This window comes from Vombatus ursinus, unplaced genomic scaffold, assembly GCF_900497805.2.
Source record: "Vombatus ursinus unplaced genomic scaffold, bare-nosed wombat genome assembly UNPS02001419.1, whole genome shotgun sequence".
Lineage (NCBI taxonomy): Eukaryota > Metazoa > Chordata > Mammalia > Diprotodontia > Vombatidae > Vombatus > Vombatus ursinus.
In genome coordinates, this window is record NW_020941197.1 from 1 (window position 1) to 58,001 (window position 58,001).

Below are 58,001 nucleotides of genomic sequence, written 5' to 3' on the forward strand. Positions count from 1 at the left end.
TCCTTAGATCAAACTCTGTTTTGGGGTTGACAATGTATATGTATACAAACATACATACGTACATACATACACACACACACACAGGCACACACACATATCCATATCCTCATGAGGGGATATGATGAAGATGGTGATATAATAATATAAAAGTTTTACTTTCATATTATTAATATATCAACACACTAATATTAGTTATTAATATATTGTAATATTTTATAATAATAATTAATATATTGAAACTAATTAATGTAAAGGCAGGCTTGTGGCGACACTCCAATGAGATGTGTCAAATCCTTTGCAAACTTCAAAGTACTATGTTAATATTGGTAATTATTATTATTGTTTGTACCAGTACAGATTGTGCCTAAGCTGGACTTCTAACTCCAAGTCCGAGGCTTATTCACTACATGATTTCACGTTACACCTCCTTTTCCTTTCCAAATGCATTCTCCCCAGAACCTCACTAGGTTCAATAAAAAATTTAAGCCAAAAGGAAAACCAAAATCAATCACCAGACATTTGAGTGCTTCTTGAGGGCAAGGCATTCTATTAGGTGCCCATGGGAGATACAATGATAGAAATATAAGTGTCAACAAGTGATACACAGTTAACCATCAAACAAGTGAGCTTTGGAGACATTTCTAGGTGGGAGTAGGTAGACTAGGAAGATTTTAGTCTGCCAGTCAGCTAACAAGCATTTGTTAAACATTTATTAAATGTTTACTATGTGCTAGGATTTGCTTTTAATTGGGATAGAAAGAAAGCCAAAAAATAGGGTTCCTACCCTAGGGGATTATATTGTAATAGGGGAGATAAGCAAATATATACATACAAGATATATGCAGTGTTAATGGAAGGTAATCTCAGCTGAGGCTTGAGGAAGTATGTAAGATTTAATTAGGCTTTAAAAGATGGAGTAGGATTTGGACTGGTGGTGGTGAAAAAGGAAGGCAAAGACTTAGCCTTACTCCACTACTTTGTGTAACCCAAATAAGGAGGGGCCAATTCAATCAACATCATTTATGCAGTATCTTAACCACTTAACTAGCCCTCCACTAGGGATGGTGGTGGTGGTGGTGGTGGTGGGAAGCATATAATCAGATCCTTGCCCTCTAGGTGCTTACCATCTTTTGGAAGGGCAAGGACACACATTAAAGAATTATGAAGTACAATAAGGTGATGAACTGAATATGATCAGATATCATAATAACTAAATGCATAATTTCTTCTTGTGTGTCTGGCAGCTGGATTGTGGAAAGGCAGTTTGGGGAAGGAAAGGATGGTACCTTAATTCTCTCCAGGATGGGTTCAGGCTTTGCATTGGTGGTTCTAGTGTTGGGAGGGGAATAGCTGCAAAACGAATCAATGTGCAAAAAAAACCCCAAACCCCAAAACCCACTATTGGTTATCTCTAACACCCAGTATACATTGTTTGTACTTAGTCGTTGCCCTTCCACGTTTCCCCAGTTTCACACATTACCTGACCCGTAGTAACTTAATAACTGCTTGTTGACGGAATGCAAAGAAGTAAAGATAAAGTAAAGATCACTATGACCACAGCAATACATCTTGTATCGCAAAGCTTCTTAATCTTTGCTGGGGCTCCAGTCTAAGGGCTGGCCCTCTTCCCAAAACTAGAGTTGTTTTTTTTTTTTTTTTTTTAGTGAGGCAATCGAGGTTACTTGACTTGCCCAAGGTCACACAGCTAGTTCGTGTCAAGTGTTTGGTCTGAGTTCGGATTTGAACTCAGGTCCTCCTGACTTCAGGGCCGGTGCTCTATCCACTGCGTCACCTCGCTGCCCCAAGACTACAGTTTTTAAATGCACAAAGTGAAACGCACTGGATTACAAAGGAAATTGATTATACTGAAGGAGTTATCAAAGTAAGTATTCAAGGAACAAGTTTGCGGAGCCCAGATTAAGAACCCCGGTCAGCAGACACGCAAGGTCTACGAAAGCAGGGTCAGCATCTCCAAGCCCACACAGAGCCAGGGCAGAAAGCGGCGGGGGCAGGCGCAGGAGGCGCGGCTGCAGCCTTCCCCCGCCCTCCGCGCCGAGGCCCCGCCTTCTAGGTCCCTCCCCCAGGCCCGCCCCACCCCCGCCTCCACCCCACGCCCGGGCCTCGGCGAGGGGCCGCCCTTAGAGGGTTTCGGGAGGTTTGAGAGCTTCCTCTCCCCCAGGCAGGACAGGGCTGGGCCGGCGGATCCGCGTAGTCGAGGTTCTCTGGCTGCGGCAGTTGGGAGGCTGCGGGCCGGCGGCACGATGTGGCGGGCAGCGATGCGGTAAGGCGTCCCCCGGAGCGCCAGGGAGCTGGGCTGGCATGCGGCTCCCGGAGCTGCTCCAGGTGAGGGTGGGGGGGGGGGCCGGGCGGGGCTTCCGCTCCCTCCCCCTGCCCTCCTCTCCAGGTCCCTCCTCTTTCCTCCTAATCCCCCCCCCGCCGCATTTCCCTACTCTTCCCCCCTCCTCTCCTCTCCTCCCCAACTTCTCCCCCCATTATTGTGTCTCTCTCCCATTTTCTCCCCAATCCCCCATCTTCTCCCCCATCCTCTTCCTCACCCCGCATCCTCTTCCTCACCCCCCATCCTCTTCCTCATCCCCCGCATCCTCCTCCTCACCCCCATCCTATTCCTCTCCCTTCTCCCCCAGTCCCACCCTCCTTGCCAATGCTCCTCGTGTGCCCTCTAAGTTGCTGAAGGTGATGGGTGGGGGGCGGGGAGGAAGAGGAGGGTGCTATCGCTGGGGGCAGCCCCTGCCCAGGCCGCTTGGGAGCCGCTTTCTGCTCCTGTCATTTAGCCGGGCGGGATTGACAGACAGCTGACGTCTGATAGGCTTCCAGCAGTCTCGCAGCTCCTTTCCCGGGCGGGGTGGGGGAGCAGAGACCCCGCCCCGGGCCCAGCCGGGGACCGAGGCCGTGGCTGTTCACGCCGCGCCCTCGCCTGCCCTCGGGCTTCTGGGTGGGAGGGAGCGGCTGGCCTCCTGCCCCAAGTGTGGCCTTGTTGCTAGTTTCTGCCCCCACTAAGAAAGCTGTGGCTCGAGGCATGGGAATTTGATGATAAAACCCGGGCAGCTTTTTGAAGGGAGGGAAGAGGGCATTTCCTGGAATAGTTTTATCCTTGGGCACAGGGTGTGATTGGAAACTCTGTTGTAAGCTTTTCTCAGAAAGTAAGGATTTAGGTATATGTTGTCCAAACAAGGGGCCTCTTTGGGCTTTTGGGGACTGGCCAGGTGTCAGGCTAATTTGGGCTCGGCCTGATTCCTGGTACTGTAATCTAGTGAATGGCCCTGAAGTGCCAAGAGCAAACAGCTCATCATAATTGGAACACTTTTTATGGAGGAGTGACTCTGATGACTATTATTTGACAACTGTGGCTTTGTGTATACATGCAAGTGTGTGTGACTAAATATTTGAAAGAAGGTTTTGCCTCCTGAGATACAACTCTGTGAAAAGAGTAAAGACCGGGGCCGTTCGGGGGGGGGGGGGGGGGCAGGGGTGTCATCTCCAGTGGTTCTGATCTATATTTTGCCACTGGGTCCTGATGGCAGAGGAGGAGAAAATGAGGCTGGTGGGCACAGTCCTCTCTCATATCCATGGCATCACCTTCCTGATGCCTTGGTACTCTTTGAGAATGAAGGACAAATAACAACAAACAGTAGTCACTCACTACCTCTGTCCTCTCTATTTACATCAGTACCTCTGATTTGGGCAATTTACTTTCCTTTTCTGGGAATCAGTTTCCTCACTTATGAATGAAAGCATTGGACTAGATGAGCTATAAGATTCCTTTCAGCTCTGTGATCCTTTGAGGAGACACAAAAAGCTTCCTACCTTTCTAGTGTTTCCTTCCACACCCTGGATGATCTAGTTACACTGGCCTAGACACTCCCTCTCCCATCTATCTCCATCCCTAGGTTATCCTGTATGCCTGGAAGGCTATGTCCTCTCACTTGTTCTGTCTTCTTTCAAGACTCAACTCAAATCCCACCTTTTGCAAGGGACCTTTCCATGTCTCCTCAGCTGCTAATAGCCTTCCTCTTTTTTTTTTCAGATTACTTTACATCTGCTTTGTGTATATCTTGTATGTACATAGTTACTTTTGTTTTCTCACCCTTAGAATTAAGTTCCTCTTGACTAGAGCAATGACTTTTTTCCCCCCTTTCTTTGTTTCATTAGTTGCAATGCCTGGCGAATAGTAAACACTTAATAAATGCTTGTGGACTAACATTCTGTAGGTTACAATATTGCAATAAAAAGTTAACTTTGGGTGACAGGATGATTGAATACTCTGTTCATCACTGAAAGACTTCATTTAAATGATATTTAATTTATACCGATCTTTTAAAAGGTATCACATAATTCGAATTACCACCTCATTGACTCCATACCAATTTTCTTTAGAATTTTTGGAGGCTAAACGTGTGAGACAGTGTAGTGCGGTGGAAAGATCTCTGGTTCTGGAATAAATTAATCTGGATACAAATCCTGCTTCTGACACTTAATCCCTGTTTTAGGCAAGTCACTCAACCTTCCTGGGCCTTAGTTCCCTCATCTGTAAAAGTAAGGAAGTTAGGTTAGCTGGCGTCTGATGTCCCTTTCAGCTCTAGGTTTATAACCATATGAGATTCTGTGGTGTGTATTTCCATCATTTTCTGAATAATTCAGGCAAAAGTTGTTTTATTACAGAAATATACACATGTATATAGTACTTTCGGCTTAAAAAGGATTTTTCCTCACAACAACCACAAAGTGTTATTTTTATCCCCGTTTTACAAAATCAGAAAACAAGCTCAAATAGTTTGAGCGATTTGTCCATGTTTAGACAGCTGTTAAGTAATCCAGTTTCGGATTAGAACCTATATAGCCTTACTCTAAATTCACCATTCTTTATGTTCTACCAAAATGCTGTAGTGTCTGATTTGTCTGTACTAAAGACATGGCAGATTTTTAGGGATAAGAAAAGTCTTTAGAAGTTTTCTAATTCCCTTGTTTTACAGAAGAGGAAATTAAGGCCGAGTGATTTGCTCAAAGTCACATAACTAGTTAATGTCAGAGCCAGTACTTGAACCCAGGTCTCTGACAAAATCCATCTCTTTTCCCCCTATACTATGGTAATAACATATGGTGGAAAGTAATATAATATCCTTTCTTAACTGTTGTTAATAAATAGTATCTTCCCTAACATGCTATTCTGATGACTCATATTGTCATAGAGAGGATCCTGGATTTTCATAGGATTTAGAGCTAGAAGGAGAAGAACCCCAGTATTTTACATGAGGAAAATGAGGCCCAGGATGGTGTGTGATTTTTTTTCTCTCTCAAGGTCATCCAGGTAGTCCTATACTACCTGAGCTTTAAGGAGCTTATACCAAGCTGGAAAGGCTGTGACATTCTACCTCTCTTAGCCATAGACCAAGCAAACCAAATTCAGAGAGGTTTTTCACCAGAATGTTGGCCACCAGGTGGTGAATTTCTTTGGTTAAATTAATTCCTGTAGCCTATCTGCTAAGACATAGTGGGATTGTATGATGTGTATTGGTGGTGATATGGTACACATGTTGGTAAAAATTACAGATCTTTATAATAGCAAGTAACAGTTTTACTTAGTCTAAAAGTTAATTATTTATTGAGAGTGCTGGGAATCTTTCTGAAACTGTGTTGACTTTTTATGGGGGGGCAACTATCACACCATTTAATAAATTATTCCTTGGCTTAATTCTTTTGACTTGAAAGAGGCAGTATAGTAGGAAACACCCCTCCCCCTCCTGCAATGGATTTGAAGTCAGAAAACCTGGCTTCAAATTCTGGTTCTGCTATACTGCAGGTGTATGACCCTAGGTAAGTCACTTAACCAGCCTCACTGGGACTCTGCATCCTTCCTTACCTTCCAGACCTCTCAATCCATGATCTTTGACTTCATGCTTTCAGATGTGCCTTTCTTTTTTTTCCTTTTTAAAAAATTTAGTTTTCAACATTCACTTTTATAGGATTTTGAGTTCCAAATCCCTCCCCTCCCTTCCCTTCCCCCCCCACAGCATGCAATCTGATATAGGCTATACATGTACAGTCATATTAAACATACTTCCACATTAGTTATGTTGTGAAAGAAGAATCAGAACAAAAGGGAAAAACCACGAGAAAGAGAAAACAACAACCAAAAGAAAATAGTATGATTCCATTTGCATTTAGACTCCATAGGTTCTTCTCTAGATGTGGATAACATTTTCCATTGTGAGTCTTTTGGAATTGTACTAGATCATTGTATTGCTGAGAAGATCTAAGTCTATCAAAGTTGATCCTCACCCAACGTAGCTGTTACTGTGTACAATGTTCTCCTGGTTCTGCTCACTTCACTCAGCATCAGATGTGCCTTTTGAGGGAGTGGCTTTTTTACTGGGAAGATATGGTCCAATAATAAAGAAAAATTAGCTTATCTACTAAGACCATCTCATCTAATGTGATCTAAACTTTACCAGATAGATTTAGTACTCATGGAACTGAGAAACTGGAGAGGGCAAGACCAAATATACAACCATTTATATGATAGGTCACAATTATCATTCATTCAACAAACATAGTAGTGCTAATTGTGGAAGATATAGCTTCTACCTTGTTTAGGATCAGGGTTCCTAACCTGAGGTTCGTGAACTAGCTCTTTAAAAAAAGTTTTGATAATTGTATTTCAGTGTAATTGATTTCTTTTGTAATCCTTTGGGGCAGCTAGGTGGCTAAGTGGATAATAAATGTCTGGTCTGAAGTCAGGAAAATACATCTTCCTGAGTTCAAATCCGGTCTCAGACACTTCCTAGCTGTGTGACCCTGGGCAAGTCATTTAATCCTGTTTGCCTTAGTTCCTCATCTGTAAATGAGCTGGAGAAGGAAATGGCAAACCACATCAGTATCTTTGCCAAGAAAACCCCAGATGGGGTCACAAAAAATCAGACATGCCTGAAAAACAACTGAACAACTTGTAATCCTATAGATTTTATTTTGTACATTTAGAAACATCATCCTGAGAAGGGGTCCACAGGTTTCACCAAATTGCCAAAAGGGTTTATGACATACAAAATATTAAGAGTTCAAACTTTGGGAACATATGGTCTAGCTAGGGAGGTGAGACAACAACAGAACAATACAAGATGCTGTCTAATTAGTGTGATGCAGAGGAGTACTGGAATAGAAAGAAAAGATTCTTGTTTAGTAGTGGGGAAAGGGCTTCCCTGCATTTTAAGCTTAATTCTGAATTCAGTTTATTTTCACCTGCAGATTTTGTGCATTAAACAAGGGACGGCCAATTCTTTGCAGGGCACCCGACCAAGAGACATTTAATAATAGAACCAAGGGAACCCTCAATATGGAAGGAGGTGAGTGGTGCTAGATGGACCTTTGGTGATGATGTGCCTAAAATGCCACTTCTACCTCCAATATGCCTCAATTATCTGAGTTAGAATTCTGTTGTACATTGCTTGGCTTATCAAACATTTGTGTGAGCACGTTAAAGACATTTTTGGTCAGTAAGAATTTACTAACTGCCTACTGTACGCCAGGCATAAACTACTAGTGGCTTGACCTCCATAGACTAGTAGCTGCCCTGAGGGAAAGCATTCATTTGAGGAATGCTGTCATTCAGGCTCTTTGGAGTACTTTACTTGAGTGACATCCACCTCCCATGTTCTCCTGTTAGATGTGTGGGAACTGAAGGGGAAGCCTTGAAGAAAAGATACAGACTTGTGGCTAAGAGGCTGATCCTTCAGCTGTCTCAACTAAATGGCACCAGTAGAATGCTAAGCAGTGGTAGAATTAACATATAGTTGATCAAACTATTTCAAAGCATCTTCCAATTATGGTTTGACTTTACCTGCACAGGTTTGTTCATTATAGTTTAAAGTATGGTCTCTGAGATGGACTAAGTTGGTAGATTTTAAGATGGAAATACATAAAAGATGTCCCAAAAGTCTTAGTGCAATTTTAAGGTATTAAAGGAAAACTATTATAAAGCCATTTAAGCTATTTAAAAGAACAAAACAAAACTTAAAACTGCACTAAGACTTTTTGGGATACCTCATATATGGAAATTAAAGTATATTATCTGTGTGTATTTATATATATGTATTTATGCATTATATTATATGTATGCATGTAGCTAGGTGGCACTGGATTTGAGAAAACTCATCTTCCTGAGTTTAAATCTGGCCTCAGACACTGACTAGCTGTGTGACCCTGGGCAAGTCACTTAACCCTGTTTGTCTCAGTTTCCTCATCTGTAAAATGAGCTGGAGAAAGAAATGGCAAATCTTTACCAAGAAAACCCCAGGTGGGGTCACAAAGAGTCTGACATGACTGAGATGGCTGAACAACTATAAATATATGTGTATGTGTGTGTATACACAACATACACACATAGAGCTCGATATTTTTTAAACCAACTTTGTTCACTCAGTAACATCTTAGTAGTGAACATTTGTTGTCACTTTGCTTCCTTACTTGTGGGCCTGTGGTATAATAGATCAAAATGTGCTGTGGTGCAATGTGGAAAGAGCATTGGACCTTGGTTCAAGTTCTGACTATATCATTTATGTTCTGAGGCAACTCACTTAATTTCTACCTGACTCACTTTAATAATCTATCCATTGAGATAATCACCTTGTACTTTTGGGAGGAAGTGTTTTGTAAGCAGTAAAGTACAATATGAATGCTTGTTATTGTCATCATTATTATTATTTCATGCTTATATTATAGTTGTTATTTAATTGTAGCCTACCTTTCTGGGTTTTTGTCTTTTCACGTGTTTCTCTTAGTTATTAGGATTAATTAGACTAATTTTTAGCTGTTATTATAGTTTGAAATCCTTATGACATTAATTGGTGGTACCCCCTGAAATGTCCATGAAGTCTTTGGGTGGAATAATCATCTATGCTTTGCACAAAAGTGAAAATTCATGTTAATCCAGGCACAACTGTCTTCAACCAAATTAAACTGAGGGAGCAAGGATTTTGCTTTCATTCTAGTTCACAGTACTGACATATAAAGTGTGAAATACCATTAGAAAGATAAATGACAAATCAACCCCTTATTTGGAATTGTGTAATTTGATTATCTAACATACTTTTCCTCCATTCTTATAGCAGGCCCACCTGTTCCTATGACTGATGGTATGTGATAATCTGTGTGAATATTTTTTTTTAACTTTCAGTTTTTAGCATTAATATTCTCTTGCTTTTTGTGATGGAGGTGGTGGTGGGGGATACTGAAATAAAATAATTTTTTAAAAATTACCTTGCCTTGCTTGAATTCTTTGGCTTTCTTGCTTAAACTTGTTCAGCAACTGAGGGAGAAGTACACTAAAGCCTTGTTGCAAATCAGCTTGTTATTATACAGATTGGGATATTTTTGTGGATCAAATGATATTCTCTAAAACAGAACTTTTAATCTAATCCTTCAAGGATCCATGATTTCGCTGGGGTGTGTACTACCTTCACCAACACAAATTACAACCATTCAGTAGCTTCATGGATAGCCTTCATGAACTGATATGACTGAAGAATACATTAACCTTTAGAAACCCTGGTAATGAAGCCTCTCTGAACTTAGCTAGACTGGAACTTAAATTAAAAAAAAAAAAGAATTAAACTGCTGCTGGGAATGCATTTGAAGCCTTTCTAGGTTGGCAGGACCTGCTAGAACAGGTATGACAGGCTTCAAGAATCCAGGGTGAGGTTTATGCCACACAGGGGCCCTGGAGGTGAACTTGAAAGTTGGAAGATAGATAATTTTGCCTTTGCTATAATTTTGCCTTTGCAATAGGTGTTAGTGCTGTCCATAGTGTCCTATTGTAAGGGTTCCCATCATGCAAAGGTATACTAGATGAATAATCTAAATTGAACTATTATAATTGTATTATTATTAGAGGTAGCTAGGTTGTGAAGTAGATGGAGCACTGGACCTGGAGTCAGGAACACTTCAGTTAAAATCTGTTCCTAGATACTTATTAGATGTGTGATCTTGGGTAAGTCACTTCATGTCTGTTTGCCTCAGTTTTCCTATCTCTAAAATGGGGTTTAAAAAAACCTACCTCCCAGGGTTGTCGTGAATATCAAATGAGACAATGTTTCTAAAGTGCTTACGACAGTGCCTGGTAGGCCCAATATAAATGTTAGCTATTATCATCGTCATAATTATTATTAATGCAGTGGATAGAGCACTGGGCTTGGAGTCAGGAAGACCTAGATTCAGATCTGACCTCAGACTCTTCTCAGCTATATGACCTTGAACAAATCACTTAACCTTTCTCCTAAGTTTTCTCATCTATAAAATGGGGATAATAATAGCACCTGACTTGCAAGAGTGCTGTGAAGATCAAATGAAATAGTATTTGTAAAGTGCTTAGCATACAGTAGATGCTGCATAAATGCTTATTTCCCTTCCCTATTCTGCTCTGTTATATTTTTTATATAAGGCCTAATGATTAACACACACATTCTTTTGGGTATTTTAGTTGTTGGGGGGTTTTGAAGATTCTAGACTCATTGTTTGACTTTAAATGGTAGCCTTAAAGTTAATCTTATTTCTTATTAATTTGGATATCTGTCTTTACCATCTGCTAAGTGCCTGAGTCTTTTTGCATGGAGCTTGAGCTTAATAGCTTAATCCTTTCATATTTTCCTAATTTACTTTTGTAAGTTTCACCAGCTGGTCTTTATTTCTTTCAGTCCGGCATAAACTTCGGGAGATAATAGGAATATCCAAACACTGGAGGTATGTTCGTGATTACTGATGCCTTGCTTGGTTGGGTTCCTGGTAGCATCAATGAACCTTGTACAAAGAGGAGAAGGAGGGTGTTTGTGGCTCTTTTGTTCTAGGAAGAGATAGTGGGTTCAGGAGAGGCAGCATGCAGTGCTGTGGAAAGTGTGTTGTGATGAGAGTCAGGAGAGGCCTACACTGAAATCTCATTTCTGAGATATTCTTACTGTGTTGGTCAGTCATCAAGCATTCATTAAGTATTTACAATGTGCCAGGCCTGGTGCTGAGCACTGGGATTACAAAGAAAGGGAAAACGTAGCTCAGGGAACTCACATTTTGATGGGGGGACACAACATGCAAATAGTTACGTATGTGTAAGTTATATATTGTGTTAAGGGAGAGGTAATCTCTGAGGGCAGGTGCTAGGAAGGGAAAGGCTTTCTGCAGAACAGAGGCTTTGAGCTGATTCTTAAAGGTAAGCCAGAGAAACACAGAGGTGGAGGTGAAGAAGGTGAGCATTCCAGGCATAGGGGACAGGCAGTGAAAAGATGGGAAATCGAGTGTTGTGTTTGAGGAACAGCCAGAAGGCTGTGTCACTGGATCACAGACGGGAGTAAAATGTAAAAAGACTGGAAATGTAGGAAGGGACCATGTTGTAAAAGGTCTTAAATCCCCAATGCAATATTTTGTATTTGATCTTAGATATGAAAGCAAATCACTGGAATTTATTGAATAGGAGGGGAATAATAGCAACCAATTAATTAATCAATAAACATTTATTAAGCATCTCTATTGAGGCAGCTGGGTGGCTCAGTGGATAGAGCCCTGCGCCTGGAGTCAGGAAGACCCGAGTTCAAAACCAGCCTCAAGACACTTAATAGCTATGTGGCCCTGGGCAAGTCACTTGGTTCACTTTGTTTGCCTTAGTCTACCAAAGAAGGAAATGGTAAACTACTCCAGAATCTTTGCCAAGAAAACTTCATGGACAGCGTTGATATGCTGGGGTCCATGGGGTCAAGAAGAGTCGGACATGACTGAACAACAACATGATCCTAAAGCCCAGGGCTTACAAAGAAAAGCAAAGAACAGTTCCTGTCCTTAAGGCGCTTACAATCTAGTGGGAGAGACAAGATGCAAACAACTATTTACAAAGCAAGCTATATTCAAGATAAATAGATAATTAACAGAGGGAAGGCCTTGAAATTAAGAGGGGTTGGGAAGGCTTTTGGTAGCAGAATGGAGGATGGCCTGGAGTGAGAAGACTCCCCGGAGTGAGGCAGGGAGGCCAACCAGAAGGTGACTATTGACAGTCATGCAGAGATGTTTCTCTGTAAAATGAGAATGATAATACCTGTAATATTATTATCAAAGAGTCTGACATTGGAGTCAGGAAGGCCCAGATTTAAGTTCTATCTCTGACACAAACTAGCATGTGGCAAACTATCAAGTGTCTTTGACTCTCAGTGCCCCAGACAAGATTATGAGTTACTGATATGCATTAGTGGAGAGAGTTTCCATACCACGAGTTCCCTGTGTGTGTGACATCAGATCAGGACTAAAAAAGGTACTGCTACCATTTATATGACAAGGTTGTGGCAAGACTGTAAACTGTGGCACAATGGAAAGAACACTGGAGGACCTGACCTCTTACTACCTGTGTGACCCTGGAAGAATTCTTTAGACCTGCTGTCAGCTTACTTGTCAAATGAAGGGGTTGAGCCAGATGACCTCTGAGGTTCCTTCCAGCTTCAGTTTTATGATTCTGTGTAAATCTTAAAGTGCTATGTAAACGCTATGTTCTTACCGGGAAACTGACTCCTTACATACACACACTCATCGATAATTAACCCTCTTCACTTGTTAATTCACATTCCAGGTGATCTCTTTTTGTGACCTTGCCCTCTCATTGATCTGTTTTCTTACCTGTAAAATGAATATCATTATACTTGCCCTTCTTCACTTTGAGGCTAACGTGAGAAAATACTCTGCGTTTCCTTATCTATAAAATGGAGCTAATACCATCTGCCCTACAAGGTTGTTGTGAGGATCAAATTAATTAACATGTAAAGCACTTTGCAGACCATAAAGTGCAATGTAAACGGTAGCTGCTATTATTATTATTGTTCTGATGGTGATCTATATACGTGACCACCGGGAAAGTCAATCAACCTTTCTGACCCTGTTTTCTGACCTGTAAAATGGGAATAATAATCCTTTCATTTCTTTCTTTATGGGTGAGAGGTGAGAAACTGTGAGTAAAGCACTTTGTAAACCTTAATGTGCTCTATATATGTCAGATATTATTCATGGCTAAAGTGTCTAGTTATCCCATTTGTATGAAACTCTTTCTCTTATTTCCCTTTTTTTAATAAAAAGTACTTTTAAGATATTTTAGGGTACTTTAAGGTAAAGTATTAACTTTAAACTTTTGCTTCAAAGTACTTTTAACTAATTGTCTTAGGACCTTTTCCTAGAGTGGCTCTATTTTTTTCCTGATAGGGTGGGGTGGTGGGGGGCTGGTGGAGGAGGGAAGATTGGGAAAGGAGGGGTCCCAGAAACAGGGCACCTTAGTACAGAGGATGAGGGGGAACCTGGTTTGCAAGGGTGTGTTGACAATAGTCCTGATTCTATATAATGGGCATCTTGCTTCTTTCTTCCCAGTGACCATGTGAAAGTTATGGAGGAGAGAAAGTTACTTCATGGTCTGTTGCCTAAGAGCCAGAAGGAGCTGCCTTCAAGGAGGATGAAAGACAGTTATATTGAAGTCATTTTGCCTTTAGGAACTCAGCCTGTATTACGGGAGAAATATTTGAACACATACAATTGTGTAAGGTAACAGGGTTGGTTTTTTTCTGTGGTTTGAATTTTAAAAGGAAATTAATGCACTGTGGTTTCCACTTGTTAAATCCTACTTTCCTTTATTTCACAGATTTGGCAGAATTCTTGAGGATCTTGACAGCTTAGGAGGTACTAAAGCATGCCAACATTTCTGTGTACAATTGTGATTTATCACTGTTTGCCTAGAATCAGGGAACCCTGTGGTTAAAGGAACCATCAGAAGTTATGTAATCATTTCCCTTCCTTCATGTGATCCAGCCTGTATACATGACTATACAGGGTGAGGAGAGACTTGAGGCAAGGAGACCATCGATGAGTTGACCACCCACTGTATTAAAAAGTTTGTTCTTAAACATTACTCCCTACTTTAGATTTCCACTGTTCACCCTTAAATTCCTCAAGTATTTATTAAATTTGGGTACAGTATTGTGCTAAGTCCTGAGAGGAATAGAGTAAATAAGATACATTCCTTAGTTTCAAGAAGCTTAGGGTCTATTCCTAATATGTGGGAATAGTTCCAAAAGCTGCTGTTATTATTATTATTAGTAGTAATAATTATAATAAAATTAAATTATTATTTGAAGCTATTGAGGCTTAAAACTGCATTAAGATTTGGAAGGGACACCCTTGAGAATTTAAAAACCATTTTTGATGTAACCCAGGCTTCCTTTCTTTAAACCAAACAAGCCAGTTTCTTTTTAGTCTTTCTTTGTTGGCATTACAGTCCTGATACGTCTGACTTTTATCAGTCTGACTTTTATCAAAGGTCTAGAATTTAGTATCTCAGCAGTTTTATTTAAGTTAATTGAGTTCTTTGAAACCAGTAATTTGTGTTTTATATATTTTATTTTAAAAATGCCATTTGTTGTGCTTTGGAAAAATTCTGTAAGATGAACATGCTGGGCTAATGAGGCTTTATCAGCTGTCTGCAAATTAGTAGATTTTGCCTGTATTGATGCTTCTGTTTTTAAACCAAACATTTCTTGAATTAAAATCTGCTTGTCTTTGTTAGAGGCTCTTAGCATGCAAAAACAGTATTTGAGCCTTACAAAGTAATACTTTGTGCTTATGCCTACCCTTTTGTTGCCAAGGCTGATTTAAACACATATATGTTGTAGTACCATCAGATGTTGGTAAAAACTTCTTAGGAGGACGTTGGCAGTGGAATAAATCAACCAGTTTGTTAAGGTGAAAATAGAATATTAACAGAGTCTAGCAAGTAATTAATCAGCAGTTGTGATTATATACAGACTGAAGCGTTGGATGGGAACTAAGCACCTCTGTTTAATATTTTTCGTAGAGGAGGTGCTTGATAAATGTCTGCTGAATGAACTAAGAATGAAATGCTAAAAGAACAAAGAGAGGTATTAGAAGAGCTAACATTGGATAGCACTACAAAATCAAAGCATGTGCATCATTCACATGAAACACTAAAGAAAAGTTGAAAAAGATGCAAACTTTGAGGTCATTTTTCATAAAGTCATGAATCAGAGTTGAGAGGCATCTGAGAAGTTACCCGATCCAAACCGTACCTAACAATATCTCTTACAAGTGGTCTTGAAGCTTCCATTGGAAGATACTCTACTCCCTTCAAGTTCTAAATTGAATGAACAATGCCAAACAAAGTCATTTGTTGTTTCACTAGAGCCCTTCATCTAGAATGATATTAATCCATTAGTCACTTCTGAGTCTCATGCTTCAACCAGTTTGAAGTCTACCAAATTATTCTCATTGGTGACTCTTAGCAATCCTGTGGCGCCTCTCCCATTTTTCATAATTTTTTAGATTTTACTGACAGTGATCTACCTGTCTTATCAGCAAGTTCTTTAACTTTGATGCAGTTTGTCTGGGACTAAGAACTTTATTGAAGGTAATTCTCTTCCCACTTTCTCACTTTCTCATTTCCCTGTTGGCAGTTTTTGTTCTGTTTTTTCAACTGAAGGTCATTCTTTTGGGTAGAAAAAACAAAAGTAAAACAAAATAAAGTAGTTCTATTTTCCCTTAGTTTTCTGCTATTATCTGATTCACTCCCAATAGTGATCTGAGCTTTTCTTTAATTTGACTTAATTATGCAAACATTTATTAATCTTAATCTCAATTAATTTTCATTTTAGTGCTTTCCTTCTGAGACTCCCCAATTTATCCTGTATATGTATTGTCTGTACATAGTTGTTTGCATGTAGTCTTTATCATTATATTGTGAGCCTCTTGAGAGCAAGGACTGTTTTTTGCCTTTCTTTATATACCTAGAATTTAGCACAATCCCTGGCACATAGTTGACTGACTGACTTATTGATCATTGTGTTAGAAACTGAGGATACAGTAACAAAAATGAAAAACAGGCTGTAACTGCAAGGTGCTTGCTTATATTCTGCTAGGGCATAAAACATGTGCATATGTATCTATAATTATGTATAGATATAGATACATAGATATGTCTCTACATAGACTATATATGTATCAAAACATCAATACACATGTGTCTACGCACATACATATGCATACATATGTATACATATACATATATACACACATACACACACACACACATATAAAATTAGTTGAGGAAGGAGAAAATGCTAGTAGTCGGAATGGGAATCACTCTGATAGTCGCTGATCTGAGCTTTACAGGAAGCTAAGAATTATAAGAGGTTAGTTCTTTTCCTCTGATACAATTTGACAAAGTATATTCCACATATGGGAAACAGCCTGTGCAAATGCAGATAAATGGGGGATAGAACAGCAACTAGGCTATGTCCAGAACGTAGAACGTGAAGAAGATTGATGTGAACTATCTGGAAAGGTCACTCAGAGCCACATGGTAGGGGGCTTTAAATGTCAGCCCAAGTAGCTTGTGTTTTATCCTGCAGGTGATAGGGAATCAGTGAAGATATTTGACCAGAGGAGTGAAATGGTTAGACTTATACTTTGGGAAGATTATTTTGGCAACTATTTGGGAGGCAGATTAGAGATAGGGAGGATTGGAAACAGGGAGATTCAGTAAGAGACTATTGGGATAATCTAGGCGAGAGGTGATAAGGGTTTGAAGCAAAGTTGGTGGCTGTGAGTAGAGAGGAGAGGACAGAGGAAAGAGATGTTAATAGAAGTAGAGCTGGAAAATCTTGGCAGCTAATTGGATGTAGGAGATGAGGGAGAGACAAAAGAGTCAAAGATGAAGCTGAGGTTGTAAACCTGACTTAGTGACTGGTAGTGTCCTCAGTATTTTTCTTTTACCTTGGTCCTTTCTCAAAAGCTTCAGCTCATTTTGTACTTTGATGTTCCTGACATTCTTTTTTTTTTTTGTCCTTGACATTCTAAGAGAATGTTTTTGTATTCATCCTCAGTTTTGCCCTCATGTGAATTTTTGTATGTCTTTAAAAAATCTGAGTTGATAGTTGAGTTCACTGTGTGTCCTTGCCACATCTTCCTTTCTCTTCTAAAGTCTTTATGTTCTTTTGTCAGCATTGGTGCAAATATTCCCTCTGTTCCAGAGGTCTTGATTTTCTTTTCTAGAATATCATAAGTCTTAGAGCAGTTTTCTAGATTCCTTCCAGGAGTCTTGTTCATCCTCAGACGAATAGCCAGAAGTGAGTTGTCACTGTCAGGTTTGATGGGTCTTGGAGGTTCTTGGTCCCCACATATGTTCCCTCCCAAATGTTTGTATCTGGTATTTATTTAAGTGCATGATGTTTGGTAAATGAAGATAAGACAAAAAAAAACAGGCCCTGCCCACAAAGGACATGCAGTGCTACTGTTGACATCCTATATTCAACAGACAAAATTGGAAACCAAGTCAGAGGGGGCCAATGAAAGATTTGGAGATAGTAATCATAGATAACATGCAAGCATATTTACTGGCCTTAGTTGTGAATGGCCGGAAAGAAAATAGTTGCTTAAAAGTCAGGGCTTTTTGTTTGTTTGATTTTTAGAAAGTGGAAGGTCTGTTCCTGCTTAAAAGGAAGATGAGAATCAGAAGATTTAAGCTATGGGTTATAGTGGCAGGGGGTTCCCCAAGTGAGTGGGATAAAGTATTATTGTACCAGGGTGAGAGGGCCTAGGGTGGGGAAGATAGTCATAAGGATTTGTGTCTTAGAGAACAAGAGACAGATCTGGATTAGGGAATTGCTTCATGGGCCAGTACCAGAGAACAAGGAGCAAAAGAGGTACCTCACTTTGAAAATTTCAGCTCCTTTAATTTTCAGAACTTTATAAAATAACAGCAACATAATAGGTTGGAAAGAAGATTGAACTGGAAACTATGAGTCTATGGTTCAAGGATTTTGCCATTACCTAATATGTGACTGTGGACAAGGCCCTTCCCCTTTCTGAGCCTTTCTTTCCTTATCACTAAAACAAGATAGTTGAACCAACCTTCTCTTTCAGTCAAAACAGCGTATAATTCTAACGTGAGATCAGCACTTTCCATAAAGTGGTGGGAGATGAGGGCCCAGAACTTCACAAGGTGTTATCTAGTGTTTATATGTTTTGAGTAAGGGAGCTGAATATTGAGAAATACTTTTACTCTTCCTGTCACTGACAAACTCTCTCATTTCTCCTTAGTTCTTATTTGCTATACTCACACCAAAATAGATTCTGGCAAGATGTCACCTTTCTCTATCGTGACAGCCTTGGTTGACAAAATTGGTAAGTGATGTCATCAGTCTGTGCTTCAATTGAATTCAATTCAATTTCAGTATTATTGAAATATTCAATAGGTGTTGCTTTATTTCAGCAAAAATAATTTCCTTTCATATGGAATTTTATTATATTTCAATTTATTTCTTCCCAACTTATTAATAGACCCCTTTCAAGATAGGATTATCTCTTCATGTGTGGCTTTTTGGAATTGACTTCAAATTTCATTGTGTCAGTTTTCTAGAAGTTAGCACCTCAGTCTGTCTTTCTGGAGCCACCTGGCCTAGATCTGGTACCAAGGTGAGATCGGGTAAAGAGAGCAATAGCAAAGCAAAGCTTCTCTAGTTGTCTTCTTCATCAGTTAGTTGCCTGAGTTATATAGAAACTCTCCTAAGTGATATATTTTTTAAAAAAGAAACTTTTTATGAGAAACCTGAGCATAAAAAAGCATTAGGTTTGGAAGACTTTAGAGGTCATCTAGTTCAATCTCTTTCTCCATACAGGAATCTCTGCTATAGTGTCCATGGTGCTTGGTAAATGAAGATAACACCAAACACCAAATGCCAAACCACCTAATTTGTGCTTGCACATACTCATTGAAGGCAGGCTTACTATCTAACGAGGTAATTCACTCCATTTGTACATAGCAGGTAGCTAGGTGGCACAGTGGATAGAGTGCTGGACCTGGATTCAGGAAGACCTGCGTTTAAATCCTGCCAGACACTTACTAGATATGTGACCCTGGGCAAGTCACTTAACCTCTGTCTGCCTCAGTTTCCTCATCAGTAAAATGGGGATAATAATAGTACCTATCTTTCAGGGTTGTTGGGAGGATAAAATGAGATAATATTTGTAAAGCACTTTGCAAACCTTAAGGCATGATGTAAATGCTAGCTATTATTATTCATATTATTGTTTGTTTTAAAAAAAAAAAAAGATTTTCCTTAGACAGCTTGGTGTAGTGGAAAGAACTCTGGACTTGGAATCAGGAAACCCAGATTCAAATCATGGCTCTGACACTTATTAGCTGCAGACTTTGGGCAAGTCACATCATTTCTCTTAATTCCTCATCTGTAATAATTCTTGCACTATCCCCCTCTTAGGGCTGTTAGGATGAAAGCAGTCTGTAAATCAGAAGGCATTCTGTGAGTTGTTATAGATTCCTTTTATGCTATGATGGATCAGTGATTTCATAGGAACTTAACTGGGCCAGATTGTAAAACCATTCCGTGCCTTCTCATCTTGGATGACTCTTATCCGTGTCATAACATAGTAATATATCATTATACTGAGTCAAATGCTGTCTCTCACTGGTGTATAATATTCCCTATAAAATATTTAGAGCTCTTAAAGAAATAGGCCTCTCACATAAATGAGGGCAATTAACTTAAATTGAAACCAAATATGAACTAGGAGAAGTAGAAGTGGGCTCTTTTAAACACATATGCCTCTGCATTTTTCTGCCCAATAGAGTAGGGATTCCTAAACTGGGGTAGATTTCAGGGAAATCCATGAATTAGGGAAAAAAGTGATATCTTTATTTTTCTAGTCTTTGGTTTCATAATCCCATGTATTTTATTTTGTGCATCTAAAAACATCAGTTTGAGAAGGGGTCCTTAAAGGAATTTCATTGAGGGGTCCCATGAAAAAAAGGTTAAGAACTCCTGCTCTAGAGAGTTACAAGGGGAAAGCAGTAGAGGAAGCCTTATTGCTAGGAAAAAGACTTATCCTTCCTAGTTCCTATACTGAATGTGTAATGTACTTTTTTTTGGAGACATTGCCCAGGCTCCTTTCTCCTCCAAGGATAATCCAGATAGGAGGACAGCTATATAGCCTCTATTCAATTCACTTTGTAACAAGTATTTGTTAAGCACTATTAGATCTAAATTTAACGGCTTTACTTCCTTCTTCACCTTATTCCCTAAACGTTCTATCTAGCAATCCAACTTCAGAATAGGGAAAAGGGGGCTGGGACCTATTCAGTCAAGTTTCTCTGTGTATTTTTTCAGACTTATGTAAGAAGGTCATAAGTCCAGAAAATGATATTAAGTTCATTGGACATGTGAGTTGGGTCGGAAGGACATCTATGGAAGTCAAGATGCATGTGTGTCAGGTGAGTGAGTAGCTCCTTTGTTTCTGAATGCCTGGTTTAGGTGAATCTGGTAAAAAGAGGGGGAGGGGTGGACTAAATGACCTCTGAGGTTGTTTCCAGCTTCAGCTCTGTGAACCTATGATCCTATATTTGCTCCTTGACCTTTATGAGAAGCCATTTAGTTCCTCTTAAAGGAATAAGCTGCATCCTTCATCAGATCTGCCATCTTGCTAGAAGCTTGCTAGTTGGTGACAGGAGAGAATAAGTGAGGACAAAAATTATTCTCAGCAGGGCAGCTAGGTGGAGCAGTGGATAGAGCTCCTGTCTTGGAGTCAGGAGGACCTGAGTTTAAATTTGGCCTCAGACGCTTGACACTTACTAGCTGTGTGACCCTAGGCAAGTCACTTAACCCTAGTTGCCTCACCAAAAAAAAGTAAAAACAAACAAACAAAAAATTATTCTCACCCTTACTAGAAAAAACAGTTAAAAATATATTGTTGGTACAGCAATAACATCCTCTTTACATATATCGGAGCCCACATTGTTTAGTGCCTTTTCACTCTTTTGAAATCACAGACAACACCTTCTTGTTAAAGCGCTTTTCTAGTTTTGCTTGAAGAATTACACAAAATTGAAATAAATTAAGAATAAATAGAAATAGCCATGAGTACAGTAATAAATACAGTTGACATGTGTATAGTATGTTAAGGTTGATAAAAGGCTTTACGTCTGCTATTTCATTTAATCCTGATATAGCCATCAGTCTTACCTCTCCAACTTCATTTGACCCTAAATGTGAATACCAGTATGATAGAGTGGAAAGAGTATTGAACTTGGAGTCAGAATATAGATGTTTGAAGCCCAGCTCAGGCAGACTTGTTTTTTAGGCTGTATCACATGCACATTATTACCCACTATCTTCCTTTTAAGATTTAAAAAAATTGTGTTCTTTTTAAAATTGGTGTTGCTCTGGTCTACTGTATCTCTCTACTTGGCAAAGTGCACAAGCATTTGGTGACTGATGTGGATTCTTAGGCTTTTTTAGTTTCTTCATTTTGGCAATTTAGCAGTTTTTATGTAGTGCCTTTTGGTTTACAAAGCACTGTGAATATGTTATCTTTTTAAATACAATTGATTTACATAAATTAAACTTCCTTAGGAGCTGGTAAAGGAGCATAAGATCATAGATTTAGAGTTGGAAGGGACTTCTGAAGCCATTGGGTCCAAATCTCTTATTTTATAGATGAAGAAATTTAGGCCTAGAAAGGTTAAGTGAGTTGTCTAGGTCGTGTAGCTAATAAGTATCTGAGGCAGATTTTGAATTTGGGTCTTCTTGACTCCAAGTCCAGCATTTTATCCATTGTATCACCTAGCTGGTGGTAGTTTATGTCAGTATCTATTCTTTTATCTTTTCCATATTCCATTGTTACCAGCTTGTTTAGATACGTTTCAATAAAGACAGAAAAAGACTCAACTTCATAAGGTTTATCTGGCCATGGGCCTGTGGGAGTTTATTGGTAAGATTAATTTAACATTTGTGAAAAAATTTGGAGCATTGTATGTGAGAGGGTATTTTTGTGTTGTGTTTTTTTTTTTTTTTTTGGATGGAACTTGTGATTTTGCTGGTATAGAGAATTTCTTGTGAGGAAACTCTGTCCACTGATGCATTTTAATACCTGGTGTGTAATTTATAATTTCAGAGAGTTGCCTGGTTCACTGAAAGGTTAAAGGACTTGCTAGGATCCCTTAGCCAGTTTGTGCCAGAGGCAGGACTTGAATTCAGGTCTTTCTGACTCTAGGGCTCTCCACCCACTATTTCCTGTTCTCTGCCAGCACGTCAGCGTCAGATGACTGAATAAGGATGATGTAGATGTTCATAGTTATTTTCACGTGATTATTTCTTAATGCCATAGTACTAGTTTAGAATTGTGGTGTTATTTATAGTCAATATCTGTTCTACCTGAACTCTTTCCTTTTTTATTTTAGTTATATGATACAGTTTACCATCCTGTGTTGGATGCAACATTTGTAATGGTGGCTCGAGATCCTGAAAACAAAGGGTAATTATTGATCTAGAACTCTGGAACTGTGCAATATGTCCCGTGTTTTTTATTTTTATTCCACATTCTAAATTGAATTGCCAAGTTAATTGACTTAGTTATTTCTAGTGGAATTAACTAAGTTAATTTATTTGGTTAAGAAAAAGCTAGATTCTATAATCTCCTTACTTATACACTGTTCCTGCTCCTTCCCCCTTAAATTCACTTTAAACATATTTTGGCTGTTTGCAAATTTACATTTGAGAATATTTGTTACCACTATTTCGTTCACAGCAGTAGAGTGAACCACAAATAAAATTTGAGTTCTATCTTGACATCCTTTAGGTGTGTACTAGCTTTGAACAAAATCAGTTAAATTCTTAAAATAAAATTACTGTTGAATGGACAAATAAATACCAAATACCATGTGGCTAAGTTAAAGCAGAAACCTCACTTTATCCAACTAATGTACATGGTCTAGGACAATTAATCCATATATTTTCAAGAATGTGTGCTACCTATACCAGACTTTTAAAGCATGTCATATTTGATTGAAAGGCAGTGTGGTCTAGTATAGCAATTCTCAAACTTTTTGGTCTCAGGTCTCCTTTACAAGACTTGAAAATTGTTAAAGATCCCAAAGATGTTTTTCAGTCATGTCTGACTCTTCATGACCCCATTTGAGGTTTTCTTGGCAAAGATACTGAAGTGGTTTGCCATTTCCTTCTCTAGCCCATTTTATAGATGAGGAAACTGAGGCAGACACAGTGAAGTGACTTGCTCAGGATCACACAGCTAGTAAGTGTCTGAGGCCAGATTTGAACTCAGGTCTTCCTGACTCTGGGCCCAGTGCTCTATCCAATGTGCCATTTAGCTGCCTCTCAGGAGCCCAAAGAGCTTGTTGTTTATGTTTATGTGTATGTGTATGTGTATATGTGGGTATTATGTATATATATGTATATGTGTATATATTATATATATATATGTATATGTGTATATATTATATATACACATTTATACACATTGGCATTTGCCATATTAGAAATTAAAGATGGGAAATAATTACATATTTATTAAATCATAAAAAATAATAATAAACTTATTAAACATTCACATAAATGATAGTTTTATGAAAAATAACTTTTATTTTCCAAAACAAAAATTAGTGAAAAGAGTGTCATTGTTTCACGTATTTTTGCAATTACGTTAATACTTGGCTTACTAGAAGACAGCTTGATTCTCCTATATGCTTCTGTATCCAATCTATTGTGATATGTTGTTTTTTGTTGAAGTATATGAAGAAAATCTGGCTACACACCTTTGTAATTGGAAAAGGCAAGAGTATTTTAATAAGAAAGTGATAATTTAGTACTATTATGAAAATGGTTTTGACCTTGAGGACCCTCCGAAAGGGTGTCAGTGATCCGCAGTGAGGACCACACTTTGAGAAATGCGGGCCTCGTGGACAGAGTGTTTCAGAGACACGGAGTCGTGGGGCCAAACCCTGGGCCTGACCTGTGTAGTAAAGGGACAAGTCACTTCTAATCTCTTAGTACTCTAGGCAACTCTCTCAGTGTATAAATGACAGAAAAGGGGTAGAAGGGGTTTCTTCACCTGGGAGTTCATTGTACTAGTGAGATCCCGAGTTTAGTCCCTGTCCCTGTCTGTATTTGATTGCTTCCAAATGACGCCTTCCAGGCCAGACTCGCCTTTTCCTCAGTCCCCATTTCCATTTTAGCAGAGGGAGATCTAGATTCAGATTCTGCCTCTGACTATTTTTGGGGTCATAAGGAAGTCATGTGACTCTGAGAGTTCTTTAAAACTACAAGAAAGAGGCAAGTTGAAAATCTGAATCAGTGAATTCTGTGGCAGAGAAGCTCTTCATACTGTTGAAATCACAGTCATCAAATTGCTTGTTATTTGGTGTTGATATTTGGATTTTTGGTAAGATTGACAAAATATATAATATTGCTTATATAATTGACTAAATCTATAATAAATATGTATACATACTTAAAAATAAATGTATATATAAATACATCAAAATGCCCTTGATTCCTTCAGGGAGAGAACTTACCTTAATTTCATTTTTACAAAAACCTTTTGGCTTTTTCTTGTCTAGGTGCTTGTGCCTTTGACAAAATGAAGAATCTTTTTTTTTTTTTTTTTGGTGAGGCAATTGGGGTTAAGTGACTTGCTCACAGTCACACAGCTAGTGAGTGTTATGTGTCTGAGTCCAGATTTGAACTCAGGTCCTCCTGACTTCAGGGCTGGTGCTCTATCAACTGCACCCCCTTGATGCCCCCAAAGAATCTTTTTTTAATATGAATAAGCACACCTCAAGATACAACTAACACCTGTATCATAAAACCTTCAAAAGTTTGTTCGATTCTATCAGCCACACAGAGAAAAAGATAGAAGACTTGGAAAACTGAAAGGACAATTATGTGATCTCAGCTTTCACTAAATAATACCATATTTTGATAGGCAGACATACATATACACACATATATTTATTATATATGTATGTATATATACTATATGTGTGTATGTCTGTATCTATATATACATATACATATGAATGTATTTTTTTTTCTCTCTCCTCTTCAGGCCAGCTTTTATAAATCCGCTAGTCACTGAAGGTCCAGAGGAAGAAGAACTCTTCAAGCAAGGAGAACGTATGCCATTTTGTATATAATAGCCTAAGAAAACATACTAAATTGAATCCTGGGGAGGTTTTAAGATTATTACAGGAACTCCGTGCTAATCAAATGTTCCCTTCATTTGGGATATTGCTAATTTTTCAGGTTTGCTTTTTAGAAGCCTCACCCACTTTGACCAGGGACTTGGATTGAATTGTAAACTGTAAACTGTAAACCAAACCAGAATGAACAGTATTAATTTGCTGAATCCCAAATTCAAATGCTAATACATTTTTACTGATTCGTAAACTAAACCAAAGTCTTTCCCCCCAAGGACTACTTAATGTGTTCTAATAAATTCATCAAATTTATTGAATGACTTTTGAGCTGTGAGGCATGAAAGGCAACAAAATATGAGTATAACACACAACCCCTGCCTTCTAGGAGACCTCAGGCTAGTGGGTAGGAGAGGGGCGGGGTGGAGATCTAGGAGCGGATTGGAGGTTGGGAGATAAGGAAAGAACAAGAATGATACAAACAACACAAAACAGAATATGACAATGTATGAGAGGTACTAAGAGCTTTGGGCTGTTGGAGGTACGAGAGTTCATTTCTGGTTGGGAGAATCTGAGAAGGCTACTTAGAAGAGGTGGTATTTGAACTGGGCCCTTTTTGCATGAAATTACCCACATAATGCTTTTTAAATGAATGAAGCATTATTGTACTTCATGTGAAAATATACTTTGGTGGGGAGAAAATAATTCAGTTTATTTTACTATAAAGAATTAGTGAATCAAGGGCAGCTAGGTGGCAAAGTGGATACAGCACTGGCCCTGGAGTCAGGAGGACCTGAGTTCAAATGTGGCCTCAGACATTTACTAGCTGTGTGATCCTGGGCAAGTCACTTAACACTGACTGCCTCCTTAAAAAAAAAAAAAAAGATAATTCAACTTTTAAAATAAACTCTATCCTCTATGCTTCCTTAAACTACCAGTCTAGAATATAACAAAAATATCAGTGCTGCCGAACCTGTATTTCATTTGGATCCAGTTATTACTCTCAACATTACATAATGCTGTAAGGATGTAGACGTTTAGAGAGACAAGATTATATTAGTTGCAAGTGAATGAAAGAGTATAGTATAGACTTCTTAGATATTGCTTGTTACTCTAATTGTGGTGCATTGTGAGCTTTTTGAATTTCTCTTTTCTAGTGAATAAGGGGAAGAGAATTGCCTCCACTACTGCATCCTTATTGAAGATGGCTCCCACTGCAGAAGAAAGGCTTGCAGTTCATAACATGTTCCTTAATACACTGGACCCAAGGTAAGTTGGGGCAGACAACTTGAAGAGAGGGAGAGTATTTGTTGAATATGGACTTTTTGATGAGCTAAGTTTAATGTATTTCAAATTGACGTACACATTTCATTTTATTTTTATTTATTTTTTTATTTAGTATTTTATTTTCCCCTTACATGTAAAAACAGCTTCTAACATTTGTTTTTAAAACCTTGAGTTCCAAATTCTCTCCCTTCCTCTCCCCCTCCCATTGAGAAGGCAAGCATTTCAATATAGGTTATACATGTGTTGTCATGCAAAACATATTCAGAATAGTCATGTTGTGAGAGAAAACATAGACTAAAAACAAAACAAAATAAAACACCTCAAGAAAAATGAAGTAAAAAAAAGTATGCTTCAATCTGTATTCAGACACCATCAGTTCTTTCTCTGGGGATGAGTAGCATTTTTCATCATAAGTCCTTCGGAGTTGTCTTGGATCATTTTATTGCTGATAATAGCTAAGTCATTCATAGCTGATCATCTCATAATATTACTGTTACTTGTACACAGTGCATTTCACTTTGCATCAGCCCATGCAAATCTTTTCAGGTTTTCTGAGAGCATCCTGCTCATCGTTTCTTACAGTACAATATTATTCCATCATAATCACATACTACAACTTGTTCAGTCATTCCCCAACTGATGAGCATCCTCTTAATTTCCAACCCTTTACTCCAGAAAAGGGCTGCTATAAATATTTTTTGTACATGTAGGTCCTTTTCTTTTTCTTTTTCTTTTTTTATCTCTTTTGGGAAACAGACCTATATGAGTGAGTGAATGACTGTGTGTGTGTGTGTGTGTGTGTGTGTTTAAATGTAACAAGGACACAAAATTCTGACAATGTTTTCCCCTTCCTTAAAAACATTTACCATTGTTGCTTACCTCCGTAAGTTTTGGGAATCACCGATGGCACTTCTTTTTCAACCAAAAATGTGAAATGGAAGACATTGGTAGTCTCTTTTTTCGTTCTGTTTTCACATTTGTTAACCTTAGAACTAAATGATTTATTGTATTGATTTAAGGCTGCTTCCTTAAAGTGAGTTCTCTTTTAAAGGAAAAAAAAACCTGCCGGGGCATAGGTCAAAAAGTAACACTTAGGTTTTATGTTTTATATACCACAGATAGATTTTGTACAAGGCAGAATTTGGAAAAAAACAAAAACAAAACAAAACAAAACAACAAACCAATGCAACCTCTATTTGGAAAAATATGACAATTTTCTTATTCCTTGATTGTGCCAGGTCTCTTAATGATGTTTGTATCTTATTAATAAAATTCTTATAATAAAATAATTGAACAAATCTTAATTTGCACAGGACTATAAGTTTTCAAAGTCGAGTTTTACCTCCAGATTCAGTGTGGATGGAAGATACAAAATTGAAGAGCCTGCACATATGCCAGCCTCAGGTATTGTAATTGTTTTGGTCTGTACTTGTATATTAAAGAAGAAGAAAAACAGTAAAGAAATAGAATGCCTACTGGTGAGTTATTCACATCCTTCTTAAGGCTTGATTTCTTCTGTTTCCTTAGTATAGTTCTTTTTTTATGTGTTACATATAACTTTGTGTATTTTAAACACAGGAACGGAACATTTTCAATAGAATCTTTGGAGGTTTCCTTATGAGAAAAGCATTTGAACTTGGTTGGGCTACTGCTTATCACTTTGCGTAAGTTGTGATGTACACATTGATAGTAATTCTAAATATTTTGGTGAGGTCTAGATGTGCTTTTCCTAAAAATAATGACAGGTTACTAGTTTACATGCTTGAATTGAATTTTCATTTAAGAAAAGTATCTCTCTTAATCCTCAAATTTTAGACCTGCTGAGAGAAGGGTGCTTTTTGACTTGGGTCTGGTGTCAGAGTTGGCTTCTCTTGCCTTTCCGACATGATAATAATTTCTTTCTTTTTTTTTAATTTATTTTTGTTTACTATTTTGTCTAGTTGGTATAAGAAAGAATGAATGAAAAAGCATTTATTAAATGCTTATGATATACTAGGCACTGTGCTAAGCTCTGGAAATACAAATACAAAAGCAAAGACAGTCCTTGCCTTGAAAGAGCTTACATTCTAATAGGGAAATCAGCATACGTAGGAAAATTGTGGCCTGAGGTGGGGTACTTTGCTCCTAAAAGCTATGGGAATGGTGAGTAGGGCCTTAGGAGAGTAGCATAATGGAAGAGTTGATTTTGATCGTGATTGCAGAATTGGAGAGTAGGGGAGGCTTAGTTGGAAGGGGTATACTTTAGAATGCAAGTTAATTGGTGAGACTATCAAGATGACTTGGCATTAAGGAATGGAATGAAGCATTTACTGGGAATTTCCTGAAATAATGGTCCTGGAAAGGTCATCACAATCAAGACTGTGGGGGTCCCAGGACGAAAGAGAAATAGAAATACTCTTTGATCTGTGTAGACCCTTGAAACACAATTCTCTCTTCCATCAATAGTGGTTCCAGACCTTTTATAGTTGCTGTAGATGATATCATGTTTCAGAGGCCTGTTGAAATTGGATCACTGCTATTCTTTTCTTCCCAGGTAGGTGTGAAATGAGAAATTAAATAATATTTTCTTTGTTTATTTTGGCAGTAAAGAAAGAGAAGACATGTTTCTATATCTTAGGGTTATTTTTTCTCTTATAATTGTCTTTTTTTTCTAATTCTTAGTAATGTGGTTGACTAAGTTCCTCTTTATTTTTAAAAATATTCTCTTAGGTTTGTTTTACTGAAAAGGATCACATTCAAGTTAGAGTACACAGTGAAGTAGCTTTCCCTGGCACTAAAGAGCACAAGACTACCAATGTCTTCCATTTCACATTTTTGGTTGAAAAAGAAGTGCCATCAGTGATTCCCAAAACTTATGGAGGTAAGCAACAATGGTGTATGTTTTTAAGGAAGGGGAAAACATTGTTAGAATTTTGTGTCGTTTTTACTTGTTATATTTAATACACACACACACACACACACACACACACACACGCTCTCACTCTCACTCGCATAGCTCTCTCTATTCTGATTACTAGACACAGTATTTTGTATAATAAGTTCTTAGATCCCTGCTTCTCAGCTTCCAGCTTGGGCTTGAGAGCCCCTGCCAAAAAAGACATGTGAGCAGTTGTATTAGCATGTGCCCTTTCTTGCTATTGTTTTTCACTTTTGTTTTTACATCATCTTCATTTTCCTTTCTCTCCCTACTTTCCAGTGTGTCATCTTTTCCAACATAGAAGAAAGTAAAATAAAAGTAGTTTCTGAAATTAACACATGAAACACATGTGTATTTCACACGAAACACATGAAAGCGGGTCTGGTCGTATATGTCATTTTTCATTTTTTTTGTATATAGTCTCCTAGTTCTGCAAAGAAAGAGGGGGATGTATATTGCCTACTGCTTGTGAGTAGCTTCTGCAGTCTATGAGGACCCATAGGAGACAGTCATTCCTACTATTAGTTGATTGGTGGTAGCAACCAGAGTGTGCTCCACAGTCTACATCTCCAGCCTGTGAGCAAAAGAGTGGGAATCTTCTCATACCACTCTTTAAAGTCTCCTAACCTTCCATATAGCAAATGATCAAGGAGCTTACATTTGATTGGGGGAAGAGAACATATTTATATTATTAGCTATTATTATTATTTCCCCTTCATTTTCATACTTATGAGTTGGGTGACAGATTGGAGGTAGGGTATACTCCGGGTGATCTTCCATCTAGCAAATGATTGTCAGAGAAGCCTCTTAGAAGATTTTGGTGGCATATCACTGTTACTGGTTCACTTGTTTTCCATTATCTACTCATGTCCTGATTTGCTGAGATAGATAAGTTTCTCAAGTAGCAATCTTTCATTTCAGATTCCATGTTATATTTGGATGGTCAGCGACATTTCATGGGCACAATGGATCAAAAAGCCGGTGGAACAGCTATTACCCAGTGACACCCTAAAAAAATGCTACCTTTTGGAAAGTGAGGATGAGAGAACATATGGTATTTAAGGAGGGTAGAAAAAGAATTGTGCTAAATGCTAAAAAAGCATTCTCACACCTGTCAGAACTGCCAGAAAGTTTTTGATAAAAAAACCAAACTCTTAAAATAATTAAAATTGTGTTCATAACCTAATTTTGTACTATATTGCTTCCATTTTCTTCTCTGCCAAAGAAGCAGGACAAGTTGATTTTTCTAAACACTTGTGGCAAATTATTTTGCTGCACATGTATTGCATATCAACATTAAAGATTCACTGTATCATTTTACCATTTCTTAAACCTTTGTCACATTGTCTCTGCTTTTTATCTAAAAGTCTGGTGGGATTTTGTTCTTCTTCAGTTCTGCTCCCACCCCAGGCAGCTTGGCACAGTGTTGGATTTGGAGTTAGGATAGAGTTCAAATCCTGCCTCAGACATTTATCAACTGTGTGATTCTGGGCAAGTGACTTAACCTTTCTGTGGCTCAGTTTCCTTATCTGTAAAAATGGGGATAATAACAGCACCTACCTCAGGATTGTTGTTAGACTCAAATGAGATAATATATATATATATATAAAGTGCTTTGCAAATCTTTAAAGTGCTATGTAAATGTTAGCTTTTATTATTATCTTCCCCTTAGTTTTCTAACATATAAGGTAGATGGATAACATATTGTGGTTAGGGAATGCTCTAAGTGGTAGCTTCTTGTTAGCATTCTTGAAGATTTGTAGGAAACTGAAAGATAGAATCTCCCTCCCTACTTCTACCTTTTGTAACTCCTAGCTCTCTACAGGGCTCTGTTCAGTTATCACCTTCTTCAAGAAACCTTTCTGGATTCCTCCAGTTATTACTTCCCAAGCCCACATCAAACACTTTATTTTGTATATATTCTATATCTACTTCTTTGAAAACATTCTATTAAGGTATAAACTCCTTGAGGACAGAGAGTGTCTCACTTCTGCATCTTTTATCCCTAGGGCATGGTGCCTGGGATTTAATAAGTGTTTGTTAATTGTTGGAGCAGGAACAGACTTTAGGAAGAGAAATAGTACTTTGACTGAAGCAAGTTGCAGCTAGAGAGGATTTTGCTCCTCTCCTCTGAGTCCCTCTGTCTGACTCAGTGAGAAGCAGCAGTGGTGACTTGCAGTGAAAATAGATGGCAGAAAGAGAGGAGCTCAAAAGTGTCCTCAAAAGAGAGGAGGAAAAGCAGTATTCCTTAAGCCCAACCTCTTGCATTTGGGGGAGTGGGGGTAGAATTTGAATTTCCCAGGAATCACGATCTCAGAATTTAACCCTCGTAGCAGAGAAAGGAGATTTCTTGGGCACCTTCATCTTTGAGAGTTGCCTCATGGGTAATTCCAAGTTCAGGAGTTCCTGTGTTGAGTTTGGGGGATGGCATCTTCTAGAGAGGAAAGATTTCCTGATGCATCCTATACTTTGTAGGAGGAAGATAGTCCACATAGTTCCTGAGCAAGATCCTGCTTGGAAAAACAAAGCCAGTGAGTTTCTCGGACAGCGCAGGTCTAGAAGGGGCTGTTTTAGTTCAGTAAGCTTCAAAACAAAACTTTCTGGTGGGAGTCTGAGCCACAGAGCGGTCTGACAAGTCTGGGGAAACTGTAGGGACTCTGGAGAGTAGAGACTTTGGAGTCCTGTAATGTCTTATCCATTTTTTTGTGGAGTGAAATGAAGGCTGTACCATTTGTATGTAGAGTTCCTGTGTAATTTTGTTGTTATTTTTTATGGCTCTATCAAATCATTTTTTGGTAGTTTTGATTGTTATGATACTGAATAACTAAATTAATTTGGGAAGAATTTTCATTTTTATTATATTAACTTGGCCTACCCATGAGCAATTGATATTTTTCTAGTTATTTAGATCTGACTTTATTTGTGTGAAAAGTGTTTTGCAATTATGTTCGTATAGTTTCTGGGTTTGTCTTGGCAGGTGAACTCCCAAATATTTTATATTGTCTAGAGTTATTGTAGATGGAATTTCTCTTTTTATCTCTTACTGTTTGACTTTGTTGGTAATATATAGAAATGCTGATGATTTGTGTGGGTTTATTTTATAATCCTGCAACTTTATTAAGTTGTTGATTATTTCAAGTAGTTTTTTAGTTGATTCTCTAGGATTCTTTAAGTATACCATCATATCATCTGCAAAGAGTGATAGTTTTGTTTCCTCATTACTTATTTTAATTCCTTCAATTCTTTTTCTTCTCTTATTGCTAAAGCTAACATTTCTAGTATAATATTAAATAATAGTGGTGATGATGGCCATTCTTGTTTTACTCCTGATCTTATTGGGAAAGCTTCTAGCTTATCCCCATTACATATACTTGCTATTGATTTTAGATACGTATTATTTATCATTTTAAGGAAAACTCCATTTATTTCTGTGCTCTGTAGTATTTTTAATAGGAATGGGTGCTGTATTTTGTAAAAAACTTTTTCTGCATCTTTTGAGATAGTCATATGACTTGGTAGTTTTTTTTTATTGATATGGTCAATTACGGTGATAAGTTTTCCTAATATTGAACCAGCCCTGCATTCCTGGTATAAGTCCCACCTAGTCATAGTGTATTATCCTGGTGATGGATTGCTGTAATCTCTTTGTTAATATTTTATTTAACATTTTTGCATTAATACTCATTAGGGAAATTGGTCTATAATTTTCTTTCTCTGTTTTGGCTCTTCCTGGTTTAGGTATAAGCACCATATTTGTGTCATAAAAGGAATTTGGTAGGACTCCTTTGCTTATTTTTCTCAAATGGCTTATATAATACTGGAATTAATTGTTCTTTAAATGTTTGGTAGAATTCACTTGTAAATCCATCTGGCCCTGGGGATTTTTTCTTAGGGAGTTCACTGATGGCATTTTCAATTACTTTTTCTAAAATGGAATTAAGTATTTTATTTCCTCTTCTGTTAATCTGGGCAGTTTATATTTTTGTAAATATTCATCCATTTCACTTAGATTGTCAGATTTATTGGCATACAGCTGGGCAAAATAGTTCCTAATTATTGCTTTAATTTCCTCTTCATTGGTGGTGAATTCACCCATTTAATTTTTGATACTGATAATATGGTTTTTAAATCAAATTAACCAAATTTATTGTTTTTTTCCCATAAAACCAGCTCTTAATTTTATTAGTTCAATAGTTGTCTTACTTTCAATTTTATTAATCTCTCCTTTGATTTTCAGGATTTCTAATTTGTATTTAATTGGGGATTTTTAATTTGTTCTTTTCCTAGCTTTTTTAGTTGCATGCTCAATTCATTGATCTGTTCGTTCTCTATTTTATTCATGTAAGGATTTAAAGATATAAAATTTTCCCTAAGAACTGCTTTGGCTGCATGCCCAAAAGTGGGTGTGTTGTCTCATTATTGTTGTTCTCTTTGATGAAATTGTTTCTGTGATTTGTTGTTTGACCCACTCATTCTTTAAGATTATATTACTTAGTTTCCAATCAATTTTTAATCTATCTTTCCATAGCTTTTTATTACATGTAATTTTTTATTGCATTATGATCTAAAAAGGATGCATTTAATACTTCTGCCTTTCTGCATTTGATCATGATGTTTTTATGACCTGATACGTGGTCAATTTTTGTGTAGGTGCCATGTACCACCAAGAAAAAGATATATTCCTTTCTATCCCCATTCAGTTTTCTCCAGAGGTCTATTTTATCTAACTTTTCTAAAATTCTATTCACTTCTTTAACTTCTTTTATTGTTAGATTTATCTATTTCTGAGAGGGAAAGGTTGAGGTCCCCCACTAAAATAGTTCTGCTGTCTACTTCTTCCTATAACTCACTTAACTTCTCTAAGAATTTGGCTGGTATACCACTTGGTGTATATATGTTTAGTACTGATATTATTTCATTGTCTATGGTACCTTTTAGCAGGTTGTAGTTTCCTCTCATTTCTTTTAATTAGATCTATTTTTGCTTTTGCTTTGTCTGAGATTAGAATTGCTACCCCTGCTTTTTTTTTTACATCAGCTGAAGCATAGTATATTCTACTCTAGTCTTTTACCTTTATTCTGTGTGTATTTCTCTGCTTCAGATGTGTTTCTTATAAACTTATTTGTAGGATTCTGGTTTTTTTTTTTTTTTGGTGAGGCAATTGGGATTAAGTGACTTGCCCAGTGTCACACAGCTAAGGATTTGGGTTTTTAATCCACTCTGCTATCCATTTCTATTTTATGGGAGAGTTCATCCCATTCACATTCACAGTTATGATTGCGACTTATGTCTTTCTCTCCATTCTATTTTTCCCCCTGTATACTTTTCTCTCTCCTCTCACCCTCTCCTTCTTCACCAGTATTTTGCTTCAGACCACCACCTCCCTCAATATTCCCTCCCTTTTCTTTCCCCTTTTCCCTCCTACTTCTGCTCTCCCTTCTATCAGCCCTTCCCCACTGCTTGCTTTCCTCTCCTACTTCCTTATAGGATAAGATAAATTTCTATACTCAACTGAGTGTGTATGTTATTCCCTCTTTGAGCCAAATCTGATGAGAGTAAGATTCAAACAATGCTCACCCTCCTTTTTTTCCCTCTCTATTGTAACAGGTCTTTTGTGCCTCTTCATGTGATGTAATTTACCCTATTCTGCCCCCCCCTTTTCCTCTTCTCCCAGTATAATCCTTTTTTCACCCCTTTTAAAAATATCATTAAAGTCAACTTATACTCATAGTCTCTGTCTATGTGTATACTCCTTCTAACTGCCCTAACAGAAATATAGTTCTCAAAAATTACAAATATTATCTTCCCATGTAGGGATGTAAATAGTTTAAGCTTATTGAATAACATTTTTTCCCATTTACCTTTTTGTTTCTCTTGAGTCTTATATTTTAAGATCTAATTTTCTATTCAGCTCTGATCTTTTCATTAGGAAAGTTTAAAAATCCCTTATTTCATTGAATGTCCATCTTCTCCCCTGAAAGATTATGCTCAATTTTGCTGGGCAGTTTTTTGGTTGTAATCCAAGCTCCTTTCCCTTCTGTAATATCATATACCAAGCCCTCTGATCCTTTAATGTTTGAAGCTGCTAAGTTCTGTGTAATCCTGACTAGGGCACCTTGATATTTAAATTGTTGCTTTCTGGCTGCTTGCAGTCTTTTCTCCTTGATCTGATAATTGTGGAATTTGGCAGCAATATTCCTTGGAGTTTTCATTTTGGGATCTCTTTCAGGTGGTGATGACTATTTTACCCTTTGGTTCTACGATATCAAGACAGTTTTCCCTGATAAGTTTTTTTATTAATTTATTTTGATTTATCAACAATCACTTCCATAAGCTTTTGAGTTTTAAATTTTTCTCACCCTCCCTCCTAGCCTCCCTCCCCAAGGTGGCGTGTAATCTGATATAGCCTATACATATACATTCTTATTAAACATATTTTCACATTAGTCAAGTTGTAAACAAGAATTAGAACCAATAGGAAGAACCACAAGAGAAAACAAAACAAAACAAGAAAAAAATAGCAAATAGTATGCTTCGATCTGCATTCAAACTCCATAGTTCTTTCTTTGGATGTGGATAGCATTTTCCATCATGAGGCCTTTGGAGATGTCTTAGATTCTTGCATTGCTGAGAAGGGCTAAGTCTATCAATGTTAGTCATCGCACAACATGGCTGTTACTATGTACAATGTTCTCCTGGTTCTGCTCACTTCACTTAGCATCAGTCCATGTAAGTCTTTCCAAGTTTTTCTGAAGTCAGCCTGCTTATCATTTCTTATAGCACAATAGTATTCCATGACATTCATATTCAACTTGTTCAGTCATTCCCCAATTGATGGACATTCTCTCAATTTCCAATTCTTTGCCACCACAAAAAGAGCTGCTATAAAAATTTTTGTGCATGTGGGTCCTTTTCCCATTTGTATGATCTCTTTGGGATACAGCCCCTAGAAATGGTATAGCTGGGTCAGAGTATGCACATTTTTATAGCCCTTTGGGCATAGTTCCAAATTGCTCTCCAAAATGGTTGGATCATCTCACAATTCCACCAACAATGCATTAGTGTTCCAATTTTCCCACATCTTCTCCAACATTTATCATTTTCCTATTTTGTCATGTTGGCCAATCTGATAGGTGTGATGTGGTACCTCAGAGTTGTTTTGATTTGCATTTCTCTAATCAATGGTGATTTAGAGCATTTTTTCATATGACTATAGATGGCTTTAATTTCTTCATCTGAAAACTGCCTACTCATATCCTTTGACCATTTATCAATTGGGGAATGACTTACATTCTTATAAATTTGACTTCTCTATATATTTTAGAAATGAGGCCCTTATCAGAGACACTGGTTGTAAAAATTCTTTCCCAATTTTCTACTTTCCTTCTAATCTTGGTTGCATTGGCTTTGTTTGTGCAAAAGCTTTTCAATTTAATGTAATCAAAATTATTTATTTTGCATTTTGTAATGTTCTCTGTTTTCCTGTTTGGTCATGAATTCTTCTATTCTGCATAAATCTGACAGGTAAACTATTCCTTGCTCTCCCAGTTTGCTTATATTACTCCTGGATAATTTCTTGCAAGACACTGTCCAGGCTCTTTTTTTGATCATGGCTTTCAGGTAGTTCAATAATTCTTAAATTATCTCTCCTGGATTTGTTTTCCAGGTCAGTTGTTTTTCCAATGAGGTATTTTACATTTTCTTTTACCTTTTTCATTCTTTTGATTTTGACTGATTTTTGATGTCTCATAGAGTCATTAGCTTTCACTTGCCCAATTCTAATTTTTAAGGAATTATTTCTTCAGTTAGCTTTTGTACCTCCTTTTCCATTTGGCCAGTTCCGCTTTTTAAGGAGTTGTTTTCTTCAGTGAACTTTTTTTCCATTTGGCCAATTATTTTTTTCAATTGCTTTTTGTCCTTTCCTTTTCCAAGCTGTTGACTCTCTTGCATAACTCGCATTTCTTTTCCTAATTTTTCTTCTACCTCTCATTTGATTTTTAAAATCCCTTGAGATCTTCCAAGGATTTTTAGTCTTGAGACTAATTCATCTTCTTGAGGCTTCATGTGTAGGTATTGTTGCCCTTTTCTGAGTGTGTGTTTTGATCTTTTGTCACTCTAGAAGCTTTCTGTGGTCAGTGGTCTTTTTTTTTTTAACTCATTTTTTAGCCTATTTCATGACTTTTTAAAGTTTAGCTCTGTTCTGGGGGACAGGAGGCACTGTCCCAAGCTTCTTGCACAGGAGGCCAGGGGCCTCATTACTGGCTTTCTGGGCCGGGGCCTCAGGTGCTGGCAACTTGCCAACTGCACTGGAGTTGCCTGGCCTCATTATGCCAGTTGTGCTGGCAGTTTGCCTGCTGGCTTACTTGGACACTGTCTGTGCTGGGCTGTACTCTCCTTTTACTCATGAGACAGAGCTTTCCTAAAGTCCTTCTAAGTTATCTTAAGCTTGAAAACTGTTTCACTCCGTCTTTCTGTAGGTTCTCTCATTCCAGAATCCATTTAGAGACTTAATTTAACATTGTTTCTGAGGAAATGGGAGAATTCAGGCAACTTCTTCGCTTTTCTCCACTGTCTTGGCTCTGCCTCCATCTTTCCCAATCATGTTACTCCAGTTCATATACCTTAAGATCTGGCCATATTGGCCTACTGACTGTTCCACACATGCCATTCCATCTCCTACATGTGCCTCTGCATTGACAGTCCCCCAGGCCTGGAATGAACTCACTCAACTCTGCTTTTTGAAATCCCTTCTACACTCTGCTCAAGAGCCAACTTCCATATGAAGTCTTTCCTAATCCCCCTGGCTCAGCTGCTAATGCATTTCACCTCCTAAAACACTTTGGATTCACTTTGTATATGTTCTGTATATACAAGTGTATGTGTTCTTTTTATTAGAATGTAAGCTCCTTGAAGGTAGACTATTTTGGTCTTATCTTTGTATCCCTAGCACCTAGCACAGTGCTTGGCACTTAAGTGCTTTAGTAAATATTGGTTGAGATTCATGATACTTGAAGTATGAAGAAATGTTTTAGGGCAAGCACAAGGGTGTTCAAAGGGCACTAAATTTAAATAACTTGTGACCCTAAGAGTAGATATATGAACTGAAAGAATTGAGTATACAGATATATATTCAGAGATGATGGATGATTAAATATTTAAAGGCTGTTATATGTATCAGTAACTTTTTGAGGTATATGTGATATAATAGAGAATTATACTGCTCATCTGAATATTTCATTTGCATATGCTAAACAAATTCTACAAGAATTCCTGTCTGTCCCACAACTTCAGCATTACAGTGCCTTTTGATGATAAGGATTTTTTTTTAAAAGCAGCTTATCTTTGCCTGCCTCTTCCTAGCAGGGTCTGAAAACTTGAGTACTTGTCCCTTTCATGTTCCCAGTGAAAGACAAAACAATTCTCAGTAGGTTTTCCTTTCTTGTTATGAGTCTTCCAAAATACGTTACTGTCCACTTTAAGCTTTCATTGTACCATGTATAATTCATCAAGAAATAAATACCTATGGGCTATGGGGAACAGTGTGTTTCCTGGTGCTACAGCATCATGTCCCCTTCTTTTGCCTCCTACTAAGCTGCATCCCAATTACTACAAACACAAAGTAGTATCAAAACAACTAAATTTTTATTTGTAACCTTTGAACTAGATGTGACCTGAGCAAACATTTCAATTTTGTTTATCGAAATACTTCAGTTTTCCAGCTGGATCTGGAATTATCTGTATAAGAAAGAAGAAAGTCATTAATTTATTCAGAAAGTACATTACTATATCCAAAGTACAGGCATTCTTGCTTTACCTAAGTGGACCATTCTTCAGACATCTATGTAAAGCAATTTTTACGTAATGCGAATTTGCCTGCATGTGGGGAAAGGAGGGAGAGGCAGGATGGGGGTCCTTGTGCCAGCAGAGGGAAGGGGCTGGCACAAGGTTTAAAGACATGTGGGTACTGGAGACAGAGAAGTGAGAACAGAAGAAGAAACACACAGAGGCTGGGGAAAGACACACTGGGGCATGACCAGAACCAAGAGGAATAACACATGGGGGCCAAATATGTGGGGACCAGACACACATGTGGACAGATGGAAGAGAGACAAACGGGGGCTAGACATGAGGGCAAGTGGGCAGAGTGGGGCAAAGGTCTCAAGCCAAGCTGCCATCCCAGGGTGGTGGTGGCAGCAATCTCTCCACCGTTCTGCTTTCATTGGCAGGATTTTTGTTTTTTTGGTTGGGAGTGGTGATGTGTAGAGTGTGGAGCTGAGGGACAGGAGCAGGGAGAGAGAGCATAGTACTGTACAGTAAAGTTAACATAGGTGGTTTTTCGTGTAATATGAATTTAGGTAAAGTGAGAATTATCTGTACATTTATTTATGTCTTCACATCTGAAAACCACTTGAGTAGACAGTTGCCCTTCACCTGTTTGTAGAAAGTGATGCTTATTCCTATGACTTAAACTGTATTTTCATATACAATCAAAGGATCATAGGCCTAGAGCTGGGAGAGATCTGAGAGGCAAACTTTGTCGTTTTAATGATGAAGAAACTGAGACCCAGGGAGGTGAAGAGGTTTGCCTAGCACCACAGAGACACTATCAGCAGATGGGTGCATTTAGCATAGAATGAGTAAAACCCATTTCTTCATATCCATCCATTTGAAATGCTCCAGTGACAAATTCATAATTTGTTTAATAACATCTGTATACAAATCCCTTCAATATACTTACAACTCTTCTTTTGGCCACCAGGCTTTCATAGCTTCTTCAGGTTTGATCTAATTAAGTCAAGCACATTGAAAGAGAATGTCTACAGATGTTAATGTATTTTAAAAGTAATTTCCTCCCAGACAAAATTTCTGGTTAAGTGATCTGAGTTAATCTCAATTTTAATGGGAGCATTAGAGTTCTTCTAATTTATAATTTTGGGGGGTGAGAAAGGTCAGTGATTCTTACAATCTGAAATTGCTGCCAAACTAAAAAATAAAACACCTAGCAGAATATCTTGGACACGGTTGTTGTTCCATAAATAAATACTTGAAGTATATTCAAGGAGAAAAAAAGTACTGTGAGTGCACTGATACCTGGCTTAGTAGCTAAAAACCTAGGTTTCTGATATAATGTTACACCTTACAATATCAGTTTCTGACAAGTTGTATGCAAAGTGAACAATTAAAATTTTGTAATTAAACACCAACACACCCTTAAATCTCCCTTAATACTAATATGTTGTTTAAGGAGTCTTTTGCCTTTGTTAGTTTACAATGTGCATGTAACTTACTATATCTCTCCACAATTAAGGTAGTCAAATCCAAGTTCATGTCATTAGTTTTGCACCTTAAAACACACATTAAAACGTGCCTTTTGCATTTCATTAGGAATTTTTACTGACTCCATAGGGCTTTACTATTTAAGGGGGAATTTGGTGTACTGAGAATTGGCCTCCTATGGTTCTGTTAAGAAGTACTTTGTGCATTGTAAAGAGTTGTATAAATGTGAATTTTGACTAGCGACACTATGTGTCAGGAGACTGGCTTTGTAGTCCCAGCTCTACTATTAACTAGCTGTGCCACCTTAGCAAATTGGTATTTTCTAAAATAAACAAGCATGAAATTCCACTCCATAGGGAAATGATACTGGATGCAAACAAGCTCTAAGATATTGTCAAAATTTAACAGCAAAATGGTAAAACTGGCTCAAAGGAGTGATTCTCAACTTTTTTCTTTTGTCCAAAGACTTATCCTAAACTTTACAAGGTAGCTCTAACCTAAAGGGCTTCTTCTGGTTCCACTAACTCCTTTCTTAAAAGGTGACAAGAGAACAAGCCCACAAAGCTTTTGCCTAGATGTAACCTAAGTCAGGTTTATTCAAACACTTTTTTTTTCATTTTTGGAACTGTTTGTTATGACTATTTATTGTTTTGGACAACAGAAAACAATTTTACTAAGTGTTAAATCTACTAAGTTAAGGGTCCACACTTGAAGCCTGAGGGAGTCTCTGACTTATCCCAACATCTCCATAATTTTTTTCCCTGCTAAAAAGCACATTTCTCCTAATGCTTGGCTTTAAAATTTACCCTATGAAAACTGGCTTTCTGTTTCCTCCAGATCCAACTACCCTCCTTAGAAGCCTAAGAAGTTTTGCCCTCTGACATTTTTGCCCATCAAAGGAGGCTTATTTGCTTTATTAACAAAATCAAGATGGTTATCACCATGAGAAACAACCTTCTAAGCTAAGCTGGTTTTTGCATCCCCATCTACCTTGCTTCCAGTCCCAAACCAAATCAGTTAAACTTACCGTTTCACTACCAGGTTTCCAACCAGCAGGGCATACTAACGAGAAGGAAAAAACAAACAAACATAATTTTAAAAAACTGAGTCCTTTAAAAAAAAAGGTATCTTTTTAATTACTGGAACTGAATGTTACTGCTACACAATTACAGAAAAATTCTTCTAGGGGGCTAAGCTTTCTATTTTTATGTGAGATTGTTTTCCCTTAACAAGGAATTTAAGATGCCGAATTAGCCAGCAGAAAACTAGACTACTTTCACCATTGCCAATTTATGTTTAGTTAAATTTATAATGAAAAAATTGACAGAGTTAAATGCTTCTCAAATATTAGTTAGAAAGTCCGTTCAAGTAAAAATCTGAAGGGACTTCGAGCTTAGCTAGTTATACAGAATTCTTACCAAATGCAAGCCACATAAAAAGTTAGCACTTTATACCCAATGGCATAGTTAACTCACTAGTCTATCAAAAAGATTATTTGAAAGACAAACAAAAAGGAACTTTCCCTTTAACCAAAGTGCATATTGACCCAACTTAGAGTTGTACTTCTAAGGAAATTATGACCAATACCAGAAGTTGTACAACTTGAAATTTTCATTTAGTTTGGTCATCATTAAAACTCCCTAGAGAAAAAAGACTTAATGATAGGTCTCCACTAACTGTCACAACAAGGAGACTCAATGAAATTACTATATTTTTAAAGAGTGGAATAGGCAAATAGAAATGAGTGCTGCATTCAAACAGTAAGGATCTGTCATACTTTAATTAGAGAAACCTAATCTGGAAAAAAAAAATACTGTCACAAATGTATGATTAGTTTCAGTAAATTTTGAGAGTAACCCAATTTTAAATTGTATGGGATTTAAGAACTTGGATTCTTCCCTTTTTATAACATTTTTTGATTTTGTTTATTTCTTCCCCTAATTTGGTATGTAAGAATGTATTAGTAACAATCTGTTAAATGTATTTTATAAACAAATTCAAATGTCTTCAAATAGTAGCGATGAGTTTGCTCTCAATCTGAGCTACAGCTTAATTAGAAGACTGGAGCTCCTGTATCTAAATTTATTTCAAAACAAGAAAAGGAAGCTGCATTGCTACTTTTTAGACTAATAAGACAAAAGGCCTTTGGTAGCTGTTAACTCTAAAGCACCAAAGAAAAGAAGGGTACCTTCTCCATGTTTGTCAGTGTACTGGAATGCTTGGACTAAACGTAGCGTTTCATCAACTGATCTGCCAACTGGAAGGTCATTCATTGTAATCTGTCGGAGGATCCCTTTATCATCAATAATGAAAAGGCCTCTGAAAATCGAAGAACAGTTAAGAGAAATGAAATTCATTTTCAGTGAAGGTAATGTTATTCTACTCTCTCTAATGACTCCAACATAAGATCTGAAACAGTCCCTTGGGACCTTTCTTCTTTAATAGCACACAAATATCCTACCATTTTTTAGTCTCTACTAAGTAATTAATCAACAAGCTTCTGTTATGCATCAATTATGTGCAAGGCACTGCCAAGTACAAGGACAAAAATCAAACATTTCCTGTCCTTAAGGAGCTTACATCTACAGGAGGGGACAACAAGTAGTTATATAGACAAGATAAATATCACTGGGGAAATAAAAGTAAATAATAATAAACACTTGTCACCCAAGAACTTTTATCACCTGTTTTACTCAATTATATCAGTAAGAATCTGGAGTGAAGATAATCCCTAGGTAGTCTTTCTTCTCAGTCTCTGACAGAGGTGCTCCTTCTCCCTCTCTCTTTCCACTTCTTCAGCAACTTTTCTTATCTACTGGGTCTCTCCCCACCCCCTTCAAACAGTCTCTCCCAACCCTCCACTAGACTCTCCCATTCCTCTTCCTTCAAGCTATGGTCTCATTTCTCTCTTTTTCTCAGCCAAACTCCTAGAAAATCTGTCTACTCATTGCTTCTAACTTCCTTCCCTCACTTACCATGATAATCAACCCTTTGCAATCTTGACTCCAACTTCATTTCTCAACTGAAACTGCTCTCTAAAGTTCACTATAATCTTATACTGAGCAGATCTGATAGTCTTTTCTCAGTCCTCATCTAATGTGACCTTTCTGGAGCACCTGCCAGTGATGAGTACCCTCTTTTCCCGGATACTCTGTCCTTTCTAGGATTTTATGACAACATTCTCTCTTGGCTCTCTTCCTACCTCTTTGGTCCCTCTCCATCTCCTTTGCCAGCTCATCAACCATAGCACTTTGTCCAAGTGAGTGTTCCCAAAGACTTTTCTCCTGGGCAACTTTTCTCTTTACACTCTCAGTTGGCTCAGCAACTTGCATATATTTAATAATAATTTCTATGCAAATCAATTATTAATCAACAAACCATTTATTAAGCAATTACTATTAGTCAGGCACTGTCCTAAGCACTGGGGATACAAAGAAAGGCTAAGACAGTGGTCCCTGCTTTCCAACAGGGGACAAAACATAAAAACAGGATGGAAATATTAAGATACATACAAAGTAGAAGGAAGTTTAGGAAGAAAGACTCAATTTGAGCCGAGTCTTGAAGGGAGTCAGAGCTATCAAGCAGGAGCGCCTTCCAGGCATGGGGGATAGTCAATGCAAAGGTTTGGAGAATGCAGTGAAATCACGTACCCCGTTTAGTTAAGAATAAGTTCTGGGCACCACTCCATTTTCTTAATCTGCCCAGTTAATATTTTTCTTTCTATTTAAAATAGTTTACTACTAATTTCAGTTCTTCAAGGATGTGAAATTTTATCAGTAAAGGTTTTCCTTCCAAGGAAGCAGCATTTCAACTCCTCTGTAACTCAGGAGAGTGTTTAGGAGTTGCTGTGGCTAAAATATTCAATACCACATGACTGACTTCAGCTAGGATAATCCCCAGACAGATACCCAGTCCATCAGTGGGCCTGCATTCAAAGCCTTCTGTGCAAAAGCTTGCCTCTCCTGTGATAGTTTTGGAGAACCCAGGGACCCTTTTACACCAGGATAAGGCATATATATAGGAATGAAAAAGATCATTAGTTATAATAATAATGATAATTACAATAACTAGAATTTATGTAGCATTTTAAGTTTTGCAAATATGAATCTCTTTTTATCCTTACAACCACCCTGGGAAGTAGGTGCTATTATTATCCGCATTCTACAGATGAGGAAACAGACAGATTATGTGACTTATTAAATTAACACCTATTAAAATTGGAATTTCCCTCCTTCAATGTTCTTCCATATTTGTGTCTATAATAGATTAACTCGTTTGGATAGAAGATAGTACTAAAAAGGGCAAGCTCACATGATAAACACTGGTATAGTAATGTCTATACCCAGAATAGCAATCTAGAACACTCATGGGGCAGGAGAAATGCGATAAAAATCTATCACTTTTATTGGAAAAATAGCTCATACTATTAATGTTATTAAAATGTGATAGAATTATTATCATCTTCCTATATGTGGAGGACACCACTGGCTCAAAGCAGCTTACATCAGGTAGCTTATTATTGGAAATTAGAAAGTGACACAAAATTAACTGAAAAGAGAACCCAATCTTAAAACTGGCACAACCCTTCTTAGCAAAGTTAGTTACTGACTTCTAGAGATTACTGGCACTGAAAAGCACAGCTCAAAAATATTTTCTACCTACAAATCCAAATTAAACTCTTCAGAAGATCATTATTCATCTAATGCTAAGTTTCAACCAAATTTTTATAAAATTCTCTTATTCAACATTACAGACCTAATGAAAATTATTCAGTGAAATACTCTTTAATTTTCATCCATGCCAATGATGAGTTGGCTTTCAGTACATCATATGTATGTGTACAAAAGCATATTTCAGTGTATGGCATATGCATATTATATGTGCACATATATATGTATATATATGATGTACTAAAATAATTCATTTCTTATATATATGGGTATAATATATAAACATGTAAAAATAGAGATATTTATCAATATCACATTCATCTAACATTCCTAGAGCATTTACAGCACCCTTATAGATCTAAATAATTCTTTTTTGAACAAACTTTGTAATCTACTAAACCAAAGAAAATTCATTTTAGGAAAAGTAGAGTGGGAAATACATTTGGAAGGAAGTACCTAAGAGTGTGACCTGAGTCCTCCAGATAAACTCCATAATCCTTTGAAATTTGGTGTGTCAAATCTGAAAGAAGTGGAATTTTCATTGGCCCAAGGCCTCCTTGCTTCCGAGGGGTATTAATCCTTTAAAAAAAAAAATCAAATGTATATTTCTTACAGATTGTGATTCTTATTAGCTACAAACAGTTAAATCTACACAGCATTTGTGTTTAGCATCATCTCCATTTTATATACAACAAAGTAGAAAGCAACACATAGAACACTAATTGAACTTGATCACCCCTTATTTCCTATATCTCGACTGTTAAAAGTGAAGCCTGACACTTGAAGATTTAGCAGAGTAACACTTTCTGCTCACCTTTAATTGAAAACTGCTGTATACCTGTATCTTGACTTATCTAAACTCTTCCAGCAAACCTAGCTCCTTTGTGTGGCATCTTTAGTTTACAAAATTGCTTTTCTAGTAAACATAGTGTAGGTTAACTCAAGTACAAGGTAACTCAAATACTGTTATCATTCTCAGTTAAAGATGAGCAGATCTAGAGAAGGGAAATGACTTGCCCAATTAAGTTCAGGGTTCCTCACTCACACTTTAGTCTTCAGTTTTGGCGTCTATGGGCCTTGCTTAGACCCACAGGTGGCACTGAGGGCTAAAGAGATTACTATCTCTAGTGTCTTCTTTATATAAAACTGAAGTGGAAGTAGGGAGAGTGATGGCTTAAACAAGAATGAGTATTTTAAAGGTCAAGATATTTTTGCCCAATACCTTGCTACTTCTACTAGATAATCACAGGTGAAGGTGAAAAGGTGAAAAGGATTTGGAGGTCTTCTAGCCCAATCCCTTCATTTTAGCAAAAATGAGGTTTTGAGAGGTCAAGTAATTTGCCGAGCTCACAAAGGAAGAACTGGGATTTCAACTCAAGTTCTATAAGACCCCAACTTCAGCATTTTCAACTGTACCATGCTGCCTCCCTAAAAAGGTTTGCCAATAAAATAATAAATTTCAAAGATTTTATTTTCTCTCAGTTCAAGGTCACAAATCAAAAACAGGCACAGTTCTCCCTGTCAATATCATATTTTTCCTTTTTAAAAAATTCAGTTTAATTGAACAATTTTCTTTTCCTCCCATCTCTCCCCACTTCTACTGGGAAAAAAAAAGTAAGTACTTGTAATAAACGTGCATAGTCAAACAAAACAGGAGTCATTTCTGTTGCACTTGTATTATGCTTTTTGTCCTTTCCTGTTCCCTAAGCTTTCTCCCCTGGTAATGAATGGCTCTCGTATCACTGACTTTTCCCTCCCCTTAAGAGGAGTTTAACCTGCCCCACATTGGCCACATCCAAAAATATATATTTAATCTTCTCATAACTTTTGCATTTAATCCACTTTGCCTCAATTTAAAAAGTCAATGGTCTTCTTAAGCATTCATATATATATATGTGTATATATATATATGTGTGTGTGTGTATATGCATATATATTTTTTTTTTTTGTTGTTGAGGCAATTGGGGTTAAGTGACTTGCCTAGGGACACACAGCTATTGAGTATCATGTATTTGAAGCCGGATTTGAACTCAGGTCCTCCTGATTCCAGGGTCAGTCCTCTATCCACTGAGCCACCTAGCTGCCCCAAGCATTCAAATTTTAATTTGATTGGACCAGTAGTTAATTTTCCATTTTATAAAACTATTACTGAATATTCTGATATAGAACCTTAAGTACATTTTTAATGTCATAAGGGAATTCAACCTATAATTTAATATGTATTTTTTTTAAAGTAAAAAACATGTAAAGGTAGGTCACATACCATGCTAAATGGGTAAACTGTGAATCAACAGAGCATGCAACGACTTCAGTATTTATAGCTTTGAATTCTTCAATTCTGTCACCAAAAGCAATAATTTCAGTAGGACACACAAAAGTGCTGAAAGTCAGAAAAAAAAAAAAGAAAAAGCAATTCAGTTTTTTCTTAGGTTATTCATATTTGTTTAGTACCAAAATAATTTCCATTTCCCCCTCAGAACATTCTTTAGATTCTAATAGGTGTAATAAACATTAAAATAGTAGTTTTGCAAATGAAACTATGCTGCAGTAATCAATTTAGAAGAGATACTTTTGATCAAATATAGTTTAGTAATAGATGATTCCCAGTTGTATTGAAAACCTATGTACTAGAACTTATCAAAGATCATCAACTGACCTGTTTCTTTCAAGAACCCTAAAATTCATTTTAATATCCTTTACTGTGCCCCCAATGCATTGCTCTATGATCCAATGACAACACTGGTCTCCTTACTGTTCTCTGAACATGACATTTCATATCCTGACGGGGCATTTTCACCACTGTCCCCCATGTGAGGAATGCTCTCCCTCCTCAACTCTTCCTCCCAGCTTCCTTCAAGTCCCAGCTAAAATCCCACCTTCTATAGGAAGCCTTTCTTAATCCCTCGTAATGCCAATCCTTCTCTGTTCATTATTTCCCAGTTTATCTAGTATATAGCTTGTTTGTACAGGTTATTTGCAAACCATGTCCACTATTAGATTATGCGCTCCTAGAGAAGTAGTCTTTTCCTTTTCTTTGTATTGCCAGTGATTAGAACAGTGCTTGGAACTTAATGTTTATTGACAGATTATTGAAAGGAAGTTATCCAACTTTCAGGTAATTAAGAATTTTTACACCTCTGTGTCTTCCCCAAAAGCTACTGGGAGAAATACTGGGTATACTGAAAGGCAGGGAATGGGATGGGGGGATGATGCAGTTGTTTTCTTTGCTCAATTCAGGTTCTCCAACACTTTGATTTCTCAGACAAATTTTCTCAACTGACTTAGAGGAGATAAATAAAAATAGTGGTAGAAAAAGGGCCTACATCAGTTGTTCTGTTCCTGGTGGATTGTTGGGTACCCTGACATTTCATCCCTTTTTTGAAAGGCTTTATAAAACTTAGCTGTTGGGACAGAATCTCAGGAATCTTTCTTAGATATGTGCCCAGGACAGGAAAACTGACAACATTTGGTACTTGTAGAATACTATTTATTTCTTGTTTCCTAGTGAGTTTTTTTTTTTAAACAAATCAGAATTGCAAAAAAAAAAATTGTTTTCCAATTGCATTAGACTACTTTCAAAAAAAATCTGTTTTATCAATCCACGTTTCTTTTTTTTTAATTTTGCCATTACAGCAAAAGCAGCCTGGTCTTTTCACTCTAGGGAATTCCAAAAGTTCAATCTTCTTTATCTATAGGCAAGGGTGTGTTGCAGTTAGCTCTAGAAGAAGAACCTGACTGCTAAATTTTCAGGGTAAGCATCTATACTGCAAAAACTGGTAAATGCTAAAATTCAGGGCTTGATTTATTGCTTTGCTACTTTAAAAAGTGTTAATAATGCAGATTACACTTAAAAGTGTGTAGTACAGGATAGCCTGGTTGCTAAACATTTACCAGCATACTCCTATCTATTGTGTATGTTCATATAGAGGTATTTTCAGCTTGGGCTTTTACTAGAGATTATGTTACAAAATGCAGTTGTCCAAATATTAGAAAGATTAGAAATACTTTTCTTACAGATCTAAAGCTAACTAGCTTAATTATCACACATGCTCATGCTCTGTCTCAGTAAAGTTGATTTGGTAGAATTCATGAAGTGAAATACCAAAATCCTCCCAATTTGGATAAATCTAAGAAGGAACTGATGGAAATGGGCTTATGTAGTCTCCCAGTAAGCTTAAACCATACTGAAGAAGTTCCAAGCCAATTCTAATGAAATAGTGACATTAATTTGTGGCAGATAAGCCAGGAAACATTTTATTATTTCCTTTTTTTGGCATCATAAGAATGTCCACAAATTATAATTTTATCAATGTGGATACTTCCTCTATGGATGTTGTTAAGAATCCCTCACTACAGTGTGGTCTTTCAAGTTGCTGGGGCTGAAAAATACATCCTCCTGAAGCCTACGATGTTATCAGAAGTTAGCTCAGCTAGTGTTTGACAACATGCAATCCATCACTGGGCCTGAACTCAAATCCTTTTCAGCTTAATGGCATCTGCCACAGCTTATGCTCCCCTGCAGTGGTCTTCCAAGAACCCAGAGTCATCTCCATGCCATAAGGAAGCACTTTAAAAGGACTTTAATGGAGGATTAGAAAGTTACTGTATTCAAACAGGAAACTTGGGATTATTTTTGCATACTCTTATTTTCATGTAGTTAGAAAATGTCACACTTGAGCATACTCCTGGGAGAAAACAAAAGCTCAGCTGAAGCCACTCAGCTAAGTGATGTGCTCATGGTCCCAGGACTTATCACAAATGAGATCTAAAACCAAACCTCCTCCTGACTCGAAGCCCCACTCTCTTTCTTCTACACCACAAGGTGTTTTAGTAATTATGAATACAACTGCTGTAGTTAAAGAAACTGTAGGAGATTGGAAATACTGTGTACCAACTCTGGGATATATTCTAAAAGCTATTTTTTTGGACAAAATTTCTTGTTTGAGCTTGCATCATTTCTAGAAGCTGAATGCTGAGAAAAATCTCTGCTTAACTGAGAGGTCTGCTTAGCTGGATACTAATTAATTGAGGTTTTAAAGTACAGTAGTTTGAATAGTCTTACTTACAAGTCAAGTGGATAGAAGAAGAAAACCAAATATTTTCCTCGATAATCGGTTAATTTGAGTTCCTTAAATTCTCCATTTATCACAGCTGTTCCTTCCCAATAAGGTGCTGACTTAGAAACTTAAAAAAAAAAGGGAGAGATTGCACATAGTTAATCTGACTGGTTATGTCATATAGAGAAAGCTGTTGAATTGTTGGAGGAACTGCTGGAGGCTGTTTCTTAGGAAATCATCTTTGATGCTAATGAACTCTAACATAAAACAAGACCCACAGAGTTACTGAAGACTCGGTGACAGGTTTCAAATGCCTCTGTTTTTAGGAAGATGGCTCCCAAGTCCATGAGAAATTTCTGTGTCTGCTCAACACAATCTGTTATCAGTGTTATATCTTGATGCCCCTTATCAGCATGTTAAGACTTGACTAAAATTGATAATAAAGCACAAATCAGGCAGCTGTTTGGTTTTTGAAGATTGATAAGACAATGATGTTTCCCTGAAATTTCTGGAAAGCAGACTGTTTCCAATACAGCACCCATCATGAGGTATTCGGCAAATATCCATAAACAGATGCTGTGAGTAGGAAGAAGAGCTTATCTAGAAAGCTAATTTTTCACCCATTCTTTCTTTCCAAAGCTAATATCTATTTACAAAATTTCCAAAAGTGGCAAGTTTCAAGGATACGTAAGGAGAATCAAATAGGAGATGTGAATTAAATTTTATGTTTTTTGTCCAGAAAGGTTTCTGAGTATCAAAAAGATTACCATAATAAATGATCAAATACTGTTAAGGAGTCATTAGAGATCAAAATATGGGGATGCTCATAAATGATTAATACAAATTACCTAAGTAATGAAAGAAAAAAGAAAAAACCTGCTAACTTTTGTTCAGCAAGTTTTGATTTCGGCAAAGTCAGGGTTCTGATTTTATCATTACTTTAAATATAAGTACTTGGAAAAACCACCTAGGCATTCAGAGGCAAAGTTATATGTTCATTGTGTTCACTGAATAACATGGGATCTGATATTATAGCAGTCTTATAAAAATTTCTTAGAGTTTAAGTGTGTATATGTCTATATATTTCTGGGATCTTAAATTCTGTTGTTGTGGGAACTCCCTTCAGTGCAGATAGCATTCCCTCAAATAATATTATATATTATCTTTGAAATTTACTGAGGCTGAGAAAATCTTATCATTCAGCAAAAGGGATGATGAATTTCTCTGAACTTAGAAAAATTACCAGGCTGTAGTCATAGCTCCTGAGAATCAAGAGTCACTTCTATACCATAATATGTCATCAGATTATGATTTTATTGGAAGCATGCAAACGTATAGAATTATATATGATAACCTGAAAATAAAAGTTTTTTTAGAAAGCAAAATGGTAGGATCAATGTAAACTCTTGGAATTGTTTCAGTTGTGGGAGATTTGTCTCTCATTACATTTATTTCACAATTTGGGAATGTAGCCACTTGGTGGTGGTAATAATAACAGCTCACATCTATACTGGATTTTAAGGTTTGCAAATTGTCTCAAGCATTTGTCTCCAATTACAAAACATATGACTTTTCTAAACTAAAAGGGTGCCTCTCAGCTATGGTGTTTGTGGATTTAATCAGGATTTTCAATTAATCCATAAGCACTCGTCAGGTCTCTTCAGCACTGTACTGTGTTGGGGACACAAATGATGTATAACTAATTTTATCAACAACATTGAAAAATGTCCTTAGTCTTTCCCCCCAGTGTTATAGTCCTAAACTCTTCACAGGGGCATAATCTTTTTTCAGCACTTGACTCTGGCACGATTTCACTGACGTGTCCTTCTCTAAATAGGCTGGAAAGGCAAACAGCTGTAAGCTCAAACTGTCTGGGTACAAAGGTTTATGAACCTAAATTTGTCAATTCCAATTCCCCCATTCCATAATGGCCCCTCCATAGTATCGTACAGTTTTGGGAAACAAAAAAAGCAGTAAGACACATTTAAGTTATTGGTCTGGAAAGGGATTATTATTCATTGCACCGTGGATAATAACAGGACCACAGATTTGGAGCTGGAAGGGAATCTAAAGGCCATTGTCCAATCCCCTCATTCTGCAAACGGGGAAACTGAGGTAGACTTTTAGTCTACCATTTCATTTCACCCTGAATGGTAGTAGTAGTAACAGCAGCACTAGGGCACCACTACTAATACTTCTCCCATTCCCACCATCCCACCAGAGGCCCTCTGGTCCAGGGGTGGGGAGCCACACGTGGCCCTCTAGGTCCTCCAGTGCAGCCCTCATCTGACCGAATCCAGACTTCACAGAACAAACCCTTTCAGTATCGGGGTCCCCCACCCCCGATTCTGCAGCTGCCCCCGGCCCGGCCAGGCCCGCCCCGCCCCGGGCAGCACCTACTCTTGGCCTGGCTGAGGTGCAGGGAGTGGTCCGACACCGGCACGCGCGCGGCCTCGCCTGGGTACACTTGGCCTCCGGCGTAGAAGTGGCACTGGCCGTCGGGGGCCCGGGGCCGCTGCTGCTCGCCGGGCTCGTCGGCCGCCCTGCCCCGCACGGGCGCGGCCTGCTGCAGCAGCAGCAGCAGCACTGGCAACAGCGGCGGCAGCACGGCCCGGCCCGAGGCTCCCCTCGGCCCGCGGCCACGCAGCCCCCGGGGCCGGCCCGACTCCTCCATGGCCACGCAGGGGAAGCGGCTCCGCACGTCCGCGTCCGTCCGCCCACGCGCTCGCAGCGCTCAGGGTGCGCGCGCAGCCGGGCGGGCCCCCGTTGGGGGAGCGCGGGGGGCAGCCGGCGCGGGAGTCGGGCTCGGGCTCGGGCTCGGGTTCTGGATGGCTGCTACTGGCCGGGCGGCCCAGGAAGGGATAAAGGAAGGGGGCGGGGAGCTGGGCACGGCCGCGGCGTCTGAGCGACGTGTCAGAGCCTGCGAGGCGCTTTCCCGGACCCGCTTCCCAGCCCCTCCTTCCCCCTTCCCATCCCCAGGACGTGGGCGCCTAGGGCCTGGCCCCGGGCAGGCGAAGGCGCCGGCCCGCGGCGCGCGTCCTGGCTTGGGACCTGCCTGTAACGAGGCGCTTAGTCGCGTATTGACCAGTGACCAGTTGGCAGCGTCAGGGGTCCTGCAGTCATGCTCCCTGGCAGTGGGGTCCTCCAGTTCTTTGTACGGACAGTGCGTGGCACACAGTAGGCTTGTGAATAAAGCCCTATGAATTGATGCTGTTTTAAACACGATCCCTGTATCGGAGGCTTTCCTCAGCCCTGGGGGACAGATGCATCTGATCTTTTGCCATCCTTCACCGGTCTTTGTTTTCTTATTCACAGGGCAGAGCCAAAGCTGGCAGGCACTTCAGAGGCCACCACGCCCAATCTGTTTATTTTAGGAGCACTTCCAACCGATAGAGAAATTTAAGTGACTAGCCTCAGGCCAGACAGGCCGGGACTTTAGAGGTGGAATTTGTGCTACCAATAATAATTAGCATTTATAGCATTTATATAGCACTATAAGGTTTGCAAGCACTTTACAAACATTTCAATTGTTCTTCAGCGCTGGGAGGTAGGTGCTGTTGTCCTCACAGCTGAGGAAACTGGGTCAGGGGTTAAATGACTCACATTGCTGGGAAGTGTCTAAGGTTTCCTTACTCCAGAGCTAGTACTCTATTCAAACCCAGTCCCCTGATTTCAGAGAGAGATATTTCTTCATTTCCAGTGATAGCTTTTAAGAGAAGTACAACTGCCTAATGATACAGAATCATAAATACATGGAAAGAAAACATTTAACATGTACTGATGAGATAGAAAAGATTCCTCTGAGAAAAACTGTGTCCCAGTGTTTTCCTTACTCTTTCCCTTGTGGAGCCAAGAGTTCTGTGGTCTCCAGGTCCCATAATCAAGTCTTCAGTGACCATGGCTCCACCTTGCATCTACCTTTCCAACTATTAATGTTGGCTGACTTTTACATAGTACTTTGTGGAAATGGATATCTTGATTTGCATGAGCCCCACCAATTGCCTAGGTTTACAGCTTTACGATTTACAAAGTACCTTATATTATCTCATTTTATTACAGGATTGTCAGATGGGTCATATAAGTGGGCCAGTGCTGGCCTGGACAGAATGGGAGATGTCTTTTGTGATTTTGAGGTCCTTTTCCAAATTAGAATCAACCCCATTGGTCTGGTGGTCAATAATTGAAATTATACCATTCTAATCTCATTCCTTTGTGTTAGAAATTGCCTTATTTGTAATTTTTTTTTGAATTTGAAGAGAGATTGTTGTTAGTACTTCAGTGTGAATCAGTTTATCCGAACATTGCTTCTCTGACTGGAAGGACTTCTTTTCTCAGAAATGTTCTTCCTCTTTCCTGAGGAAAGTTCTGTATGGGAAGTTGGTGGAGATCCTTGAAAGGCCAGGAGAGATTTCAGAAAGGGAAAGTAGGATAACTAGGGCTCAGAAAACAAACTTTATATACCTATATCAACATTTCCTGTCTTCAGGAATAGTGAATTCTAAGGCACTTTTTTCTTGCTGTTAAGGAGAATAAGTATGCTCTGTGTGAGCTTCTAGATTGTAAGATCTGTGTCTGCTAGACTGAAGGCAAGGAACTGTTGTTGATTTAAACTTTATAACCCTCTGAATGTCTAACACACCTCCCTGCAAACTGTAGGTGCTTAATAAATGTTTGCTAAATGAGTTAAATAGCTGTCTTTTCATAGCCACCCTTTCCTCAAAATGGCAGGTACATCACAAATAAACCTCCTCTATTTCATTCACACAGCATATTTCAGGTGCCTCCTACTCAAGGCTTCCCAGTTTCTTCACTTTCCTACTCCCCCACAAATTAGCATTCTCTCCCTATCAAAATTTCTTTGTAAATGCTTTGTATTTGTTTAATGTGTGCAGGCATCCCCAGTGGAATATAAGTTCCTTGAGGGCAGGGACTGTTCTATTTTTATCTTTGTCTCCCTAGCTTCTGCTGCTGCAGTGCCTGGCGTGTTGCAGCATCTCTGATGGTGCTGATGAGGTAGAAAAGAGTGCTTGAGACAGATGAAGCAAACAGGATATGAGATAGGAGATAAGATGTAAGATGTGACCAGCCAGAAAAATGATCAAAGAAGACTATGCATTGAAGCCCCACTGTGGACTCGTCTGTGTGCTTTCACAAAGCACCCTCAATCCAGAACAACTTTTCCCCTCCCCTTTCCTGTTCTCTTTGCTTATCACCTCTGGACTACCTGATATCTCAGGCATTTTAGAGCTATGCTTGTTCCTCCCATTTTCTTGTCCCCTTCCCCCATTCCATAAAATTGTATTTGAACCATACATTTGACCTAGCTAACAGCCTTTGCCTCCTACAGGAAGCAGGGCCTTTGGCCTATTCTCTGCCTCCCACATGGAACAGAGCCCATTGGGGCTCTGCCTCATGGGGAGCAGGCCTGCTTGGGTGTATGACCCCAATAAATACCTTTCTTTAACTTGGAGACTGAGTGAATTTTTTCAGGACACTAGGACCTGCATGTCTATTCCTCATAATTTCAGGTAGCACCCCAATATTCTTGAGGTCCACTCTGAACTCATTACCAATGGCTACAGAGAAGGTCTAAGTGAATCCTTTCACACCAGAACCCCTCTCTCAAATATGACCTCAACAATATTTAAAGTTCCTTCCAGTTTTTGATTCAATGCTATACTACTGCTCTGTTATATTTGCATATTAATTTACATAAATTATCTAGATACCATCCCTTCTAAATTCATCTCTGGCCTAAAGGTCCCCAGGTGCTACCCAGTATCTGTCTTATTTTGCACTTTCCTAGTCTGTGTTCAGAAACTGAATGTTTTTGAAGGGTGAGGAGGAAGGGGGTGAAGAAAGGGTTCCTACGAGTGTTAACAAAATAAATATAGATTCTTACCAAAGATGCTTTCAGATAATTCCTCAATCTCATGAGTCCTGTAGACAGGAGCTCTCTGGCGCTGTAGCTCACGTTCTCGTTCCCGCTCCCACTCTTGTCCCTCCCTTGCTTCCTGTTCCACATGGAGAGGGAGTGGGGATCTGGGAGGTCGGTTCTGGTGTCCAGGAGCTCGGCCTAGACCGGTTCCTCGATGGCGGTTTCGGTGCTCCAGGGTGTCCACTAGGTGTTGACACTGGCTTCAGTGGAAAGAGACTGGACCTGGGCCTGAATCGATGTTTGGGTATCCTCCAGGAGGAGGTTTAGCCCTGTGGACAGTTCTGCCTCGGTACTCTTCCACTGTCTTGTCTCAAAAAACAAATGATCGTTTCAGCATCAGTGGCTGGTTAATCCCCAGTGCTCAGGGGACCCTGTCAGACCAAGACTGACCTTGCCATCCCATAAGAGTCGCTGGGGAAACAGAGATAGAATCGGAACTCTGAGCTTCCCTCTGATTCCATTCTGGCGGTTCCCCTTAACTGCCACATTGCTGTGACCTAGAACTAAGCCAATCCTCTATCAATCCATATTAAGTGCCATATATTTACTATATGCAAGCCAAGTTCAGTGTGAGTGGGGAACATGGAAGATGATTAAGATGGGGTCCCTTCCTTCAGCTGTTTTACAGTCTAGCTAGGGAACCTAGAATGGCCAGTCATTTTTTGAGCTCATGATGAAAGAGGGTGGCAGGAATATAATGGTAGGAGAATTTAAAATATGTATGTTTGTGTGTGTGTGTATGTATGTATACATGTGGTCACAGAGATAGGGACTGGACTTGTGATTTCATTGATAGAGAACTTCTGAATGAGAAAACTCTGCCCACCAATGTACGATGACACCTTCTCTGCATCATAGAGCCTTAGAAAGTTGACTAGTCTGCTGAGCCCTAGTCCAGAGTCACGTGGCCTGTGTTTGTCAGAGATAAGACTTGAACCTAAGTTTTTCTGCCATGGGCATGCTGCCTTTTTTAACACACACACACACATGCACATTTGCACACATGCATATATACATTGTGTGCATCTATCTATGTATATATATATATATATATGCAAAATAATTTAGAGGTAGGAGAGAACATTTGGCTCTAATCTACCTTTCCAGCCTTATTATACGTTACTCCCCACCCACCCCATACATCTATAATCTGGCCAAAGTGGCCTTCTTCATGTTCCTTGTATTTGATACTCCAATTTCCCTCCTATGCTAGTGGAATGTCTAAATTTCTTCCTAAGTTTATGGCCTTGGTGCAGCTAGGTGGCACAGTGAATACAGCCTTGGAATCAGGAGGACTTGAGTTAAAATGTAGCTTCAGACCTTTACTAGCTGTGTGGCCCTGGGCAGTCACTTAACCCTGATTGGCTCAAAAAAAAATGTTTATGGCCTTAGTCATATGTGTATGTGAAGTAAGTAGTCATCTCGATGGGGTGATTTGAAAGGCTCCAGGAAGACTTTCCTACTAGTAGTATTTTCTCTATCTGTCTGACTTTCTGAATTCCATAATTAGACATTAATTTCTTTTAAAATCCCAAACTGGGAGTAGTAACATAGCATTTTTTTCAGCAAATAGTTATTGAATATCTATTTGATAATCAACATATGTAGTCTCATAGTTTCCCCCTTTTGAATATAAAGTATTTGAAGTCAGGGTCAGTCTTGTTTGCTTGAAATTATATTCCTAGTTTCTTAGCACAGTGCTTGGCATATAATAAATGCTCTCTCTCTCTCTCTCATCTTTATCAATCATCCATCTATTAATCATCTATCTGTCTATCTATCTATCTATCTATCTATCTATCTATCTATCTATCTATCT

General features: G+C 38.3%; 2 protein-coding genes across 5 annotated transcripts; one reads left to right on the forward strand and one right to left on the reverse strand.

Annotated features, from left to right (window-relative positions):
* Positions 1 to 2,135: 2,135 nt before the first annotated feature.
* ACOT9 (acyl-CoA thioesterase 9) lies at positions 2,136 to 30,426 on the forward strand. 3 transcript variants are annotated; one of them, XM_027865823.1, is made up of 16 exons: positions 2,137 to 2,281; positions 7,261 to 7,358; positions 9,120 to 9,146; positions 10,704 to 10,749; positions 13,396 to 13,566; positions 13,664 to 13,701; positions 18,133 to 18,216; positions 20,217 to 20,320; positions 22,286 to 22,359; positions 24,949 to 25,016; positions 26,194 to 26,305; positions 27,637 to 27,727; positions 27,902 to 27,987; positions 28,769 to 28,856; positions 29,033 to 29,183; positions 30,162 to 30,426. In XM_027865823.1, exons 1-16 carry the CDS (start codon positions 2,262 to 2,264, stop codon positions 30,242 to 30,244), a joined length of 1,341 nt encoding a protein of 446 aa, XP_027721624.1. In that variant the 5' UTR covers positions 2,137 to 2,261; the 3' UTR covers positions 30,245 to 30,426. The 3 variants fall into 3 exon arrangements, with proteins under 3 accessions (XP_027721644.1, XP_027721624.1, XP_027721634.1); XM_027865833.1 differs by having other exon boundaries at positions 2,280 to 2,343; XM_027865843.1 differs by lacking the exons at positions 7,261 to 7,358; positions 9,120 to 9,146; positions 10,704 to 10,749 and having other exon boundaries at positions 2,136 to 2,281.
* Positions 30,427 to 38,860: 8,434 nt separating this feature from the next.
* PRDX4 (peroxiredoxin 4) lies at positions 38,861 to 52,933 on the reverse strand. 2 transcript variants are annotated; one of them, XM_027868068.1, is made up of 8 exons: positions 52,645 to 52,933; positions 50,254 to 50,371; positions 47,451 to 47,567; positions 45,644 to 45,766; positions 42,706 to 42,836; positions 41,545 to 41,579; positions 39,979 to 40,025; positions 38,868 to 38,975 (listed from the first exon to the last, which is right to left on the reverse strand). In XM_027868068.1, exons 1-8 carry the CDS (start codon positions 52,916 to 52,918, stop codon positions 38,972 to 38,974), a joined length of 849 nt encoding a protein of 282 aa, XP_027723869.1. In that variant the 5' UTR covers positions 52,919 to 52,933; the 3' UTR covers positions 38,868 to 38,971. The 2 variants fall into 2 exon arrangements, with proteins under 2 accessions (XP_027723865.1, XP_027723869.1); XM_027868064.1 differs by lacking the exon at positions 39,979 to 40,025 and having other exon boundaries at positions 38,861 to 38,975.
* Positions 52,934 to 58,001: the final 5,068 nt, after the last annotated feature.

What these genes read in the sequence shown, in the direction of transcription:
- ACOT9 (XM_027865823.1), top strand. Translation starts at nt 2,262, where the DNA reads ATGTGGCGGGCAGCGATGCG. An exon ending in AACCCTCAATATGGAAGGAG is followed by an intron (nt 7,359 to 9,119) that starts GTGAGTGGTGCT and finishes CCATTCTTATAG; the next exon opens with CAGGCCCACCTGTTCCTATG. An exon ending in ACTCTTCAAGCAAGGAGAAC is followed by an intron (nt 25,017 to 26,193) that starts GTATGCCATTTT and finishes TCTCTTTTCTAG; the next exon opens with TGAATAAGGGGAAGAGAATT.
- PRDX4 (XM_027868064.1), bottom strand. Translation starts at nt 52,918, where the DNA reads ATGGAGGAGTCGGGCCGGCCCCGGGGGCTGCGTGGCCGCGGGCCGAGG. An exon ending in GCACCTCAGCCAGGCCAAGA is followed by an intron (nt 50,372 to 52,644) that starts GTAGGTGCTGCC and finishes TTTTTTTTTAAG; the next exon opens with TTTCTAAGTCAGCACCTTAT. An exon ending in TTCTTCTATCCACTTGACTT is followed by an intron (nt 47,568 to 50,253) that starts GTAAGTAAGACT and finishes TCTGACTTTCAG; the next exon opens with CACTTTTGTGTGTCCTACTG.